The sequence below is a fragment of the Rhodamnia argentea genome, chromosome 3, assembly GCF_020921035.1.
Source record: "Rhodamnia argentea isolate NSW1041297 chromosome 3, ASM2092103v1, whole genome shotgun sequence".
In the NCBI taxonomy this organism is placed as follows: Eukaryota; Viridiplantae; Streptophyta; class Magnoliopsida; order Myrtales; family Myrtaceae; genus Rhodamnia; species Rhodamnia argentea.
The window spans coordinates 16,880,572-16,949,293 of record NC_063152.1 but is presented as its reverse complement, the minus strand read 5'-3'; the positions used below and the strand labels follow the sequence as shown (position 1 = coordinate 16,949,293).

General features: G+C 39.8%; 8 protein-coding genes and 1 long non-coding RNA gene across 14 annotated transcripts; 5 read left to right on the top strand and 4 right to left on the bottom strand.

Annotated features, from left to right (window-relative positions):
• Positions 1-10,101: 10,101 nt before the first annotated feature.
• LOC115754050 (peptidyl-prolyl cis-trans isomerase FKBP17-1, chloroplastic) lies at positions 10,102-13,809 on the bottom strand. 4 transcript variants are annotated; one of them, XM_030692964.2, is made up of 5 exons: positions 13,395-13,784; positions 12,708-12,830; positions 11,715-11,831; positions 11,178-11,346; positions 10,102-10,916 (listed from the first exon to the last, which is right to left on the bottom strand). In XM_030692964.2, the coding sequence occupies exons 1-4, from the start codon at positions 13,719-13,721 to the stop codon at positions 11,224-11,226; spliced, it is 690 nt and encodes a 229-aa protein (XP_030548824.1). In that variant the 5' UTR covers positions 13,722-13,784; the 3' UTR covers positions 10,102-10,916; positions 11,178-11,223. The 4 variants fall into 4 exon arrangements, with proteins under 4 accessions (XP_030548824.1, XP_030548823.1, XP_030548822.1 ...); XM_030692963.2 differs by having other exon boundaries at positions 10,102-10,980; positions 11,180-11,346; XM_030692962.2 differs by having other exon boundaries at positions 10,102-11,346; positions 13,395-13,783.
• A 9,922-nt stretch (positions 13,810-23,731) lies between these two features.
• On the top strand, positions 23,732-32,288 carry LOC115754044 (exocyst complex component EXO84C). 2 transcript variants are annotated; one of them, XM_030692950.2, is made up of 8 exons: positions 23,732-24,132; positions 26,442-26,536; positions 28,466-29,510; positions 29,763-30,287; positions 30,608-30,796; positions 31,487-31,623; positions 31,715-31,981; positions 32,031-32,288. In XM_030692950.2, the coding sequence occupies exons 1-8, from the start codon at positions 24,037-24,039 to the stop codon at positions 32,044-32,046; spliced, it is 2,370 nt and encodes a 789-aa protein (XP_030548810.1). In that variant the 5' UTR covers positions 23,732-24,036; the 3' UTR covers positions 32,047-32,288. The 2 variants fall into 2 exon arrangements, with proteins under 2 accessions (XP_030548810.1, XP_030548811.1); XM_030692951.2 differs by having other exon boundaries at positions 31,715-32,288.
• Positions 26,697-28,431, bottom strand: LOC115754053. The gene is made up of 2 exons (XR_004016950.2): positions 28,127-28,431; positions 26,697-27,006 (listed from the first exon to the last, which is right to left on the bottom strand). It is a non-coding gene; the product is annotated as an uncharacterized LOC115754053 (long non-coding RNA).
• A 455-nt stretch (positions 32,289-32,743) lies between the features above and the next one.
• Positions 32,744-34,493, top strand: LOC115754051 (uncharacterized protein PHLOEM PROTEIN 2-LIKE A4). The gene is made up of 4 exons (XM_030692966.2): positions 32,744-33,113; positions 33,791-33,912; positions 34,018-34,428; positions 34,462-34,493. The coding sequence occupies exons 1-3, from the start codon at positions 32,922-32,924 to the stop codon at positions 34,388-34,390; spliced, it is 687 nt and encodes a 228-aa protein (XP_030548826.1). The 5' UTR covers positions 32,744-32,921; the 3' UTR covers positions 34,391-34,428; positions 34,462-34,493.
• A 2,323-nt stretch (positions 34,494-36,816) lies between these two features.
• Positions 36,817-39,205, top strand: LOC125314206 (CAX-interacting protein 4-like). Of its 2 annotated transcripts, none has more exons than XM_048275807.1 (3): positions 36,817-36,998; positions 37,251-38,285; positions 38,689-38,878. In XM_048275807.1, the coding sequence occupies exon 2, from the start codon at positions 37,270-37,272 to the stop codon at positions 38,278-38,280; it is 1,011 nt and encodes a 336-aa protein (XP_048131764.1). In that variant the 5' UTR covers positions 36,817-36,998; positions 37,251-37,269; the 3' UTR covers positions 38,281-38,285; positions 38,689-38,878. The 2 variants fall into 2 exon arrangements, with proteins under 2 accessions (XP_048131764.1, XP_048131763.1); XM_048275806.1 differs by lacking the exon at positions 38,689-38,878 and adding an exon at positions 38,919-39,205 and having other exon boundaries at positions 36,829-36,998.
• A 713-nt stretch (positions 39,206-39,918) lies between these two features.
• Positions 39,919-52,785, top strand: LOC115754052 (cysteine-rich and transmembrane domain-containing protein WIH2-like). Its single transcript, XM_030692967.2, has 4 exons — positions 39,919-39,939; positions 51,469-51,551; positions 51,940-52,330; positions 52,572-52,785. The coding sequence occupies exons 2-4, from the start codon at positions 51,521-51,523 to the stop codon at positions 52,615-52,617; spliced, it is 468 nt and encodes a 155-aa protein (XP_030548827.1). The 5' UTR covers positions 39,919-39,939; positions 51,469-51,520; the 3' UTR covers positions 52,618-52,785.
• Positions 39,942-46,858, bottom strand: LOC115754047 (phosphatase IMPL1, chloroplastic). Its single transcript, XM_030692954.2, has 11 exons — positions 46,426-46,858; positions 45,738-45,805; positions 44,726-44,859; positions 43,388-43,476; positions 42,642-42,699; positions 42,508-42,560; positions 42,156-42,254; positions 41,872-41,985; positions 41,351-41,452; positions 40,129-40,250; positions 39,942-39,990 (listed from the first exon to the last, which is right to left on the bottom strand). Exons 1-10 carry the CDS (start codon positions 46,729-46,731, stop codon positions 40,152-40,154), a joined length of 1,122 nt encoding a protein of 373 aa, XP_030548814.1. The 5' UTR covers positions 46,732-46,858; the 3' UTR covers positions 39,942-39,990; positions 40,129-40,151.
• Positions 49,134-50,368, top strand: LOC115754063 (lamin-like protein). Its single transcript, XM_030692983.2, has 2 exons — positions 49,134-49,332; positions 50,043-50,368. The coding sequence occupies exons 1-2, from the start codon at positions 49,143-49,145 to the stop codon at positions 50,366-50,368; spliced, it is 516 nt and encodes a 171-aa protein (XP_030548843.2). The 5' UTR covers positions 49,134-49,142.
• A 701-nt stretch (positions 52,786-53,486) lies between the features above and the next one.
• LOC115754046 (lecithin-cholesterol acyltransferase-like 4) lies at positions 53,487-62,894 on the bottom strand. Its single transcript, XM_030692952.2, has 11 exons — positions 62,378-62,894; positions 61,204-61,295; positions 60,885-61,003; positions 59,667-59,802; positions 59,512-59,563; positions 58,931-59,031; positions 56,476-56,658; positions 55,709-55,866; positions 55,492-55,546; positions 55,233-55,286; positions 53,487-54,117 (listed from the first exon to the last, which is right to left on the bottom strand). The coding sequence occupies exons 1-11, from the start codon at positions 62,616-62,618 to the stop codon at positions 53,701-53,703; spliced, it is 1,608 nt and encodes a 535-aa protein (XP_030548812.1). The 5' UTR covers positions 62,619-62,894; the 3' UTR covers positions 53,487-53,700.
• Between the last annotated feature and the right edge of the window lie 5,828 nt (positions 62,895-68,722).

The window sequence follows — 68,722 nt, the reverse complement described above, 5'->3', positions numbered from 1 at the left end:
TTTGGTGAATTTTTTTTTTTTTTTGTATTTGCCAAACGCATTTCTATTCCCGAAAATCGTAGCCGAGAACAAAAACACAAAAAAATACTACTGCTCCAAATATGTTTTTAGAAATAAAAACGTTACCATATGTAACCTTAGTAACCATAAAATAAGCAAAAGGAGGACAAAACTCATTATTAATTTGTTCTTTCCTCTTGGCCCTTTATGTCTCCGATGAAGGAGAAAAAAGAAGCCTAGGCAAACTAAAATAGCTTTTTTTTCGAATGGATACAGAAGCTTAATACATCCAAAAATGCATATATTTATGTATATGTATGTATGGACCATATATAAATATATATATATATATATATATTCTATTTTTAAGAGTTTGATCCGTCATGTTCTTTTCATTGTCACATAAATTGGCCTCCCAAACCCGAGTAAAGTTCTTAAATTATTTCGTCTAAACTCTGGGATGTAAAATTCGGGAGTATTCTCCGGAATGAATGGAAGAAAAATATTTTCTCTCAACTTAAGAGAGTGATGGTGGGGAAAGTGGACTCTACGTCATCTTCGAATGGCTATTCCCTAATAGGTCGTATAGTAGCGGCCCGCGCCTGGGGTGAATCATCGGAGCTTCGGTTCCTCTGTTGTTGACTTGTGCTTTGCACAATATCTTAAAATCGACTTATCGGCGACGTCCAAAAAAATGCATATATAAATATATATTCTATTTTTAAGAGTTTGATCCGTCACATTCTTTTCATTTTCACATAAATTGGCCTCCATCTCGTGATTGCCTATAAAATGGGCACGACTCTCGCCTAGTCGTTATCCACAGCTAGCTGCAATTCTATTGCATTCGAACTTTGAGTACAGCCAAAATCAAATTAATTGCGGAAGATAAAAGAAGAAGAAGTTGGAGCTTTCGCCGAAAGAATTTCGAAAAAGCATTGATTGACCCGTCCTTTTCCAATTCGAGGTCCACTGAATTTCGCAACGCAATTTCTCAGCTCTGATAATTAGGTTTGAAAAAATGGGGAAAAAAATGGACCCGACCCAGGTGGAAGAAGTCAAGTTATCCACATTCATGTGGCAATTATGTCTGGTCCCCTCCCTCCCCGATCGGTTCGAATCGACCGCACCCAAATCAAACAAACAAACAAAGCAATTAAATCGATTAGTTTAAGTACACGAACATCGCGCGATTGATTAGGAACTGACCACCGATTGATTAGGAATTGACCGATTGAGATGGGGTTGTGGGGGAGGGGGAAAACACTGTGATCCCCGCTTGTGTCCAACACCCATCGAACATCATCTTAAATTCGCCCACGCCCACTAGTTCGACCGATGCGAAAGAGAAGAGGAAATGAAAGGGAAGTTGCCACCCGGAGAAGAAAACAAAAATGAATGTTGGACGGACCAAATCTATCCACATTGCTCTCATCATCTTCCAACATTGATGTGATTACATTTCAAGTGATTGACGGTGTTTTTGATGGGTGGGAGCAATCTTTAATCAATTTCTCTTAAAATTAGTACTTAAAGAAATCAATTAACGATACGATACTCTTTAAAAAAATATTTTGATTTTTAGCGAAGTGATTACACGTACCGTAAGAATCTCAAAAAGAGTACATCATTCGGAGCTTATCGATTCGTTTATTATTAAAAAGCTTAAGGTTTTTTGTACTTCTGGACATTTCAACGAAATAGGTTTGAGAAATTGTCGTGAGTTTAGTTACAAGCAATATGTGCATCCAGATTCAACCTCGATGGCCTTGACCCAGTCAATTATAGGGGGAAGCCAAGGGGACACCATCGACCACCTCGATTAGCAAGCCAAATCGGACGTTATTTCCTTTGAGAAAATCATCGGACCCCAATACATATTGGGAACGAGTTACTAATCGGGCATCTGCTCTAATACCACTTATTGGGAATTATGATGCCCTAATAGTCACAATCCGACGTTTTCGTCCCATTGAATTTCTCGATCTCAACTTTCGATCCAAACGTGATTGCAAATACAACATTTTTCAAAGAGTTTGAGCGATTTTAAACTCTTCCTTGTTTGTATTCGTGATGGGTGGGTCTTGATCCTAGGACCAAATCACAATAATTTCCCGTGTCTTTATGCTTCTTATCGATTTTGCTCCGGCAACCTCTCATCCTTCGTAAGATTCGTCTGACTTTCGCGTTATTTTCGCACTAAAGAAGGTGCCAAACCTTATAGAACTATGGAATCTCAAAGTGAAGGTGTCGATAGGAACGAAATGGGCATGCCCGTTGTTGGAGTTTCATGAAAACTACAAGTTCTCTCACTCCCCCTTTTCGAAAGTGGGACTCCTTGGAATCCCTAGACAATGGCCACTCGGCATCCATTTCACTTTTTTCTTGTACTTCTTCGTTATCTCAAATCTCCTAGGGCAGCCTTTATTCACTTGCCAACCGCATGGAATATATAGAGTAAGAGATACCATGATGATCCACCAAAAAAATAAAAAAATAAATAATTTATATTAAAAAAGAGAGGAGGAAAAGTCTTCTTGTGTGGGACCCACAAAAGTAAACCCAAAAGGGTGTTGGAGGAGCATTTTGGATATTACATGGAAAGAACTCAAAAGCAAAAGAGAGAACACAATGTCCACTTTTGAAGGTCATTGGGGTCATGATTGTGGACAAGTCCTTGTTGGATTATGCAATCAATTATAAAAGCCACCTTTCTTGAACACCCACACACACACCACTCTCTCCCATTTTAGTCTATAGTCATAATTGCCACTCCCTCCATGTTCTCTTCTTTTTATTAATCAATCTAAACATGTGTTTTAGTCACCTTAAGTGGCAAAACAATGGCGACGTCATCGCTTACATGTCTCGACTTGGGTATGTAGAGAAAATTCACAATGTGTCTTTGTCTATTTCTTCTCTTTTTTTTTCCTTTTTTTAAATTCTTCTTTTGGGCAAAAGACACAAGCTCTTGTTGGGTATAACTATTAGTATGCTCAATGGGCAGTCCAATGTAGAATGTGATTATGACCAATCTATGTGGATTTGCAACAAACAACAAAAGGCAGAATCCAGCAACAATTGAGTGGGGGAGAGAATCATGTTAATTCCAAAAGAAATAATTAATTTGACAAAAAAAAAAAAAAGGAGGGAAAAGGGCCAGCATCTGAAAAAGTGGGTTTCTTAAAATGATGGCCGGGTGGAATTCACCCACAATGAAAAACAAAAAAGATGAAAATATCATAGTGGGTGTTTTTTTTTTTAATCGTAAAAAAAGAAGAAGGAAAAAGTAAAGATAAATCATTTCGTGGATATGGGCGTGACATGACCGACCTAATCTTTAAATAAAGGGCAACGAAGAACAAGAACACCCGCATGACTCGTGAACAATTTAGGGTTTTGTTTCCTCCCCCTCGCAAAAGGACAAGAACAGATGATTTGACTCCACTTTTTGGGATGTGAAAATGTCATTTGCCGAACATTTTCACGCCAAGAAAAATTGTGTCTGGTTTCACATGATGCATGAGAAGACCCCATTTGAAAAAAAAAAAAATTTGTTTTTGGTATTATTCACGATTTGATATTTCTTCGTCCATGTACCATGCATGCCCTTCTAGAAAGGATCAAGTTAATTCAAATGTGAGCTTAATTGATTTCTAGAATATAGCGAAGTGGATCGGATTTTGTCAACATGGCAGTCTGTCTATAGCTTTAATATGCTTTCGAAAATGTAATTAAAGAGAAAACTAGTTCCGGCACGTGTAATAAGTTTCTCGTGACGGGTCATGTGTTTTGCACAATGTTACGAAGATAGAGACATAATTCATAAGTCAATTTTGTTGATGAGTGTCTGGCCAAGAACATCGATTAAGTATATTAAGGTACCGTTTATTTCGCGAAAAATGAGTGATTAAAAAAATATTTTTTCAAGAAATGATTGCTATCGCTGAAAAGAAAAAAGCGAATGAAAGGAAAATATTTTCACCGTTTACGCAAATATTTAGACACAATTTTTTGTCGGTAATAAAATATATTTCATTGATTAATTATTTCAAGTGATATCTGCGATCATTTTCAAAAATAAATGGAACCTAAATAAGAAAAGCTTCGATTTCAAAAGCACCCACTGTATCCGCAAGAAAAATCAGCACCCTGAAGTTATCACGTATCGGATTACTTAACCGTTGAACGGATAATTAACTGTTTTATTTCCTTGTCTTTTTTGAGATATTTCTTCCGGATTCAGGAGAATAAAAATATCAAGATTAAAATAAAATTTTGAAAAAATTTCCAGCTAGCTGCATGAGATTTTTGAACTAGTTATGATTTTGTCCTTATATCAGTCGCGGGTTTCCTCGAACTTGGGCCGTGTCTTAAGCGAAACGTAACCTCACATGCCGACCTCCGGAATTTGCTAACTGTTCCTTGATTAGTCGTTGCATTGGATGATGTTGTTGTTTGATTTTCTTGCGTTTGATGTTGATGCCCCGTTTTGTAGGGCAGAAGTGAGGCAATAGGAAAAAAGGGGACCTTGAAATATTAGGGTTTTTGTCATCCAAACTATTTTTGGACACGAGCGGCGGCCTTCACCTAATTGTCGATTGAAAAGAAAATCGGCGATTAACCGAGGAAAAAGGTTGAAAGAGAGAATTTATTAGAGACGTCCATTAAATCCTTTTCTTTTATAGCTTACATATAGGAAAAAACTCGTCTAAAATCGTCCAACACCGTTGAAGGAAGACAAAGGTGCTGACATGGTACCCACGTGGCTTAAGTGAGATTAAAAATGATGTCGTTTTAGCTGGAATATCATTTGACAGAGTCTTGATGGAAGGTAAATTATCACATGTGACCACCGGTACTAGTTTGGGATTTTTAATACAAAATTTTTTAAGGTAAATATATCACAATTGGCATAATTCTGGGATTTTTGTGGTACAAAGTAAAGTTCATGGTAAATGTGTTACAAGAGACATGATTTGCGCTTTTTGGTGATTTTTTTTCCTTACATATTGACTTATCTTTTACATTTCTTTGTTCCTCCAAAAACTCTAGGAAATATTAGATTCTTATACTTCTAGGGCTTGGTTTTGCACTCGAAAAGTCTAAATAGCATAATTCGAATTAGGAAAAATTATAAATAAGGGCCTAAAGTGCTCTCATTTTCTCAAATAAAGGTATGAGGTGAGCTTTATTTCAAATAAGGGCTTGAATTACCCTCGTTGTTTCAAATAATGACATTCTCGTCATTTATTTATTTACTTTTTTTTTTCCTTTATTTGCATTTTTCCCTCTTCCTTCCCCAGGCCACCAGTGGAGGTCACCGGACTCGGGTGAGGGTTGCCCTCACCGGATCCGGCAAGGATCGCCCTCGCTTGAGGTCGGAAATGGCGGGGGATGGGAGAGGAAAAAGAAATAGAAGAAAAGAAAAGAAAAATAGAAAAAGAAAATTCAAAAAAGTACAAGATGAAAATACCTTTCGGCTAAGCTTTTCTTTGAGACAATAGATGCACTTCAAGCCCTTATTTGAAATAAGATTTACTTCAGGCTTTTATTTAGAATTTTTCCTTCGAACTATTAGCAGGAGAAGGAAAAGAAATAACCATAGTTGAAATTGATGGCCCGATTTTACACTTGCTTGGGTGGAAATTTGCCTAATTGTAGATAGGAGAGCTTCTACACACTTTTATAAGGGAAAAATGGCACATGACGGTCTTTAAATTTTGGCACAATGCCTAATGTCATCCTTGAATTAATAGTACTTTCCCTTGAACTATCCATGAATATTTATTCTAGTCCGTAAACATTTGATATGTTTGATCTAATTCTTGAAGTTTCTATAACAAAGTCAAATCATTTGTTCGTGTTACTATTTCAAGATATAATTAAACCATTCTTTAGATTTTTAAAGTAATTTTCCATTTCAATCCATTTTTTGAATCAACAATAGATATGCTATTTTTTTTTCTATGGTAATACAAGTGGAACCTCATTTAGAGTTGTCTCGAGTTAATATTCCTGCTAATGTAATTCCTTACTTTACAATTCCGATCAAATTTAATTAAGAAAACACGAACTACAAAACTTGAAAAACTTGTATCGTCGGTGCAAAACAATGGGCCGTCTTAAGTTATTAGTAAGTCACGTAGCCGCAACAAATTCTCTTCATTTTAATATCTATTCATAATAAAAAATAATAAAAAAAGAGAAACACTAAGCTAGAAAGTCTAAACTATGTATTCACACATGTAATGTGAATTCTAGAAATTGACAAACTAGGCTTCAAAAACAAGGACATTTCTGAAGAAAATGTCCTAAAGACAACGCCAAAGTGGCTTTGAAATCACAAGAATTTGGATGGATTTGGATTGACATGGTCCTCCCTCCATCGATCCTCCTTGTCAATTATTTCTTTATCATCTTTGAGAATATTTCTATTTTGGAGGGCTGCTACAGCTTCGTTTTCAAAATTGACAAGACGGGAAAATTCCAGTCGCGCTTTCATGAATGTAATTCACGCACAAAATCAAGAATCATCCACGAAATCATGGGTCCAAAAGTCGTGCTAGATGATGTGGGCATTAAATATGAATAAAGTTCATGTCTTGTTCGGAGCTTTTTCCATCTCCTATCACGCTGTCCATACGTGACATTTGGAGTAACCTAAGAGAATTTCTGGCCTTAAAAGTCCTCGACAGTCGCTAGAAGTCAAGGGGATTGATAATTAAGCATAATTACCCTTGCTTTTATAATAAATAAGTCGTGTTTTGGATAATCCATGTCCAACTTTGCTTTGTATGGACAAAAAAATATCACTTTCCATGAAACTGTCTGCTCATTGGCATGGTGTGACCCATTAAATTTGTAGATTTGATTGATTGGACTTTGGATTAGGACCTAATTTCTAGTGCTCATCTTAGACTTAGGTTGATTCGAAATTGTGTTTGATGCGCGGAATGTGAATACAAAACGGGTCAAACATAAAATATTTCCATCATCGATAGAAACGAAAATTTATATTTCAAAATTACCAAATAGAGTAGGGCATTCGCCAGTAACCATAAACAAAACATACTTAGCATTGGCTGAAGGATTTTCTCTAAAATTTGAAGTATTTTTCGAAATGACTTGATTGAACTTTTGAACGGAACGACGGTTATTTCTACGGGTGAGATCGGGGCTTTAGTTTCTTTTATCGTTGGATATTCTATGGTACAGTACAACATGAACTACAAAACTGAAAACTTTCCTTTCACTTATTTTGTACTTACTTACAATAAAAGGTTGTCACATAGTAAAACAAAAACAAAATGCATTCATGATGTCCTACACTCAAATAAGATGAAACATTTGTAAAAATTTTTAAGAAAAATCACATGTTTCGATGTGGTGTAACTGGTTCTCGCGAAATGTCGTGATGCTGTAAGACGAGGAGTTCGCCATTTTACGATGTTTCAAAATTACTCGGTGGCGCTCCGTAGAAATCAAGGGCAAAACGTCATGAAAGACGCAACTTTTTTTTTTCTTTTTTTCTACGACGGTCTGCTTTATACGTTTAATATTTCATGCAATAACCACATTAAAATTTGTCATCAGAAGTGATGACATTTCAGAAAGCCTTACAAAAGTTTTGCTGCAGCTAAGTACCTAGTGTTGTAAAATGTGAAAATTTATGATTTGCTTAGTATTCCGTCGTAAATAAAAATACCAAGCGGACTTGTAGGAAAGAATCCGGTCGACCCCGCTCATCAGCGGTTGATCCGTCACCTTCCAACGTCAATCTGTGGAAATCATCAACCTCTCCGCAGGATTTCAACCTGTCACGGGACGACTGTGCGCAACAAAATGGTTCAACCCGTGAAATCATTTTCTGCTTTGACCCCCAAAAAAAAAAAAAAATACTCATTTTCTGCAATTTGGTAAAGCTTTGACAAAATATGACCAATTTTTTTTTTTATTATCGACCGACATGCCGACGGATAATAACATGTTATTCCGAGGGAGCGTTGGATATCATCCATGAGAACTAGCAGTCGCATCGAACGTCCTAATTTTTGATGGCACATCCACTTTAAGGATATGTGCATTGTACTGGGAGAAAAAGACTCTTACATTGATTATCGTTCGGTGTGCCGTGTGGCGCCCGACAAAGAACATTTGATTAGCCGGTATAACCATGTCGGTAGAGTTGTCAATATGGGTCCATGACCCATTTCTAATCCATATTTTATATAAAATGGGTTCTATGTGAATTGTTAGTTTTTAGAGAGTCCACTAAAAATGGATCCAAAAAATTTGAAGTTAAGTTTGATGGGTCAAAAATGGGTCACACATAGAACCCATTTTCGACTAATGGATGTGGCCTGCACCATCCACAAATTATTGATGGGCCTCAAAGGCTCAACTTCATTAGTTTATATTTTTTTATTTAAATTTTATATTTTTATAAGTAATATTATTTTTTATTTGATTTACTAAATTTTTTATTGTTTAATTTGCTTTTTTTATTTGATGTGAACTTTTATGTGGATAATATATACATGCTTAAAATAGGTTAAATGAGTTGCATAGATTTTTTCTAAAATATTAGTGTGTTCGGGTCGGGATGGATCGGTTGCGGGTTGGGTCGGTCCGGTATGGGTTATTAAATATAAGTCAAAATGGGTTAGACGGGTTAATATGGGTCGGATCATATTCGATTCAATCCAAATCGGATTCGATCCACCCATTTGACACCTCTACGCATCGCTTATGTTGTACTTTGAGCCTTAGCAGAGCGAAGGAATCAGAAGAGGACCGGCTCTATAATAGAGTATGTACAAAGCTTGTGATATTGAGATGCATTATGGAAGACTAAACTGTGATACAGGAACCCCCACAACATGTGTCTAGGAACACACTGATTTTTCTCCAAAAGAGAGCCAATTGATTGTCAAAGAAAGGAACAAGAGCAAAAAGGAAAGGTCTTAATTGTCCTTCGACCTCCATACTTTGGTTCATCCTTTATAGCATTGCCGTGAAGTCCGAACCGGCACGCCCTCTTTGATACGAGCATCTAGTATAAAAATTGATAAGGTTGTCCTAGAAGAGGCCGATGATCGATTTATAAGTGTAAAGAAAAATCTTATCTTAAAGAGCTAACTTTTAGAATGAAAGAGATCGAAGAGCACCCAACATTGATATCAAAGCTTAAGTTGTTACGGCTCCAACTCAAGGCCCAATGTGTGAAGGGAAGATTGTTGGTTGTTGCAACTCCGACTCAGAATCCAATATGTGAGGAGGAGATTGTTGGGGCAATTCCACATCGGTTCTGGAAGAAACTGCTGATTGGTTTATAAATGTGAGAGAAATCAATCCTCTATCGAAAACAAATAAACGAGAATCGGGTCCTCACAAAATGCGCATTGTTCACACAGACAGCTGAATCAATATTTGGGATTTCACCAATAATAAGGCTATGAAGCTACTAGGAACAAATACCGGACGATATTATCGAAACTGGTGTAGACGGGTAAATGTATGCTCATCGCGCGGGTGAGGAGAAGACACAAGGATCCCTCGTAAGTTCAACTTTTGTTGCAAGAAGGACGTTACCTCTGTGCACTGCAGCAGCATCTACTGCACTTCTCCACAAGTGAAAAAAGAAGCATCTTGGAGCTGAAGGAGATGACAGAATGCTTACTTCATAGACAAGTAAATGAAAAACATAATGACCTGAAGAATCATGTCCACAGCATGTTTCAACATCGCGCACTGTATAAGAAAGCAATTATGCCCTTCTTCACGATCCTCATAGGTCGAACATAAAAGTCGCATGTCTAAACAGACCCTTTGATGAGACACCACAACAAGTCTCATCATATTGCCCGAGTGGCTTGCCAACTTTTATCCCAGGTTTGAACATGCTCAGACTAAAATGTAGCCAAAAAAAAAAAAAGAGCATACTCGGGCTAAATCTTGGAGAACATCTCAAGTTGCCTTCTATACGTCTATGATGTGCCTTTCTTGAGAGACAACCCAGATGTGACTTGATCACATAGGTACATTGCAATGGCAAGATGAAAATGCCATCAATTTCAGGAAAAAAGGGAGGAAAGAAGTAAGCCCAAATACCTATCAGAAGGAGGGCCATTAGGGAAGTCGGTTTTACAGTTGGAAACAAACACATCCTGACAACAAGCGAATATGAACACTTGACCTTATGCAGGAGCAACTAAAGGAAGTGGTTTCCACCGAAGTCCTGACATGATCTTCAAAGATGAACACCGGTTAATGTAAAAAAGAAGCTCAATGTCGGTTAAAAATAAAGACTTACATAATAAGCATGATCATGTTGACACCATAAAGAAGCATAATGGGGTCCTTTACAATAGTCCTCGGTGATGCCTTACAGGCAAAGTAAAAACATGTCTCAAGCATATGTTTAATCCTCTTATCCTAAAATAAGTGTGCTTTTCCCGAATTCCAGTCTCTTTTCTGCTCTCTGCTTTTTCATCCTTGCATCCATTGAATCCCTCTGCTTTACTCATTGTTGGTCATGTCAATTGTGTTGTCTTGTATCAGAGAGACGAGTAACTGAAGTCTCAACCCTTGAAATCCGCTCATGTGATGTGATGAAATAACATGCCATCCCACTTCATAAAGGACCAAGTTAAACCAAGTATGCTCTATAGTTAACATTCTTAGTGGATTCTCCATGTCGGAATCACGACTCGAATGCATTTCTTTGGCAAAGAGTACACATTTCAAGAGTCCCTTGAGATTTGTTTGGTCTGATAGTCTTTCTGATACTTGGTGGACCCAAAACTCCCTCAGGTGGATAGGGAATTGAGTCTAGGCACTGTCTCAGCCAGACACATCGTTACAGGGCATTATCGTTAGCTTCCTCTCCTCTTATTATTCAGTCACTTCTAAGCCTATACATGGTTTAGGATAATCAGATCCGCAACCCAGAAACCTTTGATTGTGATCATCAAATCCGGAAGAGAGCCTAATTCCATTAGTTCTTTCATTGCTCATTATTTGTTTCCTTTTAATTTCATATTAGAAAGGGAGTAGTTGATGGCTAGGCAAAATTATCACCATCTTGACATAATTACCTCGCACGATTTAACAGAGTAAAAAAGAAAGTGGAGTGTCGTGCTAGGAATCGAAAGAAGTAAAAGATTATGGCTAACCATTTCTCATGAGTTGAAGATCATCTAAAGAGCGTTCATCCGAAAATTACTGGTGTCTCAGGTTGACTAATTCTACGTCAAAGATAAGAGTGCCCAATGTGGAACCTTCACCATTGGCAAGACGGGTTGGATTAAAAATTGTTGTAAACAGCCTCTGCCTGTCAAAGAACTGTAGAAGAACTTAAATCATGTTAATTGAGAGTTAGCTTAGAACCTGACTATCATTATCCTGTAAAAACTACAGGGAAACAAATTCTCTATCTAAAATCACGTTATTCTGTAATGTTCCAATTAACTAATTGGTGAAATGGGTGCTCTAGTATCTAGAAGCCCAAATATCTATGGAGGGTAAAGAACTCCAAGAGTGCACAAAATAAAAGGCAACACAACTTTCACAATTTTAACAAGACCAAACTGAGGAACATATTGAGCAGATTTCAAAGATAAACCTTTAGGTGCACACAAATTGGCTCGAACAAATGGTGAAAGAGGTGAAAAAGAGACTACGAAAGAGGAATTGGGACATGTATAACATACATTTGGCGGTATTGGTTCTTGGGATGTGCTCTGGTACCCTTGTGATGGCGGAATTATGACTCTACGGATACCACCTACTTTCATGGATTTCACGGCTGCTTGAATCCCTGAAATAACCTGCAATTTTAATTTTTGCACATTACAGAGGACCTATGATGCAACCATGGTTGGCAGGATTGTACGGTCCTAAGATCCAGATCTGGCTGAACGATCTGGATCTCTGGTATGTTGGCTGTTGGGATCAGTGTGGGATCGCCATCCGGATAGTGTAGGATCTTGATCCCACCTCCAATCCTGATGATCTCACATTGCAAAGAAAATTAAAAAAATTTAGGCAAAGAAAGAAAGTTTGGCTCAACTTGACCTACTCCAAGACCCTCTTTTACATGAGAACATGTTATGCAAGTGGCAATATTGGAGCATCAGATTTTGAAGAAACCGGTGAACTTCATCTTTAGAAGATTGAAGTCAACAAATGGAGAGACAGGGTCTGGTGGGCTTCGATTCATGAAAAACCGATGCTTTGCAAATTTACACAATGTTTGTCCCTATTACTCAGGAAAATTGTCAAAAGAAAATGTTTTCATCACCACCAGCAATCTAAGCTTTGTTGACGATGGAAATATTTTTTGCTCATTAATTTTTGCAAGCGATACAAGCGGTTGTTTTTAGGAAAAGGTTTTCCAAATCACTGATTTTCCACGAAACTAACCGCTAACATACCAATGAAGTGGATTTGCAACAAAAAGGCTTTTCTGCTGATTAAGAACATGACAGTGAATTAGAACCGGAAGGAGACAGAGAATCTTAGCCTTTCATTCCTGCTATTCCTATTTGTGGTCTTGCAGAGAGGTGGGAAGAAATGAGGGCTGGGGATGTGGAGAGCGGTAAGAACACGATAGTAAACAAGAAAAGTCTTACTAAGAACTTGAAGTTCTTGACAGTTCCCATTACGGTCAAGCAGACCAAGAGAAAGCAAAGATGTTAACTTACATTCCCCGAACCAAGTTTGAAGACAAAAGGAACTGAATCCCCAGTACTGTCTTTGTGATTGTATGTGGAATCGAATCTCCAACCTTGTTTTGCGGCCAATCTTCCATAGTAATGTACAGCGACCTTCGCATCCAAAACCTAAAGTAAGTCGATTGATTTGTTGCCATGACGGAGACTCTCAGGTAGCTTCTAATTTACCGTGCAAGTTTACCAACATATCGGAATATGATCCGCGAAAGCGAGACCATGAACACAGAGAACACTACACAATTATCAGCAATGCACACTGCACAGTACTTTCCAATCTAAAAATGTGATTAAAAGCAACAGATTGCAGTTGACATTCAGAAGACACATCTGACAGCGAAACGAAGTTTATCAGTCTAATTTGGGTAACGCCAAATTAAATGGCAAGGGCAGTGTACGGTGCTCATCTTCACTGGTTCTTCTTACTTTGCTGGGTTTTCTAACACACTCTGTTCAAGTCCAGGAATTGTTGCGAAATAGGCATAATTTAGAAACGAAATATGGGTCCTTTGCTTTCGGAATACTGGAATTCCCAGGTTAAATGACGAAAATTTTCCTCTGCAATCGGTCTGGAAGTACGCTTCCATCAATTGCGATTGTTGGTTACCACAACATCAACATCACCATCGACACATTGAGAGAGAGAGAGAGAGAAGAGACCTCGTCGCCAATAGAAGGAACCTCTCCGGAGCCAATCCGAAGGTCCAACACCCTTACGCCGCCGGAGTTTGGGAGCTCGAAGAACTCGGGCGATGCGGACTTGGAAGGAGAAGCAGGGACGAATAATGGGAGCGCGAATGACCCGAACAAGGCGCTCGAGCTGAGTACGAGGGAGACCTTTCTGCGGGACGGCGCGGTCGAAGCTGATTGATTCGTTAGGTGACGTTGATGATGATGATTCGCTCTCGGGGAAGATGTACCGAGGAGGCTCGCCGCCTGGAGAGGCGCTCCTGACGCAAAGCACGGCGTCGCCGCCGCTGTCGCCATTGAGATTGAGTGAGTTCGCGGTTATTCTTACTCGTTGGCGACAGAGCTCCGCCACTCAACTGTTATATCGGAGCAAATTATAGTAAATACATGGAGCAAAATTATAAGAGAAATTTTTTTTTAAAAAAAGAAGGCCCAAGCGTAATCACTCCTTCAAACAAGATTTTGAAATAAATTTTATTTTAAATAAGGAGCTGATTAGGATTATTTTCATCCTTCTATATTTTTTTGAATTTTTCCTTATTCTTTTTTTTCCCCCTTTTTGTTTCATTTTTCATATTTTTTTTTCTCTCCCTCCTCATCGGTGACCGTGGGCTAGGTGGCCTCGGTGGCTACAGGCAAGGGCCAACCTCGCCTATAGCCGCGAGGGCTTGCCTCACCCAGCCCAGGGGAGGGGAGATGGACTAGATTTCCGGACTGACATGAGAAAAGTTTTAGCTAGGTTTCTTCAGCCCCGGAAACTCCAGCAATAGATACCTCGCAAAATGGTACCATAAGATCCTAGATAAGACCATTCTCTGGGTGGCAAATGGAGATAATCTAACAAATGATTCATCAGGAATTCTGAGGATAGGCAATGAAGGGAAACCAGTCCTCGTCGACCAAGCAGAAAGAGTCTTGGGGTCGTCGAATAACATGAATACTTCTTCGCAAAGCATAGTTGTTCAGCTCCCGAATTCTGGAAATCTAGTTTTGAAAGATGACACCAAAAATGTCTCTAGAAACTATCAAATCGGGCGAGGGCTCCCCTTGTGGCTACAGGCGAGGCTGGCCAACCCACAGCCACCGGCGGGGCCACCCGGCCCACGGCCATTGGCAAGGTGGAAGAGAAAATGGAAAAAGGAAACAAAAAAGGAAAAAGGGAAAAAATAAAATAAAAATGTAAAAAGACAAATTACCCCATATCAGGCCCTTCTTTGAAAAAAACAAAAAAAGGACACTTCACACCCTTATTTAAAATAAAATCCGATTTATGTCCTTATTTGAGAAAATGTGAGCACTTTAGATCCTTTTTCGGAAGTTTATCAAATTATGAAATTGAACATTTGTTTAATAACTCATTTGTTTATACTGAATGTATACTAGATCTCGTCTTCATGACGATGGATAGAGCCTTCAAAAAAAAAGAAAAAGGGTTGTGATGGCCATGGAGACGCCGAAATGAGGGTTAGTTTGGCACTTGACAATGAGAAATCCGATTCGGTTGATTACGGTGCCGGGGAAGTGAGGAGTGCGAGGACCCGAGCACCTCATTTCCCCCAAAATTGTAGGCCTTATGAAAAGTAATGGAAGAAACCAAGAGAAAAAAGATGGGGTCTTGAAGAGAGTTTATGCACAAATTCAAAATCGCCTGAGACTCGACGTGGGTCGTGTAGGGGGAAAAATGATATTCGCAGAGAAAGCCCCGAGTAATTTTCCACACTATTGCTTCTGTGAGAATTGAATAGGATAAAAATATTGATAGAAAGTTGTAAAGATAAATAATAAAGAACACAAGAATTTTAACTTGGAAACACCTCCAATGTGAAGGAAAAAATCACGGGACGGTAGTCCACTCCGAACCCAAACTTCCACTATAGTAAATAATGGGATTACAACTTCACCCGAAGGTGGATCTCTTCACTTTAATTTGTGGATCTAGATCTCTCACAAATTAGATAATTTGCTTAAAGAAAAACTCTCTTGGAAGAATAAGAATCGTTTCTTCCGCTACGCTCCGAACTTCTTGCTCTTGTTTTCTCCATCGAGAACAACTCCTGAGATGCAATCTCAATTGCACAATCTGAAAAATCACTTTGATAATCTTCCGATTCCGTAAGATTTTGAAAGATCACTTTATCTTCCAAGTTTCCCTGAATTCGTATCACTTGGAAGATCACATCTGATCATCTCCTCGATACCTCTTGATTTTGTACGACTTGGGAGATTCCTTTGATTTTCCTCCCCGATATCCCCCGATATTCTTTTCTTTTCTCCTCTCTTTTTTTTTTCTTTCTTTTACGTCATCTACTACACATATTTTACATTGTCCTCTCTAATTGTGAGGGACTCAACAAATCTCCCCCTCACGAGCAATTAGAAGAGGACGCCAAACCTGCGAAAGTTCGACAAGCTTGCATCTTCACTGTAGATAGAGTTTTTGTCATCATGTCTGCGCCATTGTCATCAATGTGTACTTTCTTCAATAGCAGGGCTTTTTCTTCCAACACATCACGTATCTAATGATATTTGACGTCGATGTGTTTGGATCCGGAGTGAAAAGTTGCATTTTTGTTGAGGTGAATTGCACTTTGACTATTCAAATACAAAATGTACTTCTCTCGATTGTGACCCGCTTCTTGCAAAAATTTCTTCATCCACAAGTGCTCTTTACATGCTTCAGTTATAGAAATATTTTCCGCTTTAGCGGTAGAAAGCGTAACACATTTTTGCAATCGGGATTGCCAAGAAACTTCTCCCCCTGCAAAAGTCATTAGGTATCTCGATGTGGACTTTCTTGAATCCACATCCTCGGCCATGTCTGCATCTGCAAAACCTTCTAACACAGTTTTACCATTACTAAAACATAAACAACTATTAGAAATGCCTCCGAGATACCCGAGTATCCATTTGACAACCGCCTAATGTTGCTTACCAGGATTGCATAGGAACCCGCTTACTACACCAATTGCATAAGCGATATCAGGCCTCGTGCATACCGTTGCGTACATTAAACCGCCAATTGCCGATGCATAAGGAACCTTTTCCATTTCATTCTTTTCCATCTCACCTTTTGGGCACTGTTCTACCTTTAACTTGAAGTGGTTTGCAAGTGGAGAATTAACTGCTTGGGAGCTATTCATGTTGAATCTTTCAAGAACTTTATTAACATACTGTCTTTGAGATAACCAAAGTTTACGATTCTGCCTCCATGCCAAGAATTTGTTTCGCGTGTCCCAACTCCTTCGTCGCAAAGGCCTTGCTCAACTCTTTCTTTAGGCTGTTGATCTTGCTTTTATCCCGACTAACAATGAGCATGTCATCAACATTAAGTAGGAGAATGAGGATATAACCGTTAGTAAATTTCTTGACGAAACATGCAGTGATCGGTAATGGTTTTATTGAACCGATTTTCTTCCATGAATGTATCAAACTTTTTACACCACTGTCTTGGTGCTTGCTTGAGCCCGTAGAGACTCTTCCTTAGTCTACATACAAGATTTTCTTTGCCTTTGATTTTGAAACCTTCCGGTTGTTCCATGTAAATCTCATCGTCGAGGTCTCCATGTAAAAATGCAGTCTTCATGTCAAGTTGCTCGATCTTCAATTTTAAACTTGCTGCTAATCCAAGAACAACACGAATAGATGACATTTTAACCACATGTGAAAATATCTCTTTGACGTCAATACCTTCTTTACGAGTGAATCCCTTCACCACCAGCCTAGCTTTTTATCGCGGTTGTGAGTTACCTTCTTCATTCTTTAGTCCGAAAACCCACTTGTTCTTGAGTGCTTTTCTTCCTTGTGGTAATTTGACTAAATCATAAGTATGATTTTCGTTTAAGGATTTCATCTCCTCTTACATAACTTTAAACCACTCCTCTTGTGCTTGTGGGTCATGACTTCTTTGTAGCTCTTCGGTTCTCCCCTGTCGGTGAGCATTACATGCTCATTAGGAGAATATTTATGACTAGATTGTCGTTCACGGGTTGATCTCCTCAATTGAGGTTACGGTGGAACCTGTTCATCAATTATTCGGGTTTAGTTGAAGTAGTCTCACCTTGAATGTTGGATTCGGTTTGCTCCTTTTTAGAATGATTGGGAGAATTATGTGGACGAAGATCAACAGGATATTCGCCTGTTGATTGAGATTTTTTGTGTTTCTCAAATCTTCAATTGTTTGATCTTCAAGAAACACCACGTCCCTGCTTCTAATTATCTTCCGGTCGACGGGATCCCAAAGTATGTAGTCGAACTCTTCATGAGCATAGCCCAAGAAGATGTATTGCTTCGATTTCCCCATCAAGCTTTGATCTCTCATCATTGGGAATGTGAATAAATGCTTTACTGCCAAATACCTTCAAGTGATCGTAAGAAACATGCTTACCGGTCCAAACACTTTGTGGCACATTACCGTGGAGTGGAGCTGAAGGTAATAGATTGATTAAGTCAATCGCCGTCCTCATTGACTCACCCCAAAAATGGTTAGGCAGCTTTGCATTAGAGAGCATGCATCCGACTCTCTCACGGATGGTTCTATTTATCCGCTCTGCAATACCGTTGTGTTGAGGTGTTTTTGGCACAGATTTTTCCAATCTAATTCCGAAATTTTTGCAATAACCCTCGAACGGTCCTCAATACTCACCACCGTTATCCGAGCATACACACTTCAATTTCCTGCCCGTTTCCCTTTCAACCTTCATATGAAATTGCATGAAAGTTTCATGCACTTGATCTTTAGTTTTCAAAGCAAATGCCCACACCTTTCTAGAGTGATCATCAATAAATGTTACAAAATAGAGAGCACCTCCAAGTGATCTAGTTTGCATTGTACATACATCGGTGTGTATCAAATCTAGAATTTCAACTTTTCTAGATGGTGGGGAAGTACGAAATGCCACTGTGTGTTGCTGTCCCATAATGCGATCAACACAAGTATTTAACGGTGTACCTTTAAATCCGGGTAGGAGTTGCTTTCTAGTAAGAATATTGAGTCCTTTCTCACTCATGTGTCCGAGTTGTCTATGCCCGTTGCAACCCTCTCGAGCGCTCTCGAGTGCGAGGGTGCGCTCTCGAGTAGGCTAGTGGGTCGCCCTCCGATCCACCTGTATGTGGATTTTGGATGCGGGCCTCTCCCAAGGCTCATTACCCAAATCACAATGGAAGATAAAATCGAGTCGACCTTTCAATGTGATTTAGTGACATGTGCTACGTGTGCATGTCTCGGAGTCACCACCAATCATTTCTTGGAAGGTATGATTGAAAAACCCTATCAAATAGTTAGAAGCTTATATTCGATTCTGCGAGAACCAGAGAAGTGGGATCGGGGACTTAGTTACTTCAATTATCGTAATTGGCATCTTTTTGGTACCTAAGTTGAATGAATTTTCTAACCTCATGATTTCATGCAGATGATTTGGGGCATGAATCCTAAATCTAGGAGTTCATGCATACATGAGTGATAAACCTAGCAATCACAATCAATCAAAGTAAATGCGCAAATTAAGGAATCTATAACGTGCGGATAAATCGCATCAAATCATCAAACATAATCAACATGACATATCTAATAAATCCCTAATAACTCGAGGAAGGGGCACTCAAAACCAGGAGGAATATTGAAATGATTTAGAGGTGATTCTCCCATGAGGGGCAAAATCATAATTTTGAGGAAATCGGAGGATAATTTGCCGAAAAGAGAGAAATTATCATTTTTGAAAGAATCGGGAGCCCAGAGCATCGAAAATAGGATTGACCAGTTGATTGTGGCCATTTCCTATTTTTCGATATTTTTCCGAATTTCTCGGAATTTTTGGAAACAATTTACCCTAAAGGGGTAAAATGGTCATTTTAAAAAAGAGTCGGGACGTGAAAACCCAAAAATAGAATTGACCAAATGAATGTGGTCATTTCCCAATTTTTGGGAATTTCTGGAAATTTTTTTAGAATTTTCGGAGATAACTTTCCCTTAAGGGATAAAATCATCATTTTCAAAAAGGAGTGGGACGCGAAAATCGAAAAATAGGACTGCCCAGTTGAAATGGTCCGTTTCCTAATTTTTGGGATTTTCTGGAATTTTTTGGAATTTTTCTCAAAAGTTTCCAATTTTTTTTTAATTTTCAATGATTTTTCCTTTTCTTTATTTAAAAAAAGAAGAAGAAAAGTCAACTGGATTGGGTCGGGTTAACCCAGTCCGACCTCACGCGCACCGAGCCTGGCCCACATGGGTCCGGATCGGGCAAGGCAAAAACGGTGCCACCTCCGAAATTTCATTTTTGAATTTTCGAAATTTCAAATTTTCATAAAATTCCCGCCTATTTAATCCTACACCACGAAAAATGATAGATCCAGACCGTCCGATTAGAAATTAATTTTTTTATTATTAGAAAAGCCGATGGATTGTCCAGATCGCGACGTGTGGCCAAACCTGGGCCACACGATTGCAAATTTTTTTTTAAAATTTTCGAAAATGAAAATGATTTTTATTTTAAAAAAAAGCAAGATCGGGACACGTGGCACGAGTACCACCGTCAAAACTAAATTGCTTCAGTCCGTTGTTACCGAACGGAGACCTCCCCGTCAAAACTAAATTGCTTCAGTGTCTTTTCCCCGCAAATCTAACAGAAATTTTTTTGGTTGTCTTTCTCCAGCTGGCGTCAAGGAGACCTCTTGGACACTCTGCTTCAATGTAGTCAAAATCCGTTGGAGTTAGTTGGTGATTTTTTGCTTCCAGGTCTCGCGCCGTTCACCTCCTATGCGTGCGCAAAAAGGAGTTGGAAAGGCCACATGGGAGCTCCTGCTACCGAGTTTGATCAACGGGTTGACTGGGTCAACTGGTTGACTTGGTCAACTTTGTTTTCTCCCCTTTTTTTTTTTTTTTTTGACGTCAACACCAATTTCACCCATTTCTGCAAATTTAAACCCAAAATTGGATTCTGCCATACGAATGTTATCTAGGTGCCAAGTTTGGGAAAATTTGATTTAACTTTGCGCAAAAATCCCTAAATTTCAAGATTAATTTGAATGTAAAATCTGTCCAATTAGGGTCCTTAATGACTAATCTGTGCTAATTTAACCTCACCAAAGTGTTTAGAATGTCAAAAAATCTATGGGTCAAGGTTTGTCTATGCATGGGTTCACTCTTAAAATGACCAATTTGACCATAATCGGAAACTGGGGATTATATTGGAAATGCAAAGAAGTCCATTTTGTGATCTGCTCAAAAATTGAAATTGATTGGATCAAAATGCAATTAAGGTTGTTAGAATCAAATGTCAAAACTTCAACCTAGTGAGGAACAGACTAGAAGGGCCTCGAATGAATTTTTCGCTCAATTTGGGTTCACATTTGTGAAGACTCATGTGATCCCATATTGAATTTTTCAAATTTTCAAAGGACAAAATGAAGAGGGGATTAAAATAAAAATTTTGGATATTTTTCCATATTTGTTTGGCCAAAAATGTTATTTTTTCGTAATTTTTGTGTATATTTCTAATATACGAAAAATACTAAAAATGTGAAAAATACAGAAAATTATTTTTTTATTCAAAATTGGTTCCTTAAGCTTGACCAAGGTTTCTAAAGTTTATTTTTTAATTTTATGAATTTTTATGGATTTTTAAAGATTTTTCAAAAGAAAAACCGATTAAAAATCAGGTGACAACAATGCCATAAGTCGATGGTGATTCTTTTTCCCGTTACATTCACCTCTCCTCTACACATCTTTGCTTGTGTGATGTAGAGGGAGCTAGCCTTTTCTCCTTTGGCTACCACCAGATTACCTTTAGTGAGTTTCCATTTTTCATCACTAAAGCAATTACAGTAACCTTCATCATCAAGCTTGCCAAAAGATATAAGATTGAGACGTATGTTTGGAACATGTCTCACATCTTTGAGTAATAGCCTGTATCCAATGTTAGTCTCCAAATAAATATTACCGATACCAGTAATTTTGGATGCACCGTCTTTTCCCATCTTTACAAAGCCGAAGTCTCCTTTGGTGTAAGATGTAAAAAGATCTTGACGGGCAATAACATGATAGGACGCGCCGATGTCGACTATCCATGTCAAATCTTGGGATGCAAGATTAATGAAATCATCACTTTGAATAATAATTACCTCATCTGCAACATTTGCGGAATCATTCGTCTAATTCTCATCACTTTTGTTGATACTATGATTCTTGGATCTTTCTGCCTTTAGCTTTATGCATTCTTGGATAAAGTGCCCTAATTTACCGCAATGATGGCACTTCTTGTCACGTCTAAAATTGGATTGGGACCTTCCTCTTTGTTGGTTTCAGAAGTTCCAACTTTTGCTCCTCCTTCTACGTTCTTGATTATCTTGTCGGCTGATGACAAGAGCCTCGAACTCAGGTTTTAATCCGCCCTCTTTCCGTTGGGATTCTTTATTCAATATTCTATCTCTTACCATATCCATGGTAAGTTTGCTGTCGGGAGCGGAGTTCTTGACCGACACAACTAGTGTGTCCCAACTATTTGGTAAAGAGCTAAGTAGCAGCAACGCCTGCAATTCACCATCTAATGTCATTTTCATAGAGTTGAGTTGATCTACTATACCTTGGAACTCGCTCATGTGTTTCGAGACATTGCTCCCATCCTTGTACTTCAGATTCACGTCGTCGCATTTGATTTGCTTTATTTTGCGCCGTTGTCCTTGCGTACATTTTCTCTAATTTTTTTTTCCAAAGAACACTAGCATCATGTTCATTAGCAAAATTTTGAAAAATGCTTTGTCAATTCATTGTCGGATTTGAGCAGCGCATTTTCGATTTAGCACCATCCACTTGCCTTCGGACATGGTTGTTGTTTTGCTATCATCTAATGCTATCGATTTGTCTTCTACTTTGGTATCGGATATCTTGATCCCTAGTGCTGGTTTCTCCATTGACATCACGATTGGTTTCTAGAGATCTTTAATATATAGCAAATCCTCCATCTTCGGTTTCCAGATTGCATAATTGAATGCGGTCAATTTTATCATGTTGCCATTTTTCTCTTCCATTTAATTCTGCACCAAAAAAAAATGATATATAGAAGAATTGGCTTTGATACCACTTGTAGGGGAAAAAATGATATTTGCGGAGAAAACCCTAAATAATTTTTCCACTATCGCTTCTGTGAGAATTAAATAGGATAAAAATATCGACGTAAAGTTGTAAAAATAAAGAATAAAGAATAAAGAACACCAAAATTTTAATGTGGAAACCCTTCCAATGTGAAGGGAAAAATCACAGGACGGTAGTCCACTCCAAACCCAAACTTCTACTATAGCAAATAATGGGATTACAACTTCACCCGAAGGTAGATCTCTCACTTTAATTTGTGGATCTAGATCTCTCACAAATTAGATAATTCGCTCAAAGAAAAACTCTATTGGAAGAATAAAAACTGTTTCTTCGACTATACTCTGAACTTCTTGCTACCGTTTTCTCCATTGTGAACGACTCCTATTTATAGGAGGAGATGCAATCTCAATTGCAAAATCTGAAAGATCGCTTTTGATAATCTTCTAATTCCATAAGATTTTAAAAGATCACTTTATCTCCCAAATTTTCCTAAATTCGTATCACTTGGAAAATCACATCCGATGATCTCCCCATACCTCTTGATTTTGTACGACTTGGGAGATTGCTTTGATTTTTCTCCCGATATCCCCCGATATTCTTTTCTTTTCTCCTTTTTTTTTTCTTTCTTTTATGTCATCTACTACACATATTTTACATTGTCCTCTCTAATTGTGAGGGACTCAACAGGTCGGAAGAGAGAGAAAGAGAAAGGGAGGATGCCTTTGATACTATTCTTATTTCACATGATCCAGGAACTTCCATAACATTGGCGAGATTCGGTTTCCGAGACGGCAAAGGAGGTGGTGGCAGACTTGGGCGTGTGGGTGGTGTGAAGTCAGACTTCGGGAGATTTTTCTACATGGACGGTGGACGGTGGCACAAGTACATGAATTTTAAGAGATTTGTCGTCGATGTGAATCGAGCTCGGGATCTTGCGTAAGATAGACGACCTTTTATCACTAAGCCAATCATTTTGATAGTGCCAACTACTATCGCCGATCGGTTCGAGTTGGGTCGAGAGCGTTAAATCGGTTTTGAAACACGCTTTGAACTAGGGTTACAACAAAATGCAGGAGCTTCTCGTAGTTTTTTTGGTCTTTTTTTTGTACTTTCTTTCCTAGTATACCAACGGGAAAATGATAGATGGTGTCATAGGGGCCAATTGGAAAGACAAAATCTTAGATTTCTTAACAGACATATATATATACACACACACGTTAGTTGCCACATGATGTCTCGCTGGTGAGGCTCGCTCGCTATCAAATCCATTTCGTTCTCAGCGTCTTGTCCGACGGAGCCGGGAGGGGTCCATTTTTCGTTCTTCAGTTCAGTTTCACTTCAGTTCTTGCTGCTGCTTGTGTAGTCGCGCTCGTTCCAAATCTCGACCTTTTCCCTCGTCAAATTTCTTCCTTTCTTGCTTTCGCTCGAACGATCCGTGAATTAGCAGCAGCTGAGGAAGTGGGCAAAATCCGAAAACCTAGCAGCTTAGTGACAGGGGAAGAGAGCGAGAGAGAGAGAGAGAGGGAGATGGAGAGCAGTGAGGAAGATGACGACTTCCCATCCATCGAGAGCATCACTTCACAGTCCAAGATCGACTCGGTTTATCAGTCTCGAACTGAAAAGGTCTCTCTTTTTCTCTCATCTCTCTCTCTCTGGATTTTTCATCTTCTTGTCGGATGTCTCGGAATAGAAATTTCTAGTTTCGGAACTCAAGTATGTTTGCTTGGCTGAAGGATGCGAAGTTCTTCATTCAATAACAGGTTGTGTAACATTTTGTTTGTTCCTTCTAAAGACCATCAGGATTTGGATGTTCTTCTGAGCTTTGCATTTGGGCATTTGTAGTTTTCTGTTCTTGTTCTCCAATTGGTATACTACATTGGTCTCGATCAGTTGAAATATCTGGGGTTTGTTGATTTGTGCGACGTTCTGATGAATTCTTCCATAGAGATGAAGAGGGAAAGATGGTGAAGCTATCTTTTGGGTCTAAAACCGCAGAAGTGGGCGCCCTATGTCAGCACTCTTTTGTACTCCTATTGGAATTTTATGTGCATATTCTTGCTGCTGGAGTTCTTCAAGCTTGTATTGAGCTTGCTGCTAGTTTGCTGGGTGTCGTTTCTATGAATCCCGACTACTGCATTTACTTCTCCAGGGCCACAAAACTAGTAACTTCCTTCGTTCTAAATGAGGTGCGAATGTTCAGTGGATGATCAACCACCTACTTTGTGGTGATCAACAGACTTCTCATGCGCCTTTTGTTAGATGAGAAAAGTAGTGTTTCTTGTTCACCGTAGATCTTTAAAGTTACGCCAATATGACTGGGGAATTTGTGCTTATGAGGAGAAAGATGGAAATGTTGGTCCATCTCAATAATAATCTCAGCATGTTGCTTTGTGGAAGAGCTAGTTCCTCATTGTTTTTGAAAAAATTGTTTAATTGGCCTCCTTTTTTATTGAAAGTTTCCATGGCGCACAATTAAAACTAACTAATCTAAACAGTGCTTGGAGTTAACTTGTTTCATTAAAAGTTGTCTCGAAACTTTTGTTATTGTTGGTGCAGTTATTGGTGTCAAGCCTAAATGGTCATGCCATTGCTTTAGCGCCGTTTGCTCATTGGTTTAGAGATCTACAAGTGGATATTGTGTGTACTCTGATTGCTTGTCCTAATTTGGTTCTTCCAGCAAGAATGCTTCTGGTTGATGTTATGTGAATTGCTGATAAAAGCTGTATTGTCCTGACTGCAATTCCAAGACCGATCTTGCTCCCTTGAAAAATGACTCAGATGGGCATAAATTTATGTCCAGAAGGGCATGTCAACTATATTTTAAGAATCAACTGACTTGGTGAAGTTCATCTCCAGCTTAGAGTTGGGATTTAGTCCTCTCTCTTGATGCTTAAGCACTGCATCAAGTGTTAAGATGTTCTGGAACTCATAGTCTCAAGGCACGTGTTACAATTGGGGAGAGTCCACAAAGTTTGCATTTTTTTTTTAGGAGCCACACTTTTGTAGCTCATAGCAGTATTTAACACAACAGCTTCTTGCTGTTGCCAAGAAAATGACATCGTTTGCTTTTGTTGCTATACAAAGAGATAAGACATCATGTATTGGATTAAGTTAAAGGCCTGAAAGACTCGAACTCCTCAATGAATCTTTTAACTCAGTGCAGAATCACGGTTCACTTAGTCTGAATGTATGATATTTTATTGAATCCTGTAGATTCTGGTAAGACTATAGCATGAACAATGTGTCTATTCTTCTATATCTAGTCATGTGAACAATTTCAATTCTCACTGTTTAACTCAATTTTTGAAAGATGTTGTTCAATTCTGATCATCTCCAAAGGCATACTTGGAGGTCATAATAAGCGGTGTATCAATGCTATGTCCTTGTGTCATTTGTATAAGATAATAGCTTGCGACTTAGAAAATGAATGTATCGCATTACAGATAAGCTAAGTGAATGACTTCACTGTATGACGATTGTACGTCAAATGGGATAAAACAAGATGGGATTGGGACAACCAGAATATTCACCTGTTCCAAAACTAGCTCTACCCAAATCAGCTAGACATCAATGCTTCCGTACTTAATTGATAAAATTGTCCTAGTTTTGGATACATTTTTTGACATTATGGTTCAGTATATTCACCAGTGTTGATCAATCGGTTAAGAACTGGACCTGAACCTATCAACTATGCAAGCACTGTATTTGAGACATACTGGGCAGTATAATACATCTTGTTAGCCTGAAATTTTTTTACTGTGTTGGCATCTAAAGTTGCTGCTGATTTAACTTATGTATTATGGATTTTCGACTAAGGTGTGGAACCTTTGGAATTATTCTTTTTGATTCCTGCAGTTCTGTTTTTGCTTATGATACTGGAACTGCAAGATCATGGTATCTCATACTATAATCACGTCTATTGTATGCTGCAGGGCATTAGAAAGCTTTGTTGTGAACTCTTGGATCTGAAAGATGCAGTTGAAAACTTTTGTGGTAACATGCGCACAAAATACCTGGCTTTCTTAAGGTAGTAAATTTCCGCAATTTAACCTGCCTATGATCCTAAGAATTATCTTTAGTGGTTCGGCTACCATTTTGTCTAGTGTTTATTTCTGGCATTACCATGTTTGAGATTGCAATAATCTGCAAGAGTTGTGATTTTTTTGCCTTTTCCTTTTTTACAAAGGTTTTTGCAACTATTTAGACTCTCTGTTCTGAGATTCGTTTTTCTTTCTCTCTGATTCCTCTTCTTTTCTTTTTTTTTTTGGTAATCAGTCATCCTATTGACTTTTCAAAATTGAATTTGAAATGCATATGTTTTGAAAGAAATAAGTCCACCACTGATGTCTGTGTATGAATTTATTTTCTTGCCAAGAGTTATTCTGGTTTATGTATGGCTTAAATAACGTCTACTTCCTGGCAAGAGTTATCTTGGATGCTTTATATAACACGTTAAGTTAGTTGAATTTGGGATGGAAAGCTGTACTTTGCACATATCTTTTTTTATCTCCATTCTAAAAAAGGTAAATCGTTTCCTTGACAGAAAGGGTCTTTGTCTCGCCCTGAATTGATCTTCCGCTACCTTGTGAAAGAAAACATTGTAAGTAAGTAGCATCTATAATCTATAAAAGAATCAATAGCAGCTAATAAAAGAAAATCGAGTAGCTTGCGGGCTGGTTGTCATGGCTTTTGCTTAAACCGCGTGGAAAACTTTGCTTTTTTCTGGTGCAATAGCGAAAGCAGTATTCCATCCGCGCAAACAGAGATCGAAAACGAAGATGAAAAGAAGCAGGAAAAGAAAGGACGTCATGTCGGTTGCCGGTCATCTCTTTGGAGAAGAAGGCTCCGACAAGAGTGAGCAAGCACGCTCTTCTGAATGTGGTTCAACATCCAGGGCGCTCTCTATGTCAATACCTTCCGTTGTAGTGTTTTGTGAACTCAAAGAATAAGAATATTCCAGGAGTTGATTCTACGAAGAAAATAGATTCAATAGATTAGATTAGAATAGAGAGGCTAGTGCCACTTCCATCGAAAAGTCGGATGTTTTCACCCAGCCAGCTAGTCTTGCTTACTTGGTGAGAGCCTTATGTGTTTAAGGTAAATATATCTTCATTTGCAGGGATAGCGCGGCACCCTGCTAACGGTCCGCTGTAGCAGAGTAAGCTGAAAACGCCCTTTAGTTCCTTATACTATTGTACTAGTAGGGCTTGCCTATTTTTATCCAATAGTCAACTTCACTTTCCTCGACTAAAAAAGGATGGACGTACTCTCTGCCCCCAGCAAAAGCAAAGGACTTCGTTGGAAGAATAAAAACCTCGACTCGATCAAAGAACCGAAACCCCCATTGGCTCTCTTTGCCGCGAATTCCCTGAAGCTAGGTTTGAATTGTGACTTGCAACTAGAGTATAGGAAAAAGCTTCTCTTTGATAGCGGGGGGTTCAGAAAGGATCTGATCGTAGATAGAGACTGAAACCTGTGCGGGGGTATTAGCTAAATCCAAGTCTCCTATAATTGCTTCCTTGGCCCAGCCACGGTTTGCAGTAACAAAACCTTTCACTTTTGATTTAATTCATTCAGATGTCCGGGGGCCATCCCCAATACCTAAAAAAGGTGGTACCTTTTTTTATCTCCGTTCTAAAAAAGGTAAATCGTTTCCTTGGCCATACAAATTCAGTGGAATGTGTCAGTGATGTGATGGAGCGTGCAATTTTGTACAATTTGGAAATCCCATTAAGTATAAGCAATTAAGCATATCAATATACTAACATTTCTTGAATGAAGTAGGAGAGTTTTTCTTTTAGTTTGTGATTACATATTATGATTCTTTTATTCAGGTTCTGTGAAATAATTTCCTCATTTGTAAAGTTCCATTGCTTTATTGTACTTAAGGTATCTCTTTCCTTTCTAAATGTATAACTTGGGCAATGCATGTACTTATATATGCCTCTGATTGCAGAATTTCAGAGGAAGTTGTGGAGATGAAGCATGAACTAACTGAGATGCAGAAACACATTTCTTCCCAAGGTTTGCTTGTGCAGGATTTGGTGACTGGTGTCTGTAGCGAATTGGAAGATTGGAACAAATCTTGCAGTGTGAATGATGTTGCTGAGGAAAACCCTCTGGTTTGTGAAGAACAAGATTCGACACCAAGTGTGCTGTGTAACGAAAGGATGATACTCTTGGACAACATTGATGTTCTCCTGGCTGAGCACAAAGTGGAGGAAGCAATGGAGGCTCTAGTTGCAGAAGAGAGAAAAACTCCAGAGCTAAAGGGCTCTGCTGACAATTTATCTGAGGAGGCACACTCATATAGATTAGCTTTCCTGGAAAGAAAGGCAACAGTTGAGGATCAGCTAGTTGAGCTTGCGGAGCAGCCTTTAGTTAATATAGATGAACGTAGAAAAGCACTTTCTTTTTTGATTAAACTTGGGAAAGGTCCTTCAGCTCATCAGCTGTTGCTGAAATCCTTTGGTTCCCGTCTCCAGACGAGGATTGATGTTTTTCTTCCTTCATCTTCTTTGTGCCCAAGAATATTTTCAGCCACACTAGCTAAACTAGTATTCTCTGGCATCTCTGCCATAACAAAAGAATCAGGTTTGGTATTTGGTGATAATCCTGCTTATACCAACAGAGTTGTTCAATGGGCAGAATGGGAAATTGAGTATTTTGTCCGTCTGGTTAAAGAAAATGCGCCATCTTCTGAAACAGTTTCTGCGTTACATGCCGCATGTCTCTGCATACAGGCAAGTCTTAGTTACTGTTCATTGTTGGAATCACAAGGCCTTAAACTCTCGAAGTTACTTCTGGTGCTCTTGCGCCCATATATTGAGGAAGTATTGGAGCTGAATTTTAGACGGGCTAGGAAAGCAGTTCTTAACCTGCTAGAAAGCGAAGAGAACTTGCCAGTGTCACCCCGCTTTGTCTGTCCACTATCTGCCTTTGCAACATCATCTGATGATGCTCTCATTGACAATGGACTGAAATTTATGTACATTATTGACGTAAGTAATCTAGTTTCTCCCTCCTCAGTTTTGTTTTCTTATGACTATTTTATCTTTGTACAAAAATCACAATAGCTGTCATAAGTTTGTAAATTTTCATATAAGTATCCAACTGTTGAATAACGGGACCTCTTTCTTCCTTTTTTTTGGGTCAAAATGAGTCATACTAGACTACATTTAGTACTCTTTGAGAAGTAATTTTCTTGCATTGTGGTTGCTACTTTGTTCCTGCTCATGGATGTTCCTTTGCAGGAAATACTAGGACAGCTGACTCCACTTGCTCTCGTGCATTTTGGAGCAAACATTTTAAATAGAATCTCACAACTATACGATAAATATGTCGATGCTCTGAACAAAGCCTTACCAGGTCCATCCGACGATGACAATCTTACTGAACTTAAGGAGCTGTTACCCTTCAGAGCTGAGACGGATTCGCAGCAGCTTGCGCTCCTGGGAATGGCTTACACTATTTTTGATGAACTGTTACCAGATGCCATCTGGAACCTCTGGAATCCACAGAGCGAAAGCAAGGAACTAGTGGCTGGAGCCATGGAAAATGCTTCTCCTAGTACACCCCTTCCTGTGGAAGTAAAGGAGTGGAGGCGCCACCTACAACATTCGTTTGACAAGCTTAGAGATCATTTCTGCAGGCAATATGTCTTGAGTTTCATCTATTCAAGAGAAGGGAAAACACGATTGAACGCACAGATTTATTTGAGTGAGAGTGTGGAAGATCAATATTTGGATTCTGATCCCCTGCCATCACTTCCATTTCAGGTTCTGTTATTTCCAATATAGATGTCCGTAGTTTTCTGCCTGAAAAAGAAAGTTCTCTTCTTGCATGTTTAACCAATCTATTAGAATTTTTTCTTGGTGGCTTGTGCTTCTGGCTGTCTTGTGTCTTTATCTCTATTTTCCTTATGTTTGGATGATGCTTGGTAACTACAACATTTTGAGAGAGAAGAGCACGACTTCTAACATAAACATCACGGTGCAAGAAACAAAATATTTTGATGATGCTAAAACAAATATAGCAGCTCTTCACCTTATTTTCTTTTCTGATGCTTGAACAATATATCTTGATGATTTTGCTGCAGGCTTTATTTGCTAAGTTGCAGCAGTTAGCTACTGTAGCTGGAGATGTTTTACTTGAAAGAGAAAAAATACAAAAGATATTGCTTGCCAGGCTTACGGAAACAGTGGTGATGTGGTTGTCTGAAGAGCAGGAATTCTGGAGTGCGTTTGAAGATGATTCATCTGCTATTCAGCCACTTGGTTTGCAACAGGTATCTGATCCATGACATTTTTTCTCCTCTCTATAAGAGTGGATGGACTTAAAGTATGTTGAGATGAGCTGCTTCGAGAAAAATTTGCTGGAGGTCACTATTTAGATATTTTTGCTTCCAGCACCAGAATAACTCCTACACAGGATTAGCGTGGTCCTTGATTTCCATCCTTTTGCTGGTGGCACACCTATGGACATTGAGTTTGCCTCGTCTGAAGCCTCGACATAAGATTGTTAATTCTGTTTTCGTAACTGATACTGCTTTAGTACTAGCAGGGCACAAGCTTATCATAGGATGTCGGCCAGCTATTATTCGCCACTTAAGTACTAGTTTTAACAATCATAACACTATATGCAGCGGTGGATTGCTTAGAACTCATGTTATGTCCAGATGACTGGGAAATTTGTGGCTTCGTTCTCTTCATCTGCTGAGCAGCTGATATTTCGATCATGGATATATTAGATCCCAAATTTAAAACTGCATAGTTTCAAACATTTACTGGTCTGTCTCTCTTTCAAGTAAGGTTTTTCTAGCTCTTGTCCTAAATAGGTGATACAAACTATTTATTTCTGCAATCCGTTGTTCAAATAAAGCAAAATCCTTTGCCATCTACCCACTTTTTTCAGATTATTCGGGTTTGAAGATAACGCGATACTAATTTGCTCTGGCCATGTGATTGATTTGATGCAGTTGATTCTTGATATGCACTTCACTGTTGAAATAGCGCGCTTTGCTGGTTATCCATCTCGGCATGTGCACCAGATTGCATCAGCCATCATTGCCCGAGCAATCAGGACGTTTTCTGCTAGAGGCATAGACCCTCAGAGGTATCATTCAATGCTCTCTCTCTCTCTCTCTCTCTCTTCCATATTACTTAAAAACTAAATACTGCTTTCTCCTCTACTCCTCTTTTTGTAGTACCCTCCCGGTGGATGAATGGTTTGTCGAAACGGCAAAATTGGCAATAAACAAGCTTCTAGGAACATCAGGTTCAGACACCTCCGAAATTGACGAGGACCACATCATACATGATGATATCATCTCCGATACCGACGAGACTGCTTCTTCCCTTTCGACGGTCGAATCCGTCGAATCGTTTGCTTCTGCGAGCATGGGAGAACTTGAAAGCCCCATGTTCACCGACCCTGAGAGCGAAGATATTTACGTACATACCCGAGTCATCTAGTCATTTCATCGCTGGTAGATAAAAGGTAGGAGCTCATCATGTCCCGTCTTTAGCTTTTAGCTGACCGTGGCCATCGGCCAAGTACTATATCACAAGGTAGATTGATCAAGATCCCTTGAGTTCTGAAACTTGAGACTGGCATTCCTCAACAGGGGCGGTGAAGTAGATGGGAATTCATGAGGGACTTCATGGGGTTTTAGAGTATAGGTTGGTGCTTTGTACAGCTCGGAGTTGTTGGGGATTCGTCAGCAGTGTATAGCGTATTTAAGCACTGCTTTAGTACTTTCACTACCAGTTACTGTCAAATAGAGCGGCCCCTCTCTCTCTCTCTCTCTCTCTCTCTTCCCTCCCCCCCCAACCTAACAATTCGGAATCATACAATGATACGTTCCTTTTCATCCTTTCTCCATGACAAAATGCGGTAATACGGCGGGAGATTGAAGGAATCCAGAACGACACACGAGTTCCGCCACCGTTTGTGATTTGATTGATATTAGAATCATAAAATGATGGTCTGGCATTAGTTATAATTGGCTTCCAGAGTGTTTCTTGATAGTTTGGTATAAACATAGTTTTCAGTTCACTAATAGAAAGTTAGTTCCCTTCCCAAGTTGTAACGCCACCATGTCATACTCTCCCTCATTCCAGCACAGCACATCAGATTGCATTTACTCCAAGAACATGCAGAAAGACCGTGCTTTAGTATAACCTTTTCTTCAAGGCCAATCAACGAACATCGGCTTTTTATCCCCTTGAAGATGGGCTAAAGATGGAAAAAGGCGTTTATTCCATCTCAAATTCATCCACAAGAAGGGAATAAAATCTTTTAAAAATCAGTTGTATTTTTCTTTTCAAGAAAGAATTTTGTTCTCATCAGAACAAGATGCTACATATGTAGTAGTGGAGAAAGAGGGGAAGCTTTGAGAAACGAAAGAGAAGATGGGAACAGGGTGGTCTCAAGGAGATGACACACAGAGAGAGATCACCATAACTGAAGAGAATTCCAAACCAGAGAGAGGATCAGAAGCCAAAGGAGAAGAGGGTCATCATCCACATGATTTGACCGAGTCTCATTCACCACCAATTCCTGATCAGCTCTTTGCTGGTGTTTTCTTGAACAATAGGACCATGGTAAGTCCACTCCACTCCATATGCTTCCCACCCTTTTTCCCAATAATTAGTAAGAACAAGTGTGCCGGAAGTCCTAAAATTTGTTACGAAAGTGCAATTGAATCCTCGAAACTTGTCGCGAAAGTGCAATTGAGTCTTAAAACTTTCCAAAAGTGCAATCAAGCTTGTCAAATTGATGAAATCAAGTCCGTCCGTTGATTGTACTTTTTGAAAGTTTTATAACGCGATTGCACTTTGAGAACAAATTTTAGGACTCAATTGCACTTTCGCGACAAGTTTTAGGATTTCCAGTTCACTTATCCCTCATTAATACATATTATGCCATGAGAAATCACTTCTCACAACAAGACAGTGATTATGAATAGCAATTGAACATTAAAGATCTCTTGCTTCTTAACTTCCTACTAATCTATAATCTTCACCTATAAACACTATGCAAAATAAAGGTTTGTTCTTTGCTCAAATCCACGCCGAAAGACCCATGATCGTCGGAAGCGAGATTATAGTGCTCTAGTTTGCTTGCTTTTTACGTATGAACTTTCGGTAATTAAAGTGCGTCACATGGACGGTGAATTATTTCTTCGAATTAACTTTTGATTTTCGATTAGATAGGAGAAGCTGGCGAGCAAATTAGAAAATGTAATGTTTTCCTAATTAAATCATTAATGTTTTGGCAGAAACACTGGGTTGAAAAGGAATCGAAGAAGAAGTGCTTCATGTTATATGCACGAGGCCTCTCTATCGCCTGGGCTGAGAACAACACTTACTGGCGATGGTTTGCCGAGAAAGATGCACCCAGGTGAAAAGCACATATGATTTTACCAATCCTAATGAACTCATGTCGTTACGCTGCTTAATGATGTTTTGGTAATTCCCCCTAACAACCGCGGTCAAAGTTTCGCAGCGACGAAGCCCCGGTGGAACTGGCCGAGCTGCTCAATGTGTGCTGGCTGGATGCGAACGGCAGGTTCGACCTGTCGAAGCTGTCCCCGGAGACAACCTATGAAGTGGTCTTCTTGATCTTAGTACGATCGTCGGGTTACGGGTGGGAAGTTCCGGTGAACTTCCGGGTGAAGCTCCCGGGCGGGAGGAAGCAAGAGCACAAGGAGAATCTGAGGGGGAAGCCGAGGGAGAACTGGATAGAGATCAAAGCAGGAGAAGTGAGCACATCAGAGTGTAAGGAGGGAGAGATGGAGGTGTCCATGTTTGAGATTGAGGGTCGGCACTGGAAGAGTGGGCTTGTCCTCAAGGGTGTTCTCATTAGGCCCAAGAATTAATTAATTAGTTAACTAATTAAGTAATTAATCAATAATTGGAGAGGTTTCTTTTCTTTTTTTCCTCTTTTTTTCGATAAGTAAAATACTACACTCTCCAACTATAAATAACATCATGTAAAAGAGCTTGGAGGTAGAAAACTGTGACGATGAAAATAATACTCTTGAGTAACTCTACCGGACTCGTTTCATATGTCGAATGCCAAAGCTCTCCGAGGCATTCGCCGAATACACATGAGAATAAATGATCATGTGTAACAAATCGATCCGATTCATGTATGGCGAGCCTTTGAAAGGGGCACTGTCGAGTATTCACACTACATAAGGACGATTTGGGCGGTTCTCGCACGTCGATAGCAACTCGAGACCTCATCGATTTTGGTTTCGATTTTCGGACTCAAGGCGGTACAGATGGAAGGTGAAAAATTAATGTTTAGAAATAATATCGGCATTATTTTTGGCCAATCCTCCCATGGTCTTGTGATTCAACCGAAAAATCGAAACTAATCTCCTTGTTAAATCTAAATGATGAATGGGCGTCCCGTGGGGACTGATAAAAAATTCTCGCCCATACGATAAAAAGATTTCCTACTTTATGTTATATTAGTAGATACATAATATTTGTAAATACTACAAGATAAAATTGGCCCAAATTTCCGATATGGCAGAGAAAAATAGTTTAAAATTCACAGTTAAAGTAGTTAAAAAAAAACCATTCAACTTTTGTTTTCCGTATCTGTATATTCTTTTTGTTTTTTTTAATTGAGCCTCGACACTTGTGCTAAGCTCGCAAGTTCGGAGTTAGGTAGAACCTTCGAAGGTTCGACCTCATTAGGCCCGATTCGACCCATCCAGGCCTACCCAATTAATAGGTCTAGTCCCGATTCTATTCCAAATTATTTTCCTTTCCATTTTATCATTTTTATATGGGAAAATGCCAAAAAAGGGCTCCAAGTGTACTTGTTTTCTCAATTAAGGGCCTGAAGTGCAACTTGTGTCAAAGAAAGGCCTCAAGTGCCTTTTTTTTATTCAAATGAGGGCCCGAACGGGGACATTTTTGTCTTTTTACATTTTGTGATTGTTTTCCTTTTTTTCCTTCTATTTTTTTTCCTTTTCTTCTTTCTTGTTTCCTTTTGTTCTTCTCCTCACCACCGGTGGCCGTGGGTTGAGCGGCCGCAAGGGTTTGCCTCACTCGGTTCGGGCGAGGTCGGGCCGAGTCGCCGAAATGGCGGACGGCGAGGACGTGGCGACGCGGCGGCAAAGGCCGAGGTGGACTTCTTTCTTGTTTCCTTTTGTTCTTCTCCTCACCACCGGTGGGCGTGGGTTGAGCGGCCGCAAGGGTTTGCCTCACTAAGTTCGGGCGAGGGCGGGCCGAGTCGCCGAAATGGCGGACGACGAGGACGTGGCGACGGCGGCGGCAAGGCCGAGGTGGAGGTAGCGACGTGGGTCAAGATCTGGTTGAGGGCGAGCTTCGCGTTCGAGATCGTCGCTCATCGCGGCCGAAGCGACCTTGCACCCGTCTGCGATCGGCGACGAGAAAGTCGCGGGCCGAGCGGCCGAGATCGTAGGCAACGAGGACGCGGGATGGAGAGTCCGAGACGGGGGTCCTCGCGCCCGTTTGCGGCCCGATCTGGTGAGGCTTCCCTTGCCAGCGGCTGCAAGGTAGGCCCTCGCGGGTGGCCGGGCCAGCCACACACGACTCATGGTCGGTTGGTGCAAGGGGAAGAAGAAAGAAGAAAAGGAAAAAAACAGAAGAAAAAAAAGGAAAACAATCACAAAATGTAAAAAGACAAAAATGTCCCCGTTCGTGCCCTCATTTGAATAAAAAAAGGCACTTGAGGCCCTTCTTTGACACAAGTTGCACTTCAGGCCCTTAATTGAGAAAAATAAGTACACTTGGGGCCTTTTTTGGCATTTTCCCTTTTTATATTAATTACATTCCGTTACCTTGCGTGTTTGAATAGAAGTCAAAATGTGATTGTAATAGGATTTGACAAAGGAAAGTGAAAAAATTGAATACTCCGTTTGTTTCGTGGAAAATAAATTATTTGAAAATTTTTTTCTTAAATGAAAAATATTTCTACTGCCCATGAATTTTTTCAAATATAAATTGTTTTCGATAATGAAAAATTTCATGCAAGTCATCATCGTTAAGAATTTATTTTTAAATTTATTTTTCGTGAAATAGAGCCGAAGATTGGGCCTCATGGGCTTGTTTATTAGGCTAAAGCGGAAACGGATCATAAATTGGGCCGGCTCCGACCCGAAACATATCGGGCACATAAAAACCGAAGATTGTCCCCCTCCTCCCTCTCTCTTTTGGTTCAGAAACTACTGGGGCACGGTGAGTTTCAAATTCTTGGTTCCAGTAGTTTCTCTTCGTCAACCGATCCGTCTTGACCCATTCGAATTCATCAGCTCACAGGTAAAGCCACTATCGATGATGTTTCGATGATCTACTCTTTCTGATTTCAATGTTTCTGGGGTGGGTCGGATGTAGAATCTGATGCTCGTAAGCAAAGCCGATCAATTCTTCGTTCTTCCCGTCTTGATGAGCGTCTCTTTCGATGTTGATGGGCCTATGCACGGTCTTGTTTTCTTTCTTTTGGATGTAAATGGAACTTAATCGGAAAACTCTCGCCAATGTTGTCAACTGTTAGGGTTTTTTTCTACATCTGGCACCTGAATTTTGCAGCTGGTATCTTGGCTAGGGTTTGATTTGGCTGTTTTGAAGCCCTGTTTCACTGTTCGATTTCGAGTTTCTTTTTTCTTGTTCGTTCGGGTGAATTGGTTGGGATGTCGAAGAAATTGGATGAAGGGTGTTGATAATTTTTCTTTTTTCCTGTTTGGTTCTCCTTCATAGGGCTTGATCTGCTTCAAAGATGCCGGCCACTGCAGGAAGGGTTCGCATGCCTGCGAACAATAGGGTTCACAGTAGTGCAGCCCTTCAAACCCATGGTATATGGCAGAGTGCGATTGGGTACGATCCTTACGCTCCCAACAAGGATGAGTCGAAGAGTTCGGCTCCCAGTAAGGCTGCCGCTGCGGAGCCCGAGGGCGAGAACGCCTATGCGAGCTTCCAGGGTCTGCTTGCCCTTGCCCGTATTACTGGGTCAAATGCCGATGAGGCCCGTGGCTCGTGCAAGAAGTGTGGCCGTGTTGGGCACCTGACATTTCAGTGTAGAAACTTCTTGAGCGTGAAGGAGGATACGGAAAAGGACCCGGAGGCTGTGCAGGCTGCACTTGCATCTTTAACTGGGTTGGATAAGCTGAAGGGGAAGGCTAACAAGCTGAATGGCAAGACTGAAGCAGAAAGTGAGGAGGATAGTGAGGAGGATGAAAGCGAGTCTACAGATTCTGATGTGGACTCAGAGATTGAGAGGTTAATTGCCAAACGCCAGGGGAAAAAGGTCAGCAGTAAGGGTAGCGAAGACAATTCATTGAAGAAGAAGAAGAAGAGGAGGGATGATTCGGAAGATGATGATGCGGACAGTGATCCTGGGGAGAGAAAGAAAAGAGGGAGGTCAAAGAAGAGAAAGAGTGGAAGGAGAAGAAGTAGTCTCTCTGAGGATGAGGATGAATCAAGAAAGAAGAGGAGGAAGGAGAGGAGAAGGAAGAGGGATGAGTCATCAGATGAGGAGGAGCATAGACGGCGGCGCCGGAAGAGTAAGAATGAGAAAAGGAGGAGGAAGAGTCGTAGACATTCAGATGACTCTGACTCGGACGAATCAGGTGATTCTGGTAGGAGGCACAGGCGGAAGAGCCGGAGGAGGGTAGCTGCATCTTCTGATTCTGGAGCGGGTACCTCAGATGACTCGCGTGTTGGTAGGGATGCAAAGCGATCTGGGAAGAGTAGCAGAAGATACCGTCATAAAGAGGATGAGTCTAGCTAAGATAGGTAATTACTTACACTTGGCTATTTAGTTTAATTGATATAATGCCACTGTCTAATCCGAGAATCTGATGCTAAGAACACTTTTATGCTGCAGAATGTCCTTTTTATAATAGAATATAATCATAGGTGCTACTAGTGTTTTCTGCTAATGAAACACGGTAACGATAACTGTACTATAAAAGCTTTCCTGTACAAGATCTACCTGTCAATTGTACCCTTAGCTTAATATCAAGATAGCGCTAGTCTGTGCAGTTTATTGCCTAACTAGCTCAGTTTTTTCCTCTCACTATGCACAGGTTGGTTTATTTTATTCCTTTTAAAGGGTGATCATAAGGTTCGTTTGTGGAGCCACGGCGGTGATTCTCGTCTCCTTAAAATGAATTTGATTATTGCATTTTGAATGTAGAGTACAGCTGTAAGGATTCTCAGTTTGGCAAATGAATATAATTATGCCTATTACTGCTCAGTTAATCTGTAGAGACTCCTTGTAATCTGAAGAATGCGGTCATTGGGGTTAATAAGTCACTTGGCTTGGTGTACAGAAGCCAAAACGTAGTCTTGCTTTGTGATAGGTAGCTTGGGGAGGTAATAATTGCATGAGATATATGATATCTGATGTGGTCTCCCATGCTGCAGATTCGGAGGGTGAGGACATGGTGTTTTCTGTGGAAATCGTTTTAGCTGATGCAGAGGATGGCGATTGAGCGACCTGTTGTGTGCATTGTTGAGAAAGCGGAAAAGAAAAGAGTGTGCAAGTGTGTGGATTTATGTTCTTGCTCCTCTTAGTATTCGTTGCCCTTTACTACTGCAAGTGTGCTAATGGCGTTGTTATCGTATCTACATATCCATGACTTATGGGTTGTTGGACAGTATATTTGCTACCTGCATTTTATGAATAATGTCAGCTCTTGAGATTTCTCTGACTCGGGGCTCTTGGAGGAGCAAGAACTAGAAATTCGGTGTCATGGAAAGGGAGAAGCGTTGTGAACTTCCTTTGCAGTTGACTTGGCTGGAGGCTCAGCATCATACTATCTGCTGCCTTGGGAATTGCGATTTGCTAGTACTTCCTTTTGTTGTCTGATCCTAAAAAAGGAAAAATTTCCTTCTGCTGGGTTCTCAAAGGCAAAATTGTGTCCAAGCATTGTCATGGGCGGCCAGATTCTTGGCCAAATCCATGTGCACTCGTCCACCCCCGACGATGTGCCTCGGGAATCTGTCGGCCCGTGACACATTGCTCTAAGGAGAATCAGCAATGGCAAATATCACCATTCCTGAAGAGAAATTTGACCTAGACCTAGCCACTTTGTCATATTTTCCCTACGTTTTCTCAACAGCATCTTCATGGTATCAACTACTGTTGTTGGTGGTTGTCATTAGCTTAAGCAATGTTTGCGTTGTGCATCTATTCGGGCAGCATTAAAAGATCCAATTTGTCTGCTGATAATCCCATGGAAGACGATCGAGCAATGTTAGGGATATTAAGAAGCGTGGTAGCGATTATTCAAGTTAGTAAATCCCGTTAAAGCGCCTCACTAAATCTGTCACATCTAGTAAATGACTGAATATATGCAGCATTACTCTTCTCCCAATTATAAAGACAGAAAGACTTTAGAAGAACATAGAAGCATGCTCTAGCGAGAGAGAGAGAGAGAGAGAAGTGATTGCAAACTGAATAGGGGCAGTAAGGCTCTATCATTCCTCAATACATCGGTCAAATGAATAAATTACAATCAAGACATGAAGAATGTTGTCCTCCTGCCTCCTTCAGTCTACTACTCGAGAACCGAATGACCCCGCAAAGATTATTAAGAAAAGAATAGGACTCCGAGCAAGACCCTTTCCGACAAAGATGACCAACCACTCGGCAGTTCACAAGTCAGTCTGATAATTATCAGGCTTGTACCACAATGAAAAGTCAATTCCTTTGGCCTTCAGTTTCTCCGTAGCAGGCGCGATTCTGTCCAGAAGCTGCATTTCGAAACTTGTCATTAAGCACGTCATTGTTCATAGATAAAATGGGTACAGGTGTTAATAACACAAATGGATTTTCCCAGATGCTAATAATACATCGCCCAATTTACATCCAACTAAAAAGTACATCACATTTGGTTCCACCATTGCCGCAACAAACGTGCCCAAGGCTAACATACAGCACAAGCTTACCTTCTGAAATATAATGCTAAAAAAACAGTTGTACTCATGCAAAGATATTGCTATAGAAAACTCGTAGATATAGGGCTGGCGGAGATTGTTAACCCATCATGCCTTCCCAAATCAAACTGCGAAACCCATATATGTTTGAATGCACTGTGCTTTTCTGGCTGTTCAACAATCAAACATTATAGGTCACCACGGTTGATCTTGCTAATATCTCTTCATGTAATTTAGTCTGGTGAATAGACAATATCGTGAAATCAGCCCATTATGTCGCTTTTTATCTTTGCATACAGCCATGAGAATAAGCAGAATGGGAATAAGCAGAACAATTTCCAGATAACTTCAAATCTGCGATGTTAATTTCTTCTACTTTTTTATTGCTTGTACATATTCTCATTTTGGGTGTTAATTGCTTTAAAACCTCGTCGAATCTTTAAGGCTGGCCACTCCACTTCGATAATTGATATTGTTGGAAGGTCGTTGTGTCGTAATACCATTGTCCTATATTAACTAACTAAAGTAAATTAACCCAAAATAGTAAAATCTCTCTGGTATGGTTATGCAATTTAACTGTTTGTCCATGATCTAGGGATATTTCCCCTACTGAAAATAGTGAAGCTCCATCCTATTTATCATATTCCATATTCAAGAAATACATTTCCACACCTAGGAAGTACGAACAGGCCAAAGGCCAGAGTTCGTTGCTGGTGTCTGTCAGTTCTATATGAGACGGAAAGGTTGGACTAGATGCCATCACTCTTATGAGACGCGTTATTGTATCAAAGGATGGGGAGATCCCCATTCAGCCTAATAAACATATAATATTCTCAAAAGTATATAAAAGGCTTTCCTGGCCTTCAAAGTCCAGGGTTAAATTTATGTTACTGAGTAGGGAAAAAAAAAACACTGACCTTGCCATGCAGAGCACCATTTGATACCAAAACAGACCTATCGAAAACACAAAACTTTCCACCATCCATGCAAGAAACAGCCCCACCTGCTTCTTCGACTATCTGCTTGGAGAGGAACAGACATTAAATAAGCTAACATGCACATCCATCGGTTGGATATATATAAGGAGACTAAGGAGCCAAGGACAGAAGATATATGAGACTTAGAGGGATAAATCTCAACAAGTACATGAGGGCATTCTCATAATTTTTGTCATCTCTGTATCTGTCTCTTTGAGACAGAAGCTTCAATCAGTAGAACCGTTTATAGAACGGTCACCTCAAATCGGAAGCTTAGGCTGCTAAGGTAATTCTAAGATACACACCACTGGAACCATTTGAGAGAAAAAAGGAAAGTGATACTAAGTTTACCCTTTTATCCAATGGAACCACATAAGTAAACAATGTTAATCTCACGAAGTGTAAGGGGAAAAAAAATCGTAATTCAACAAAAAGCAAACTCGTCATCTGGAGTATGTTACCAAAACACCCGCAGCCATGTCCCATGGCTTCAGACGGTACTCCCAGTATGCTTCAACTACTCCAAGAGCTACATGGCACATATCAACGGCGGCTGCTCCGAGCCTTCTTACTCCCTAAATAGTACAATGTATCGATAGATTAAAAAACAATGGTACAACAGTGACAACTAAATGGGCTAGGCAGACATTACCATGATGGTAATAAAAAAAAAAAGGCATCACTGAGAGAGAGAGAGAGAGATTATTGCTCATAGAAATAATAGCTGTAATAGAAGAACATATACCCGGCTAATATCAGTAAATTCTTTAAATAACTCCATGTTGGTAGCCCATGGATCATCATGTTCATAACCAAACCCAGTCACTAGAAGAGATTGCTCCACCTGTAGGGGGAAAAAGACTTTCTTTTTGGTGAACTTCAATGTTGTCTAAATCTTCAAGCCACACAAATTGCTCATTCCCTTCTACAGTTGAAGCAGAGAAGCATTGCAAGGGAAACATCCAACAATTATAGATTGTAAATTCTTTCTGATAAACTAGAAAACAAATGTTCAAAGAGTTGTATATAGCAAGGCCAAACAAAAGAACTCATTATCAGCTTGCCCCTACAATGCCAATCTATGGTCAACTACTCACCAGATCCGTTTTGCTTGCCTGAATTTTTTGCCCATTGCAGAATGCTCCTCCACCTAAAATAGGAGAGTAAAGTATCCCAGTTGAAAGTAATCAATAATGATGGTAGGCTTTATACACAAGAGTAAGACAGTCACCTGCTGTGGCAGAAAATGTGCGGGTATTCCAGCACATAGGGCCTCCGACGAACTCCACCTAAATATAGTATCACATTCTCAGAGTTCTTCAAAGTGTAAGCCAGTGTAAGAACCCTTAACTTCCACATGAAGTGGGGGGCAACAATTTCTTCACAGAGTCAGGGACAAGTAAGGGGCACTTTACACATCGGAATTGACTCATGTAGCCATGCTTAAGAACTGACTTTACATCTCTATTCAAAGACAGGACAAGTGTTTCTGGAATTCACAGAGGACTTTGAAGTTAATTTGACTTTTATGATTTTAGCAGCAAGTAAGTGAATATCAGCAACATCAACATCAACATCACCTTTATCCCAAACTAGTTGGGGTCGGCGGTCGATGAACCCAAAAGTAAATAAAATAAAAGCAAGTAAATGAATATAATGGCCGAATTAACAATAAGGATACTGCTTGAGCCACGGTAACATCTTACCAAAAAGAGAAAAAAGAAAAACTGAAGAGCAAAGCGGCAGCTTTTCTTTGTTTATTAAAGTTACATGTCCATATAGTTCAACTTGTTTCTCGTTCAATCAGTAATCGACTCTGGAACAGCCACAATGTCTGTATAGCCTTTTGATGCCTTCTAGTATGGACCTTTGGTGCATGTCTATAATCCATGCAAATTCAGTCATTTATGGCCTTGAGTAGCCCTACAATCAATACTAAAACTATAAGTAATGACAACATGAGCTAGATAGACATACCACTGCTGCAGCAGCAGGATTTCCTCGGAAGAGAACTCCAACAGAAACTGCAAAGCTAGGGTAACCATGGGTGAAGTTTGTCGTCCCATCTAGAAACACATGAAATTTCGAGATTATTGGGGAGGGAAGGAGGAAGGGAGAGAACTAATTAAGGAAACAATAAAGAAAATGCATTTGCAGTATTACATATGCCTGAACGGTCCGAAACTTTTTCAAACTTTATGCAATATGCTCATCTAAGAAATCCTGCGTAATGTTTTCAAGTGATGATAGCAGATTGTTTCTGCAGTCAACCATCATGCAATATCATTTATAAAGCAAAGGAGCAGTGGTGCCAAACAAATATAGCAACAAAAACTCACGTTGACTGATGAGTATGAAGAGATAGAAAACAATTGGGTACACAACATAGAAGGTTGAGAAGGCATATGAAGAACATTAAGAAATACAGTCTAATGAGGCTAATATGAGACATCTACGCATGGGTGGGGCAACTTTGATATTATCTATGGAATTTGAACAATTTTTTAGGAAAACCAAAAGAAACAAGTATGTTGCGGCAATTCCACCCAGAAGGTAATGGGAATCAGTGATGTGTATGTCCTTATAGCTCAACATGGGCTAAATTTGAAAAGTTCTGGGAAAATTTACAACGAATCGGGCTTTTTTTGGTAATTGGCCTATATACCAACCAAGCAACCAGAGAATCGCTAACAGATTAGCATCATATTAGGGAACCAATCTTGCTCTTCAGGTAATAGAACTACAGTACAGTGGACAACCATGCAAATAGAGGTTCCAGCAGCAGAACAAAATAATTTCATAGGTCTAGTATGCTTTAGCATCCTCATGTGGAAAAAAAAAAAAAAAAAAGGAACACCAATTGTGCATAGCATAATATAGCCAGACAGACCAGAGCAGCAGGATTTGACATACATTAGCAAACACAGTAATATCAGATGAAGATGAGTAAAAGGTGAAGAAGAACAGTTTATCATGGAGGACAGCTTTCAGATATTCACTTCAACCAGTCTCAAAGGAAGTTGCAAACAATGGCTTTCTCACAGTTCAAGACAATGAGATTCATGGGAACGAAATTGATGACTAAAGAGTGATGTTATGGATGAAAAATGAGATAAGGCATTCACATCTAGGAAATCACTATAAGGTAAGCTCCATCATCCTGTCACCGATTAAAAATTAAAGAAAAAAGAAGATAGACTCCATCAAGAATACAACTTTGAAGTCCAACATTTTTATACTGCTAATTCAACAAATACTCGAAACAGAAGGACAATCAAGAGAATATCGGATTCATGGGTTTCCACAAATACATACCTAATGGATCAATGCACCAAAGATAATCAGACGATGAATCTCCTATTATTCCTCCTTCCTCCCCAAGAATTAGATGATCTGGAAAATTCTTCCTCACAACATCTAAAATTGCAGCCTCACTCATTTTGTCTGTTCTGCAAGTAAATTTCCAAAGCTCAGAAACAAGAAACTATTAAGTTCTCTCACCAGAATGCTGTGCTTGACCCTATGAATAGGGTTGGTTGTAAAGGTTGTTATAGTTTGCAAGCATTCAATTATTGTGCGGAATCTCCTACGAATAGATTGCCACAATTTGCATACTCACAGGCATAACCTAAATTTTAACTGGAGAGTTCTTAAGGCTTCCAGCATCCTATGCTGCAACATGTACTTTTAACAACAAATTGCAGAACCCCAAGCATAAAAATTGCATGAACCTGCATCAGATTATTGTTCTTTAAGGCATGTGCAACCACAATACCATGAAATTCAGTTTTCTTTTCACTTGTCTTTCAAGAAAAGATATTAGGTAGGATGGGATTGACCAAGAGCAGAGGTTATCTGAAAGGAGAGCTCAAGGACTCACTTTCAAAGGATAATCAAACGGTATAAATTGAAGAGGAAGGATCAGTCAGCTGCTCAACTTAAAGTGTCGTCGTTTACAGTCTTTACATTATGTTCTCTAGTTATATGGAATCAGCTTTGCACCAAGTTGAGACATGGACATACATAATAATCTTCAACCCTGCATAATGGCTTACCTTAGTACAGCCAAAAAGGACATCAGCAGAACAACATTTCAAGTCACATGAAAATAGGTTAAAAGAGCATTTAAAGCTCGCCACTGAAACAAAGCATTTCAAGCCACCATTTGCAGAATTTGGCTGTCTAGCACAGTGAATGTTTACATTATGATGAGCCAGAGTTACGTAGCAAGTATCATCCACAAGTCTATGGAACCAAGTAAAAAGCCTATCTTAGCTATGGCAAGCGAATACCCTTACTCATATTCAGTGGAAAAAAAGAATCTTACTCGGTCACCAAATCAGTTAGTCCTTTGTAGAAAATATTCCTGGGCTTATTAACAGCATCCATAATGACCTGAAAGAAAATAGTAGTGCCAGAATCAAGATATGCCAGAAAGCTATAAAAGACCATTTTCCAGGAGGAAAAGGATAGAAAAGGGAAAGTATCTCCACAAAATTTAGTACTTCTCAAAATCTTTTTCACCATAAACTTTATCATTAATAATTAGCTGCAGTTCTACATCAATTAGGCATCATCTGCATTATGATCACATATGTGCAAGCTCAGTGCACTGCTGTTTTTTTCTTTCAAGAAAAGAAGACACAAATATTGAATTTTTTCCCATTTTTCCTCATTTGCTCCTCATTCCTGCTAGAATCAGGGGTATCATAGAAAATTCCCAATTCCATCTTTAGCTTGCATATCTGCATGAAACTGAGCGTTTCTACCTAAGGGGAGATACCCTTTTGATTGCTACTCAAATGCTGTTATAACTGATTCATCCTCGATAAATTCCGTTGATTAGGATAAAATTCGACAGACAAAACCTCCCTTTTCTCTTTTCAATTTCCGTTTATGGAGTACTACAGAGCTTGCAAACATCTCCACTCCTGACTCAAACTCAACACGACTCTGTCTATCTCGGCAACAGAACAAAAGAACAAGTGCTCACAAACTGAATGGGCATAAAAGACCTGAGCACCGGTCTTTGCGGCAGTCTCGACGACTTCAATGAGTTGACCAGGAGGGATTGGCCCAGTCGATGCGGCACCCACTTTCGGGTACGAAGTGTCGGAAGACACAACAGCTGTCACACGGAGGGTGGTCCTCCCTCCTTGGCTTGCGTTGAAGGATGGAAATTTCAAGTACCCACCGAGAGAAACTTGACGGGTCCTGGGGAGGAACGACTGGCAAAGCTGGTGATTGAGGGGCGAAACCGAGTTGAGTCTTCGAGAGAACTTGAGAGGAATGTTGGGGGAGAAGACGAGAGACCTGCCCATGTTTCTGCGCCGAGCGTGTCGGAGTTGTTGCTGCTGAACGTGTTCGGTGATTCTGAACTTGTCTCTGCTCACAGTGGCTGGAGGTCTGGCTATGGCAGGAATCTTCGGACTGCACTTGCGCCACAGATTCTTTTTGGACGCATTTCGGATTTGAACGCTTGAAGATGGAAGTATTTGTTCCTTAAGTTAAATCGTTTTTTGCTACGTGAACTCATTAAGCATTTTTATTGCATATATTGGATTAATACAGGATAACAAGATACAACATATTACTTTAGAATTGATAGAGATAAAATCCAATCAGTGTCAGCCAAACAAAAAAAAATATGTAAACCAAATAGTAATTTCCACCTTAAAACTTTTTCTCAAAAAATTGTCATGAAAAGACTAATGCGCGTGTAAAAATGGTAACGAGCTAGATCGGGGAAAGTCTAGTGTAGAGATTCGTGTTCCCCATCTTATCTCACTCGACACACTGTCACTGTCCCACACCCTACGCGGGGCAATTCAAACTTCCCCACACATAATTATGTGGGCCAACCGACCCCGCTCATTTATCTCGCCAAGTTCAAAGAGAAGACTTATATATCTAATTCGAACAACAATGAGCAAGTAGTAAAAAATCTAAAATTATTTAACAATTTTGACAAAATTCTACTCGATGTAACACAGAAACTGGGCTTGTAAGACACTTTTGAGCTAAGTAACACTCTAATATTGTTGGTAGGACCATAAATTAAAAAAAAAATTATCTAAAACTATGAAATATTAAGAAAACAAGCGAACCGAGCCGGCCCAATCGAGAATTTAGGATAGTATCTCGTATAACATCGGCCTATGTTTAAAGATACCATGAGTCTAATTATCATAAAGAAAATTACCAAAAAAATTCGTCAACCTATTGCAATTATACAAATTCGCTCTTAAGCCTTTTATAATTGTGTCAATTCAATATATTTGGCTGGCGGGCGTTGATATGGCAAATTTCTAATAATATTTTATTATTTTGCTACTTTATTTTTAATTTTAAAATTTTTTTCCTCTTTCTTTCTCTTTCTTCCCTTGTGGCCGGCGAGGACTTTACCGCCCTTGCCTAGCCCGGGTGAGGCCGCCTCACCCGTGGTCATGCCTCGCAATGGTCTCGCCATGAAAAATGATTGGATTAGCCACGTTGGAATTTCGTGCAAAGATATATGACTACTTTGGCTAAAATGAAAAAGTTTAGGACGGAATTGATGTCCGTACAATAAGCTTATGATCGATTGGGTAATTATCCTAATGTATTGGCATAAATTATCAACCCCACTGCTATTACAGCAAGTTGGTTGTCAGGGGACTTCAACTCGAAAATTGGAGGTCATTTGTCCGAAAATCGCACTGGCGCGAGTAAATCACTAGATAATAACGGACCCCGTGCTTTTCTGGTATTGTCTTTGGATTATCTAGAACGAATTCTTGCTATATATATATATCGCTTTATTTTAAATGAAAGTGGACGTTACAAAAATTAAATTAAATAACTAATTTCGAAATATTTGAATTCTTAAGTAATGAAAAGATAATTGATAAATGTTCACGATACGAATGATGTGTAAGGATTTGAAATATAGTTAGGATTTAGGAAGGTTGTTATAGGATTGAAAATATCTAGATTTTCGTATTGGAAAGCGAGGGCAATTGTCCAATCAATCATGTACCTATTGTGTAGATGCTAATCTAATCCTCAAACTTGTCAATTTTACCAATTTAATCGAAAAACTTTGCATTGACAATCCAATGTAATCATTTTAGCTTATTTTTGCCGAAAATGGCTGGTGTAAGATCGTCGGCGATGACTGGACCATCACGTCATCGATTTCCGTCGAAAATTAATCGGAAAAAATTACATTGGAATTTCAAGCAAAAGTATAGAACGAAATTGGCAAAATTTGAAAAGATTAGTATTGGATTGACGTCCATACAATAGGTTTAGAACCGAGATCGGATAATTTTTTCCGATTGAAAAAAAGTGAGAGATGCAATAAATTTAGGAACTTGCGCATTTTGCCATGGACACGGTATTTGCAAAATAAGAAATAAAAAAAGAAATGATGGAGACCCCTATACTTACTATAGATGGGCTGCATTCAAGGCGCGGAGGCAAAGTAATTATCCCCTAATGGGACGCAATTAGTGTAATAACTGACAATTAAGGATTCTATATCTCCCAGAAAAGGCAAGAAAATAAACTTTTGCAATGGAGACACGCTCAAGTGAATGATTTCTTCCTTGCATTGCACATTCTTGGCGTGATCAGGGTCAGAGAATCTCCATGAACTGGGTTCATTTACGTGACTAGGGGCATCCTCTGTTCATGCTCTGTTCATCCTCATTCTTAATGGTTCTTCTTGATTAGAGAGAGAGAGAGAGAGATGTTGGGTTCTGGAGAAAAGTTGGCAATGGTCGTGGCAGTGCTGGGGGTGTTGGTGGTCATGGGTTCTGGGGTTGAAGGAAGAGAGCCAACGCTTCATAGGGTTGGTGGAGGAAAGAACACATGGGCACCGAATGTTAACTTCACCGAATGGTCGAGTCATGAGCACTTTCACGTGGGTGATTGGCTCTGTAAGTTCTGCTTCTTTCCATGTTTAAGGCAGAGTTTTCTTCTGGCCTGTTAGAAAATTCTCGCAGATGTGTTGTGTTTTTGTCTTCTTTGTCTTCCAATTTAGTGTATTGAGCTGAGTGTTTCTGTCCTCTGTTTCACTATCAGTTGATGGTATATGGGCTCCTCTATACCAAGAGTCATTGAGTAAAACTGACGCTGACAGATATTCACTGCTAGACTCGGTTAACTCTTAGGATCATGTTAATGGACAGCGGTGAATGGTATGGTATGACAACATTGGTAATTTTGGTAAGTGAAATGCCATACATATGGTCGCTTTACGTGGTTCGAATTTATCATGGAGATTCGTGACCGAGCTTTTCGGTGAATGATGCGAATTCTGCATCTTGACTTTGGTTTAGTCTCTTTAACTTAAAGACCAGCGGAGATGGAAATTGAAAATTACTTGCCAAGTCAAATCGGATTGTTAATGTGTGTATTGGTATGTAAGATGCAAAACCAACTAGGTTTTTAGGTTTTGCTTTGCCAATTTGAGCAGAAAAATGATGTGATTCACTGGAGACAAGTTTTTAGTTATGTGTGTTCAATCGCTATTTCAATATTTCTCTAAGGTACGGCATTTAACTTAGTGTGATAAAATCTTCATTTGTCTTCCTTGATGATGTATTCTGACTTTTAAGTTCTTTGTCACATTTTTATCATTCCAAAGACTTTGGATTCGACAAGACTCAATACAACGTCCTAGAGGTGAACAAGACGAGCTATGACAAGTGCATCGACACAGGCTTCATCACGAATGTCACCAAGGGCGGTAGGGACGTGTTCAATCTCACTGAGGCAAAGCCTTACTACTTCATCAGCGGCAGAGGTTACTGCTTCAGCGGAATGAAGCTCGCCGTCAACGTCACGGTGACACTGCCCCCGCCGTCCGGGGATCCGCCCAAGAAAGGCGGCTCTTTTTGTTCAGTCGGCGGCGTGAGCCGATGGACGATCCTTCTCTCCCTGCTTGCTGCTACATTTCTGTTCTGCTCATGACAAGTTCAGGCCCCGAAGGAGTTCATTTAACTGAAAATCTAGTCACTGATACGTGTAATTTATAGGCTGAGAATTTTCGATTTCGGTTTATTTAGGTTTGAGTCGTGATATAGATCCTCGTCACAGTCGCTCTATCACAAAACCATGGAAAATTTATCTACCATCTGTGTTCCTAGTACTGTTTTATCGGATGTCGTTAGCTATCAATCAAGGGTCAATCTCTAGTCTCATCTTGCTCTCAATGCTTTGGCCTGCATTCCTTTTAAGCTTTACGATGTTGGTGACCCGAATCCATTCAATTGACCTCCATTTCATGTGGTCCAGGGCATCCTCTTGGGTTGAAACTTGAAAAGACGTTGAAAAGTTTGATCACATTCTCTCTTCAAACGGTAGCTCAAGCGCACTAATCGAGAGTTTTTCCTCGCGACCCCGATGCTTTGAACTAAGATGGTTAACGAAATCGGTATTCTAAATGACACGGCGTGATCTAAGTAGATGCCTACGGGAAGTGAGTTCGAAGCACGGGACAGAAAGGATTTGTTCAAGCATCCAATATGAACGCGACGCGTCATTTGGTTCGCCAGTTGCTGTAAATTATATTCGTATTACCTAGCATCGTTCTTTTGCTCCTGCAGGCACGATGTACGTGTGTGTGGATAATTTGTACAAGGGCCAAACCACTTCCTGGCAAGTTCCATCTTGCGGGGGTCAACAGGAATTTCACGGAACTGGTCCTGTCAAAATCATCTAGAAGCAGGAAAGGTCGTAAGAGAAGTAAATGCAACCGTTTGAAAATCCGGGCACTTTGGAACATTCTCCAGGATTAAATATATGCATGTTTGACAAGTCCCTGATCAGCCTTTTTTTTCCTTCATTTTCACGGCTAATTGTTCCTCTAAAAGGACTGTTGATTTCACACCGCAACGCGTTTCTTGCAGCCGCCAGCTATGGACTACATCTGCGCAGGCCTGAGCTGAAACACTTCGCCATATCTGACCTTCACAAACTTAGAAAAGAATAAAGATAAGAGCTTCGAGTCTCTCTTTCCCTCTGCTTCACGTTTTGCCTTCTGCCATTTTCTAAGCAAACAAGAGAGAGAGAGAGTTCACTTCCATTCTGTTACCTGAAAAATCCTAGGAAAACAAAGCTGAGATGGGTCAGGACTCACACTACGGAACTTCAGGTATGCGTCCCTTCTTTCAGGATGCTCCGAGCCGCTCTGAATTGTCTAGCCGTGCGTCAGGAACAGATCGCTCGATCAAATACATGCCCGTAATACCGTCGGTCTAGTTTCCAATATTATGTGCAGCTAAATAACGCCGATTGTCGTAGTTTTCGCTTTAGTCCCCTTTACGGGGCATCAGGCACAAGTCATCACACCAGTGTGTCCTGAGGATAGGAAACTGGAAAACCCCAAATACTATTCTCAATCCAATGTTAAATTTTGGTTCTTTTTGAAGGAATTTTGGCAATAAAATGACTCCCAACCATAGGATAGTTTGTAAATTCTCTAGCATGTCCCACTGATGCATAGAGTCTGATTATGGGGTTGGAACTTGAACATAATGCAGGGATATATCCTCCTATGCCGCCCTCAAGTCCTCCCCCGTCCGCCCCCGAAATGCCGCTGGGCCACATTTATCCTCCGCCGCCACAGGTCGATCCTCCACAGGCAACGGTACATATGTACCCTCCACCTCTGCCGCCTCAGATGTATTCGAATGTGACGCCTCCGTCATATTCATATCCACCCCAAGCCCAAGTGTATCCTCCAGCACCACCACAGGCTCATTCGTATCCGATGCCGCAGCGGCCGCCAGTTCATGGCTACCCTCAAGGCCCTTACGTGGTTCCTCCGCCAGTTGCTTACCCTTCAAAGGATGGCCCCAAGGACTCCCGGCAAGCACCGCCGCCACGGAAGGCCAAAAACAAGAAAAGGGGTCATGGGTTCTGGAGAGGATTGTAAGATCCCTCTCTCTCTCTCTCTCTCACTCAAAAAATGACTCGGTATCACGAAATTAAGTTTTACCGTTTGAAAAATGATTAGACCTAATGAGTTAGCGATATCACGTAAGCATGTCGAAGACAACACAACAGTCGGATAATGCACACCGGCATGTACAAATGCTCCCTTTCTTTCTCTCTTCACAAACATATGTTGATTATTCTTGACTAATTAAGATCCCTATGTCTATATGTGCAGTTGTGCCGGGATGTGCTGTTGCTGCTGCTTGGATATATGCTGTTGATTGCCTTCCATAGTGCAGCGTCCTCTTATCGATGTGGACCTCTTTGCTCTGCCAAACAATTTTTTTATTTTTTTTTTTGCACGGTTTTCTTGTGTCTCATTTTTGTTTATTCATATCTGTATTGTTTCTATCAATGAATTAGAGGGGTTGCTGTACTATATGCAAGAAAGGTTATGAATTAGAGGGGTTGCTGTGCTATTTGGAGATGTTATGTTACATTATCTTCTTGTAACTATATGGATTAACAAATCCAAATTTCACATTACCATGTTATTCTTCCATGCTTAAGCAAGGACACTCATTTGTTTAAATTCTGGGGGCAGTGAGAGTCGAACAAGCTTTGGCCTAAGCACTCGTCGAAAATAGTGAGTCCATTGAGAGTCTGCGACCAAGTAACGCTACCTATTGATGATAAGAAATAGAATTGAGAGGAAATCACAACTCGATAAAAATACCGACTTCATTTGGACAAGAAAGAGAGGTCAAAGACGAACAGATATAGGGAGAACCGATTCTCATTAGACTCACTTATTCCTCCTCTCCAGTTAGGTATTACAAACCATCCTCATTTTTTGTTCGAAAGATACAGAGCCAAGAACCGCTCAATCGCTTAACGCGAAAAGAAGATGTAACAACTCCATTTTCTTCAACCCCTTTTCCCATTTAACAGGTCGAAACGATAACATTCATTCCCCTCGTGCCCCAAAAAAATACTGTCAAGCTGCATCCAGAGTTACCAACTGTACATTGTCCAATGCCAAAACGGCTCATGGTTCACGACCAAAGCTCAAAGGATGAGAAAAAGAAATTGCAAATGACGTTCTAGATGAGATCCATAAGAAGTTGCCCAACCTTCCTGGAAAATGGACTTCTAATAGCACATGTACAATTGTTTTCCATTAAAATAATATGGGTCTTCAATTACAAACCCCAGTACGATCTTTCAATGTTATGTTTCATCAAGGCAATTGCCACCAGTGATACTTATATTTACAAGACGCACACTTTGTACACGACTGATAAACCAATCACAGCACTACCCAAATTCCGGGCTTTTCTTTCATAATGGGCAAGTAACTAAATTTAGGCATCAACAGATACACTCAAGGCATTGAGCTCCACCTGTTGCTTACCCTGACTTTGGGGGTGCACGATCACAGTGGCACAAGCCTCGGCCCGAGAAGATTGATGACCTCCATCTTGAGAAACGGATATGTTGCTCACCGAGGGCATTATGGTCATCTCTCCTTGGTCATCATTGGCATCATTTGAAATGATTTCCCACTCCTCTTTGAGTGAAGTCACCTCCATGCCCTTGTCGTGGCGTCTTTCCATCTCGAACGCAGTGGGTAGAATCACGTAGTCATTGAGCGGGTTGTAGTACGGATCTGAATCTGCACTTAGCCAGTGCTTCAGAATGCGGAAAACATGATGATCACATAGAATTCCCCGGTGCTCCCCAGGTACTCCAACTCTTGCAACCGCATCAAGCCCATCTGCCTGAATTTGAAGAGACCATTTGTAAGTGGAGAGACTAGAGCAAAGTAGGGCATGTTTGCTTAGCCTAGATAAAAATTATCCAAATCAAGTCCAGATAAAACCCCGGACAAGTTAACTGAGCACTAGGGTGGCTATAGACTGTCCCATCGGTATAATAAAGCAAACTTTGTGTAGAAAAGAAACGAGGAAGGTTATATGAAAGGACAAAAGAACAGCACTCCAGACAATGAGGCAGCGGTGTCCCAATGGCATTGCTACCGACCACTGTGCCGATCGTTCCCTAGCAGCAGGAAAGGAGTCTATCTATCTGCCCAGTTTTGGTAGATTTCCCCCAACGCAATCCACAGAAATTCCATGAATCCCTTGGTGGATAAGTCCGACGACTCAGCAGCAGTGCGGAATTGACTTTCTCGTCCGGTGGATCTGATCCAGGGTCTCGAACCACTGATGAGACCACCATGATGGTGATCACTGTCAACTCACACTGAGAACTCTCTCTCTGTCTCGAACCACTGATGAGACCACCATGATGGTGATCACTGTCAACTCACACTGAGAACTCTGTGAGAACTCTCTCTCTCTCTCTCTCTCTCTCTCTCTCTCTCTTCCCCTCGTGACCAACGCGACAAACGCGACCAATGTGATGGTCGCCTATTGCAGCCAACTAGGTTTGACTGCGGTCGCTCTCAATTAGATTACAACTTTGTGGCTGTAATTAGTTCTTGTTATTTACTATTTTCTAAAGTATTATGAATCTTATCCTAGGTCCATCCAACACCAAATAGGCTAGGATGTCTATATCTGCTTTCGTATCCGGTGTTTCACTAAACTTGTCCCATCAAAATTTATTTCCTAGCAACCAAACAGAGCTTTACATGGAAGAAAAACTCTATCGATACACTAATTACATAGTTGTAAATCCTAACCTAAGAGACACAATCACAAAACTCTATCTGGTCTTATAAGAGAAAGTTGCAGCCCAAAATCAGCCAGCAGTTCCATGAGAATTTTGCCAAGTTCAAATAAAGAGGGAAAAGCAGATAAGAAGTACAGGCTACATGAGCTATAGTCAAGCAATCCACAAACAGGTCCAACAGATCATTAAATCTCCATACCTCAGCTGATTCAGTCGGGACCGTTCCATCACCATCAACACATACATAATCGGGCTGAAATTCAGAAAGCATGAATCAGGTTCTCGACTACTTAAGAGAAAACAGCTACCGAACATGAAATTCATTATTAGGACATGATAAGGAAAAAACCAAAATAGTATGAATCTTTCTGGACTCTAGCTAGAGGAAAAGAGATTTGAATATGTTAGCTCCACTCAAATGGGCCAAAGAGTTATGTTCCCATCCCCTTTTCACTGACCAGGTAAAACTGAAGTTCTTGCACGTCCGTAACAGGCATTTCCTCACTGCCATAGCTGCATAGAACACAACACCACTAAGATAAGGAAAAATGATCCGAAACAAGTATGTATCCTATAGAGACCAATCGCAAATGAAAGAGAAATTCTCTAAAACATCTGTAAGTTGCACAATTGGCATACAGAAAGTAGACATGAAGCACATCAGCCAAAAATTACCAAACACTGTGTGGTGTCTCCAAATTGGTCCCATATATATTGTAGAATTTCACCCCGGGCGGAACTTTAGCAGAACGCAAAATCTTGCGTGTCTCATGAGCCCATTTCAAGATTTCCTGGTTAAATGGTAAGGGAATGCTCTCACCATTATAGTCAACCTGTTAATGAGTCCAAAAAAATTCATTAGTTCACAGACAAAATGAAGTAGACAGTAGTTCATGTTGGACGAAAATATTGGATCATATTAGCCCTGAAGAGAAAATGACATGTCATGAGAAAAAGAGAACCATCCTCTTCTTAAAAGCTAACCTAACACAGTGTCCAGGCTCAACTTGGTAAGGATTCTAGTCAACTGATAGGCTACAATGAACTAAAGTTCATAATGTGGGTAAAATGAATTAGAAACCAAATGGACCTATACCAAGGCAGACCCAAAGAAGAACTGCGAAACACCTTTTGCCTAGCTACCGTCCACGAAAATATATCGCGGATATAAAAAAAAAAAAAGGAATTTCAGAAAGGGTTCTTTAGACTAATGAAATATTAACACTGAGTTATGTTTAGTAGCATCTGGAGAGCACACACCAAAATTTCAAAGTTGAAACGTTCAAAAATGAGATCTCGGATATCTTAGCAGTTCAGTATTCACATTGTTTTAAGACTTTAGCCCTTTATAAACATATCCCACTGTAATTAAAGCAGGCAAGCGCATTCCCAAGATAGAATTGGCAGTATTTCAGCCAGACAACAAGAAATGCATAGCTTACCACATTACTTGAAAGTGCTTCAGAGAATATATTTACACTCTCAGAAGGGTTGTAAGACTCGAGGATCATACGGGTATCACCACAATCATCAAGCTTCTTCCTCCAGATCTCTAACATCGGGGCATGTTGCCAGTTAAAGTTTGGGCATGCCATCAATTCATAGATTGATGGGCATTCAATCAGCTGATGTCAAAAGCCACAGCATGTTAATACATATGTTTTCAGCAATTCCAGGCATACAATCAGGTAAGTGGATAAAAGTAGATGAAGGTGCATGCATACAAGTTTTCATGAGCAAGCACATGTTCAGACAATGTTCATGTGCACGAAAATATGAGTCGGGGAAGGTACTCAATTTTTGTTTTTGTTTTTGTTTTTGTTTTTTTGGGGGGGTTGGGGTAGGTGGTTGGTGGATGACATGGAAAGCAAAAAACCAACAGCAGCTACTTCAACCCAAATCACGTATGTACCAATAGTACTTGGTCCAATGTGTTTCCTCATGGATATCATGACAAAGTATAACCTAACTATCGTATGGACTAATAAAATTGTGATAACACCATGAGCATTTGGACTTGTCCGTCAAGAAATTAAAACTAATATGATTCAGTCAGCAACTTTAAGTAGGCCATCTCCTACTTAGTGATTCCTGCTGAATCTAACATTAATCGTTCTTCACACATTATTAAAATCAAACACAGGGTACACATAGATATCCTTCTATGTATCATTATACACAACCCATTAAAGGACCTCTAGATGCTAATCCACAAAAAGTGATGAGAAATTTGAAAGAACTCATATATGGAATTAAGGCGCCCCGTCAAAAGCAATGAAATTCTGAATTCTCTTTTAATTTGCAGCACTTCATAAAATTATCAAACGAACCATAAGTCAAGCACACAATAATTGATTTCTCATTGTCTGGCTGCAAATTAGGGAAAAAAAATGGCAAAAGTACAGCAGGAGTGCCAATATTTGTGTACAGCGCTCACTTTAGTGCCAATATTTTTTTTTTTAATCACTTAAGTGCCAATTTTTTTGAAAAACGATTATTTCGGTGCCAACTCCAAGTGAGCTTTGCCGAAATCCTACGTGGCATCCACGTGGCTCGCCGGAGCTTCCAAGTCAGCAATTAAAAAACAAAAAGCAAAAAGTTAAAAACATTAAAAAAAAGTCAAAAAAAAAAAAGAGAAGAAGTCTAGTGCAGCGGCGAGGGCTCACACCATCGCTGGGAACGGCCGGCGAGGGGTGGGGGATGGCTGAGGGGGGTCGCCGAGCCCCGACGACCCCCGCCGAGGCCTAGCCAGGGTCAGCGAGGTGAGAGGGCTTACTCAAGAATAAGAAAGGGCGATCTCATGTAAAGACCATGGAATAAGGTTTGATCCTATTCACATAAAAGAGAGACTGTTATTTTACCTTTTTTTAGTAGAATACGATCGAAGGTCGTAACATTCTCCATTCGAGACCCTAATCATACTTATAAAGAAGGTTTAGTGCTCCGGTTGTAGCAGTGTTGAATGAACGGCAGGTTTGTTTAGGCTGACCTGCCTCGTCGACCCCGGTGAGGCCTCGGCCATGCCGGGGCTTGGCGACCCCCCTTGGCCATCCCCCACCCCTCGCCGGCTGTTGCCAACGATGGTGGGGGCAGTGGCGGCCAGGGCTCAATGCCCTCGCCGCTGCAAACTCACGGTTCCCCCCTTTTTTTTTTATTTCTTTAGGCTATTTTTCTGTTTAATATTAATTTTTTTTAAAAATAATTATTTTTAAATTGAACAATCCACGTGGACGCCACGTGGGTTGATTTTTTTAAAAAAAATTGACACGTAACATTAAAAATTTAATAAAAAATGCCACATGTACTGTTTGGCCGGAATTGGCACTTAAATAATCATTTTTGGCCAAAATTGGCACTTCGGTGATCGTTCTTTCTCCGATTTGGCACTAAAGTGATCCGAAAAAAAATATTGGCACTAAAGTGAGCACCGTACACAAATATCGGTACTCCTGCTGTACTTTTGCCCAAAAGAAATGCTTTGGCGGTATATAGGTATGTTTTTATATATTTATCTCTACGCATTGGTTACGCAAATATAAGCTGTCTATGCTAGCCAAAATGCAATTTTCATCTTTCACTCCGAGCTTCCAAAGTGAAAAAAAGAAAAAGGACAGCCATGAACTGATCACACATTTTCGGTTCCATATCAACACCATATACTGTGTTAACCTCGAAAAAATAGAGGTCAACAAAACTGAAGTGCTTTGCAGATACATATGCATATAACAGTAAAGATAGCTTACAAAGTGAAACAAAGAAAAAGGACAGCCATGAACTGGTCACACATTTTCGGTTCCATATCAACACCGCATACTGTGTTAACCTCGAAAAAATAGAGGTCAACAAAACTGAAGTGCTTCGCAGATACATATGCATATAACAGTAAAGATAGCATACCAGCTGATGCATGCTCCACTTTGAAATGAAAAAGTTCTGCTCCCAACCATCCACAAATGACATCCCATTCAGAAAGGTAGATGTGACATATCCGGGGGCACCTGGAATTTTTAGATTTTCATAATGTTCATAAGATACCAGTTCTAACTCTATGTACATTTGGATAACAAAGTATGCAAAGTATTGTTAAGTTTTTCTAAGTTATGCCAATGAAATCCTAAGTTAGACAATAGGACAAGTAGACACACAACTAATTATTTAACATGAAATATTTTCACTACAAAACAGATGGGTTCACTAGATACTCTTGAACTTTTGATTATCTATTTTGGGAAAAACTAGAGATTTCTAATAAAAATTTACTTGCTTGCTTTCTTATTCACAGTGATAGACAAGCAGTTTTATGGAAAACATGGGAAACCTTATATATAGGAGGCTATGTGTTTTCCACAGGAAAATGGGTCGAAAGAAAAGGTAGAAAAGTTTTCTAATTAACAAAATCTACAAGGGAAACGGATGTATGAGCTTCATCAAAGAGCAATGAACAAAAAAGCACTACAACTCTTACAGATGCTTCTTACCTTGAAAAGGTGCAGCTATAGCAATCCAATTCTTCACATACTTCACAAAAATCTACATAAGAGTCAAGTGGCATGTATTAGTTATTTAAATGAGAATAGGTAAAAGAGACGAAAGGGAGGAAAAGGAAAAGAGATCAATTTTATGAGTTCCTTACATCACTGTGCAGGCACATAAAGCACTTCACTAAAAGACCCCCCATAGAGTGACTAATAATGGTCATCTTCTTCCCCCCCGCAGCATTATATACAGATTCCAACTTTGCAGCCAAACGCTCCAATGTTTCCTGAAACCTGAACATTGAAGAAAGAGTAAAACAACCCAGAAATGCTAGCGGCCACATTCACACACACACAAATAGAGAGAGAGAGAGAGAGAGAGAGAGAGAGAGAGAGAGAGAGAGAGAGAGTGTCCATCCTGAACTACTAGATATTAGAGTCCAACCCAAAAGCGAAAGTCATTAGATAAAGCATAGATGGCAACCCATCTTGAACTACTATGTAAGAGTCCAACCCAAAGCTAAGTCATTAGACGAAGGAAGACCACATGTTTATAAGATAGTGACGAATGGGGATAAGACAAAGAAGAAACACGCGAGATATGAAATATCAATTGGAGCATGAAGAAACTGAAGCATGATTATGCTATCAAGTCAAAAGGTCCAACCCAAAAATTTAAGCCGGTAGGTGTAGGCAAACAAACGATGTACTACTTTAACACTACACGCATCACATAAGTTGCCCTGCAGATAAAGAGCAGGATCTACGGCGACATGAAGACGAGAGTCCAAGACACCTCTGGATTTGAAATATACAATATACATGTCAAGTGCTGCTAGCTTGAAAGTCTAACGAGGTAAAGAGGTGCTATGCATCACATAAATTATCAAGCTACTCAATATGACAGATGATTTTTCTCAATAGAGTTAATTGCATGAACATGGACTACACCATAAGCCCCAAACAATTTTGTTTAACCTCTTCTAAGCCCGATGACGAATCTACTTTTTCTACATATGCGGTGGCGGGCGGAGCTAGAACAAGATTCAGAGGCTTGAGAACATGACTCCTATATAAATGTCCCAGGCAATCTGTCAAATAGAGTACACAGAATGACTTCCATTTCGCACCAAAATCTGAAAAGTCAAAATCATTTGGAGAAATGGTGGAAAGTATCTTGGCTAAATTCTGACTTGCAGCTCAAACATGATGTGTCGAAACTATATGTGTTGGGGGAGGGGGTGATTAGTTGCATTGGAAGTGTTTTAAGTGTGTATGCGGACAGATAACAGCATTGTTATAATTTCTGTCCTTGGTTGGTGATGGGTCCTGTCTGCTAACACTATTATAACAGGAGAACTATGCCATGGATGTACCTGTTACTTTGCCTGAAATCATATCCAAAACCAAACAATGTCTTCCCTTCCTGAAAACCCCATTTGATCATTTCGACTATCATGTCATGGAAATAGTATACACAATCACGCCCAATGACCTGCACGAAAACAAAGTAGGTCAGATTGATACAGCTGAATAGTTTAAACTTCATTTGCAATCCAGTGATAGCCATGATAGCTAGAAAAATGAAGAGGAACTCCAATTCTATAAAACACTACTTGCTGTAATCTCAAAGTCAATTTATCTTAAACTTCAAATCAACGTAAAAGAGACATTTCATTGAGAGATGATACGTACCATATCAGGGTCCAAAACATCAATCGCATACAGTCCATATCTGTCTTCAGGAACCACGATGTTTGTTTTAGGATCTAAAGAAACGGTCTTACCTATTTAAACAACATTTTTTCATTCCATTAGAAAGATATCCTCCAGGGAGGGGAAAATAACAGGCCGATGAGAACAAGTGAATCATTTCAGCTACTGAGAATATCAACTTCGACCAATGTTCGAATTAGACAATGCACAATGTCACGCAGCATACAAACTATCAACTAAGCATATATGCTCTCTTTTCATGTATGAATATAAGAGAACAGGAGCAGGCTATAAATGTATAGAAGACTGAATGTTCACATGAAAGAGTCAATTTCTCTAAACAAAGATCAAATCCCTTATGGAAGAAGTCAGAGGTAATCTATTCATTAAATTGGATAACCAGAATGAAGTTCTTGCTATATTTCATTTTTTAGTCCCTGCGAAAGAGCTACGGGAGTCAAAAGAACATAAAAGATTTTACAATACCGGAACATGAGCACCCACCTTCTCACCGGAATAAAATGATCTTGCACGAAGTACTACCAGAATAGAAGCTTATGAAAATGATGCTCTCCTGTAAGTTTCTACTTAAAACCCCAGCATAACACAATGGCTTCTTGATTCTCTAATGCGTACTGGCTTTGAAGTTGTCATATTAATAACAGACCACAAACTAACTCTGCGTAGCTCCGTGTACCATTTGAAACTTCACATTGGCTTGCTTATCTATCAGGGCTGAGGTCAACACATTCTTTCTTCATAATGACATTACCATTAAAGCAGCAGCTAAAGGTATACGAAGCAGTTTAATGTAATTAATCCATATATCAGTCATCCTCTACTCTTCATTTCCCAGTCACGCTCTAGCCATAGGAAGCTATGATGAGCTGAAAAAATCATTTCACAGCATAGGAAACACTAGAGAACTCTCTGAACCCAAACGCAACAAGAAATACTAGAACCAACCAAAATAATCATCTCCTTGTCTAATCAACTCAATCGAACTACTTCAATTGAACAACATCTCAAGCAAGCTCATCCACTTAGCCTAGAAATAAACAGAAAATGCAAAGCACAAAAAGAAGAATCACACTACAACTTTGCGACGATGGACCCAATCACGCATTAGCAAGAATCGACGGAGCAAAATTACCGGTGGCAGGATCAAACCGAGACCAGAGCTTGTTGCGGAACTTCTGATCAGCGCCGAAAATCCGAACCCAGACCCTCTCGTCGTTGCCGTTGCTACCGTCCACGGCGTGCAATACCGATCCGGCGACTCCGGGCACCAAGAGAACCGGGTCGAGGTTCGGGTCAACGTAGGGCTGGGGCTTCCTGATCAGCTTCAACCAAAGCTCCACGGACTGCAAGATGTCCTCCAGCGACACGGCCATCCCCCAACCAAAGCCCTAATCCGAAGGCCCGCTCAAAAAATCCGGCTCCAGGTCGCAACCTCGTCCACCGAGTCGCCGGTCGTTCGGGGGATTCCGATTCCGATTCCGATTCGAGCTCGGATTCCGAAGGCGATCGGCGAGATCGCGGCGGAAGAACGGAGCGATCGGCGATCGAAATTTGGGGGAAAATGATGGGAAATTAGGGCTCGAATTAGGGGAGCTGGAGAGTGTCAACAGGGGCGATGGAGACGGAGCCTGAGACGTGAAGATAAGAGAGAGGCAAGTATTATTATAAACAATTGTTGCTTCTTCCGACCAATAATGCCTCCTCCCTTAACCATTTTTTCTTTTCTGAAAATATAAGGTTTTTTTTTTTTAATCTTTTGCCAAGAAAATATAGGATTTCGTATAACAAACTTTTGATATTGAGAAATTGCTAGTAAAAGTAATTGTGGAAAATTGAAATTCACGGATTTATCTATCCGATAAAAAAAAAAAATACGCATCGTTTTTTTTTTTTTGTAAAGTAAGTATATATAAACTTTTCAATGCGCTAGGTACAAGGATGAAGCCAAATACAAAAACCTCGAACCCGGAGGGACGCATGGGCATGTCCAATGGGATATGAAGGTGTAAGGTCAATACAAAATACACAGGAAGAAAGTGCGCTAGGTACACGGCTAAACTGAACCTGTACCAACAAGGCCAAACAACGGCCAAACTTTAAAAAGGACCTCGGGAACCAGAATCACAAAAAAAAACCAATAGCGAGACCCTAGAGGGGGCCCGGCTTTCTACAAAAATAGCCTCGGAGATGCCCCAATTGCTTTGCACCCGCCTATTGCGGTGGTTGAAATAAATGCGCATCGTTCCCGTTGAGATTTATAAAGAAATCGTAAGTAATGAAAAATTTTCAAATGCAAAGTCATCTTTTCGAAAGAAGATGGATAAGTATTTCAAATAAAGTTTTGGAATGACAAATTTATTTACAAATAAGGGGCCTCAAATGCAGACTTGATCTCAAATAAGTCCCCAAACTTATCTATAAATCATATTTTAATATAATCAAGGGCATTTTCGTCCAAAAATATATCTTTTTTGCCTTATCCCGTTCTCTTTTCTCTCCATTTTCTCTTTCGTCCTTCCCCAACCTCACATTATTTGCCTTTCTTCTTTCTGCTAAAATGAATCACATGGCAACACACAATAAACAATGAGACACCGTGCCCCTGGCAAATTGGCAATGAATCCCAAGCTCAGATGAACATTTGAATAGCAAACACAAGTGGAACCCATTTACTAAAAAAAAAAAAAAATGAACATTCGAACTCTTCCCGCTGTCATTTTTGAACGGGCTAATACCCCAAAAGTTCATATAACGTATATTTAAGACAAATTTATCTCAAGTTAATGTTTTTTTTTTATCGCAAAAAGCCTTAAACTGGCATACTAGAGACAAGTTTACATCAACTAATTTTTTGACAATCAAAAACTCCAAACCGATACACTTGTGATAAATTTACCCTCCGTTAATTTCCATTAAATTATATTAACGCCACAAAAAATCTCAAACCGGTACACTCGTGGCAAACGGAAGATAAAAACACCAAATTGGTACATCCGTCAACCGCCACGGGTCATCCACTCAATAATTTGATGGTAAAATTTAACGGAAACTAAAGAAGAATAAATTTGTTACTGTGTACCCAGTTGAGATTTTTTTTTTTTTTTGTAGTCAAAAAATTAATTTGGGATAAATTTATCACTGATATTTCAATTTAAGGCTTTTCGTGATATTAACCATTTTTAAACTAACCCGAATCATCATTTCCATCACTGCAAAACCCACAAATTTTTTTCAATCCACAACCATTTACTAATCACGATTGAAAAAGGAACAAAGGTCAAAAAAAAAAAAAAGGAACAAAGGTTTCAATGGAAAGGCGGCGTTCTCTCGGTTGGTTCTAGAACGAGGAGAAATTTCGCCTTTGATTCGCCGAGATGAGTTCGTGCGCTTGTGGACCGCAAACTCAAATTAATGGAGTGGCAAGAGAGAAAAAGGACGGGCAAAGTCTTCGATCCGCGAAGACAAAAGGAACCAAACTTGTCCCGTTGGTGCTCTCCATCCCCCGATCGGGAATTATCCTCGAGCTCGAGATCGAGGCCTTGAGCCATTGTCTTTCCTCTTCTAGGCCACCGCTTGGCCGGGCATCGGAGGTGCACTCTGTCGATTGAGGAAGCCATTGATCACCGAGACGCTGCGCAGGGCTTCATCAAGGCGACCGAGACGGCAAACTCGCGTGAGAAGTGTGTCGAAGGTGCTCTTGTGGGGTTGCTGCAGCTGAGGCGGGGAAGGGCGCGAAGGAGGTTGTCCAGGGCGCAGCGGGAGGTCTCGGCGTGATGCTGAAGAAGGAAGAAGAAAGAAAAAGAAAAGAAAAGAAAACATAGAGAAAGAGATAAAAACAAAAAAAAAAAGGAAACAACAAGGTTTTTAGACGGAAATGCCTCTAACCCTATTAAGATTTGATTAGAAAGTAATCTGGGCTTATTTGAGACTAAACTTTCCATTTCATGCTCTTATTTGAGAAAATGTCCACTTCATATTTTTTTTTATAAAAAAAAAAACACTCTCATTTCGTGCTCTTGTATGAAATTTTCCTCATGAAATTATATTTTTCAAGGAATTTAGGAAAAGGGAGTCGTTGGACTAATGTCCACCATAAAAAGGCCAAGCTATGACATTTTTCTTTTTTGGTCAAAAAGCTATAACTTATGACAAGTCGGGGAAAATGTCATTAGAAGTGTCATAACTTTCGTGCGGCGCTCAATTTAACATCGAAACTTTTCGAATGATCGCTTGAGTGCTATATCGGAGGAAAAATGATCACTTAAGTACCTACGAGAAATGGCTCGATTTGTCCCTGATTCTATTAAATTTAGGGAAAAATGATGACTTAAAAATGATTGCTTGAGTGCTACATCGGAGGATTTTAATGTTGACTTAGAGCGCCGCGAGCCACGCCGATAAGGAAAAAATTTGAAAACTCGTCGGTAGTCGCCAAGACAAGACCTAAGAAAAGGAAAAAAAAAATAATGATGTAAAAGTCCAAAAGATTTTAAAAATTGGTTAGAACGACTGAAGTGACACGCATGCAAAAGGTTTACAACTGAAATGTCAAAAGTCAAAGAGGTTTAGGACTTCTTGAACAATTTTTCCTATCCCGACCCATTCACGAACATCACGACAAATAGAATCAAGACGTTACTTGCTAAATAAGGAGCTCCGCAACCGCTGCAAAATGGGTGTTTTGATGGATACACATACAAGTACCAATCGCGATTTATAGGTAATACCACTCCTAGACCTCCTAATATAAGACTCGATCCTAGCAAAACCAAAATAAAAACTTGTGTCGGTCAAGGCAAATCCATTCTTACATGTAAAAGGGAAATAACTTGAATTTTTTTTTTTCATAGCTGTATCTGCACTACTAGCAATGGCCTCTTTTTTTTTTTTTTTTGTTGGTATTAATCCATTGATTAGATCAGTTTTTCATTAATTTAACGAATAAAAAATTTTATTTTTGCAAAAGAGAACTATTTTTGTTTTTTGGAAAAAGAATAATTCAAAAACGTTTATCTATCTAAGTCCAAAGTTTAGACAGAAAAAAAAAAAATCAAAGTCCAAAGCAATTTTTAAGTCAAATGATCTGAATTTTTTTTTTCAAGATTAAATATTCTGAAGTTAAATTGCATCTTTCTCGTTCAATAACAATTTAAATTTAACTTCTTTTAACTTAAATCACAGCCTTTCTTTCTTTATTAATCCTTTAATGCATATTTTTTGTAAATGCATAGAAAGTGCGATCAAGTTTTAAAACTTAACAAATTGGTGTAATCGAGTCTTTACGTTAATTTCGTTCAATTTGGCTAATGAAAAATACTGAAGTGATATTTTTTTTTCTTTCTCTCTCTTACGTGGTGGTGAATGTTAAGTCCAACATGATGTCGTTTTGTTCCATTTTTAAACTTCAATATATATATGTATATATATACAATTAGATTAAATTACAAAATAAACTAAATTAAAAAAAAAAAAAACCAGCAAAGTCAGCTAGCGGCACTCGCCGCCGCTCCGCCCCCCCAACCAAATATCTTTTTTAGATTTGGTTTATTGTTGACTCAATGATCTTAACCGTTCATATCCGATAAGCACGTGGGCCTCATTAATTAAGTGACTAAGATCATTCACTTCATGAAAGACTAGATCTACTTATAAATTTTGAAATTTATTGATTGTGCATACATTCAAATTTATTGCAACCATTGAATTTGATAGAACTTATTTTAAAACTAGTGATACGTGGTGCCCCAGTTCTGCCACTTTAGGGAATGCTTGCTAATCTCACCTCAACGTTCTACTTTAATCTCTTATTACTTTGCACATAATATGATTGGCGTATGCAGAAGACTAATTGACATAAAGCAATTAGTCGGCCTTACACAAGTGCAAGTCAATCATATCAAACAACAGGCACACCTAATAGATGGGTAAGGCCTTATAGGTTTTACTGGTCGGAGAAGTCATATATAGAAATCAATAAGATCATTCAGCAAATTGGTTACATACTTCTTATTAATATCCGATTTAAGGCACGTACATCAGTCTTTTATTTTACATAGATTAAGCTGGGAGGATTACAAGATATGATAACTACTCCCGGCCTAACGGCACCCTCCACGGGCATCATCTTCACCACCAACATCCATGCACTACTCCTTGGCACCAGCATCACTGGTTAGCTATATGCTAAGCTAATCTGAAAAATGGTTAATCCACGAGGGTGAGCTTAACCAGCTCCATGAATAAAGGTTTAACACAATAGTTACTAATCAATGATTTCAGAACATAAGCATTACAATCAATATTCAATGATGTAAATGTCATGCATGCATATACTTTCTCTCATCTCACAAACTATAACCATGTTCGTCGCATACCAAACATTTGTGAAAAAATCACGCGACTTCTCACACCTAAGGCATCCCGAATCACATAGCAGGGGCATTCTCTACTCATTGAAGGTGTCCTGAATTCCATTTCCGGCTCCATGGGACACCATCGGCATTAAACATCGACGGATAACTCTCATCTCGCAATGAAATGTTATGAGGTGCATATGTAATGTATTCTCACCTTTGTTGACATTTATGTCCGTGACATATTCAAAAACTCAATGATATGTAATCAAATAGAATCAAACCTGATGTCACGATTTATCAATCACTCAATGACATTCAAATCTAAAGCCATTATCTAGAAACTATAGGAATTAGAACTTCACTCGCCCGATGTCTTACGCACGAAACGATCGCATGTCGCGACCCTCCCTTTCCTTTAGAGCGGGGTGGTTGAGTGAGGTTAACGAGCCGCGCTTCCGACCCGGTTGGGAAGTGGATCTTGGCGTGCGGGTCCCTCCCGAGACCCATTACTCGAATCGCTATGTGAAGAAAATTTTTATCGGGGTCGACTTTAGTGTGGTCGGGTGACATGTGCATAGTGTACATGCATATGGAGTCGCCACCGATCAATTCTTGGAGGGTATGATCGGGAACCCTATCGAGCGATCGGGAGAAACCGTTCTATTCTACGAGAATCAGAGATTTGGGTCCGGGGACTTGGTTACGCCCGGATTTACATCGACGCACTTTCGGTTACCGAAGTTGAGTGATTTTCTAACCTAAGAGTTCATGCAAACGAAATTTAGGGTGAGGTAGGCTCTAACGATCAAAGGATATCATGCGGACGGGAATTTTCTAACCTATCAGTCACAACCAAGAATTTAAATGGGCAATCAAAGTAATCGCAATCAAATCAATCAATCAATCAAGACAAATATATCTAGAATAGCCCTATCGGCCCATAGAAAAATCCAATTGAGTGTCGGGATGGTTCGGGAAAATTTTGGAGCGAAAGGCCCGGAAGGGTAAAATGGTCATTTTGGGGGTTCGGGACCCAAAAATCACAAAATAGGGTCGGGCCAGTTGAATATGGCCATTTCCCATTTTTTTGTGATTTTTTAGAATTTTTTGGAATTTTTCTA

Coding starts and splice junctions, on each gene's coding strand:
- LOC115754052 (XM_030692967.2), top strand. CDS start 51,521: ATGGGTCAGGACTCACACTACGGAACTTCAG. Junction 51,552..51,939: donor CTCACACTACGGAACTTCAG/GTATGCGTCCCT, acceptor AACATAATGCAG/GGATATATCCTCCTATGCCG. Junction 52,331..52,571: donor CATGGGTTCTGGAGAGGATT/GTAAGATCCCTC, acceptor CTATATGTGCAG/TTGTGCCGGGATGTGCTGTT.
- LOC115754051 (XM_030692966.2), top strand. CDS start 32,922: ATGGGAACAGGGTGGTCTCAAGGAGATGACACACAGAGAGAGATCACC. Junction 33,114..33,790: donor TCTTGAACAATAGGACCATG/GTAAGTCCACTC, acceptor ATGTTTTGGCAG/AAACACTGGGTTGAAAAGGA. Junction 33,913..34,017: donor GCCGAGAAAGATGCACCCAG/GTGAAAAGCACA, acceptor AAAGTTTCGCAG/CGACGAAGCCCCGGTGGAAC.
- LOC115754044 (XM_030692950.2), top strand. CDS start 24,037: ATGGAGAGCAGTGAGGAAGATGACGACTTCCCATCCATCGAGAGCATC. Junction 30,288..30,607: donor TGCCATCACTTCCATTTCAG/GTTCTGTTATTT, acceptor ATTTTGCTGCAG/GCTTTATTTGCTAAGTTGCA. Junction 31,624..31,714: donor AGAGGCATAGACCCTCAGAG/GTATCATTCAAT, acceptor CTCTTTTTGTAG/TACCCTCCCGGTGGATGAAT.
- LOC115754046 (XM_030692952.2), bottom strand. CDS start 62,618: ATGGCCGTGTCGCTGGAGGACATCTTGCAGTCCGTGGAGCTTTGGTTG. Junction 55,867..56,475: donor AAGCACTTTCAAGTAATGTG/GTAAGCTATGCA, acceptor ACTCATTAACAG/GTTGACTATAATGGTGAGAG. Junction 54,118..55,232: donor TCCCGACTGAATCAGCTGAG/GTATGGAGATTT, acceptor CTTCAAATTCAG/GCAGATGGGCTTGATGCGGT.
- LOC115754047 (XM_030692954.2), bottom strand. CDS start 46,731: ATGGGCAGGTCTCTCGTCTTCTCCCCCAACATTCCTCTCAAGTTCTCT. Junction 44,860..45,737: donor CTAACTGATTTGGTGACCGA/GTAAGATTCTTT, acceptor ATTTACTTGCAG/AACAGACAAAATGAGTGAGG. Junction 42,255..42,507: donor AGGCAAGCAAAACGGATCTG/GTGAGTAGTTGA, acceptor TTCCCCCTACAG/GTGGAGCAATCTCTTCTAGT.
- LOC125314206 (XM_048275806.1), top strand. CDS start 37,270: ATGCCGGCCACTGCAGGAAGGGTTCGCATGCCTGCGAACAATAGGGTT.
- LOC115754063 (XM_030692983.2), top strand. CDS start 49,143: ATGTTGGGTTCTGGAGAAAAGTTGGCAATGGTCGTGGCAGTGCTGGGG. Junction 49,333..50,042: donor TCACGTGGGTGATTGGCTCT/GTAAGTTCTGCT, acceptor ATCATTCCAAAG/ACTTTGGATTCGACAAGACT.
- LOC115754050 (XM_030692964.2), bottom strand. CDS start 13,721: ATGGCGACAGCGGCGGCGACGCCGTGCTTTGCGTCAGGAGCGCCTCTC. Junction 12,831..13,394: donor TTCCTTCTATTGGCGACGAG/GTCTCTTCTCTC, acceptor TTGGATGCGAAG/GTCGCTGTACATTACTATGG. Junction 11,832..12,707: donor TCAAACTTGGTTCGGGGAAT/GTAAGTTAACAT, acceptor TTAAAATTGCAG/GTTATTTCAGGGATTCAAGC.